The sequence below is a fragment of the Neopelma chrysocephalum genome, unplaced genomic scaffold (genome assembly GCF_003984885.1).
Source record: "Neopelma chrysocephalum unplaced genomic scaffold, ASM398488v2 Primary Assembly neopelma1_42, whole genome shotgun sequence".
In the NCBI taxonomy this organism is placed as follows: Eukaryota; Metazoa; Chordata; class Aves; order Passeriformes; family Pipridae; genus Neopelma; species Neopelma chrysocephalum.
The window spans coordinates 8,420,866-8,492,954 of record NW_020897700.1 but is presented as its reverse complement, the minus strand read 5'-3'; the positions used below and the strand labels follow the sequence as shown (position 1 = coordinate 8,492,954).

The 72,089-nt window shown below is 44.0% G+C and overlaps 1 protein-coding gene across 4 annotated transcripts; it reads right to left on the bottom strand.

The window, feature by feature from the left end:
- Nucleotides 1-28,943: 28,943 nt before the first annotated feature.
- IRF2 (interferon regulatory factor 2) lies at nucleotides 28,944-70,077 on the bottom strand. 4 transcript variants are annotated; one of them, XM_027676632.1, is made up of 10 exons: nucleotides 69,831-70,077; nucleotides 52,229-52,362; nucleotides 51,172-51,279; nucleotides 45,848-45,947; nucleotides 45,064-45,240; nucleotides 42,588-42,634; nucleotides 38,600-38,711; nucleotides 36,754-36,918; nucleotides 31,638-31,684; nucleotides 28,944-30,289 (listed from the first exon to the last, which is right to left on the bottom strand). In XM_027676632.1, exons 2-10 carry the CDS (start codon nucleotides 52,232-52,234, stop codon nucleotides 29,978-29,980), a joined length of 1,074 nt encoding a protein of 357 aa, XP_027532433.1. In that variant the 5' UTR covers nucleotides 52,235-52,362; nucleotides 69,831-70,077; the 3' UTR covers nucleotides 28,944-29,977. The 4 variants fall into 4 exon arrangements, with proteins under 4 accessions (XP_027532433.1, XP_027532434.1, XP_027532435.1 ...); XM_027676633.1 differs by having other exon boundaries at nucleotides 52,233-52,362; XM_027676634.1 differs by lacking the exon at nucleotides 52,229-52,362.
- Nucleotides 70,078-72,089: the final 2,012 nt, after the last annotated feature.

Sequence of the window (72,089 nt, the reverse complement as noted above, 5' to 3'; positions counted from 1 at the left end):
ATGTAGTGCAGGAGTTTTTACCTCATTGAGGAAACCTTGGGCAATGCATTTCTCTGCCAAAACCACCAAGTCAAAGCTGCTAGATAGCTAACCCAGATAGTCTTAAGTACCTGGATACTGCATTTTCTGCTTCATCCATGCTGTATGGTCGTTTCCCTGTATGGTAGGGGACTGTGGTGAAGGATTTTACTGCTGTTCTAGAAAGAGAGGTCAACGTGCAATGATGTGGGTGGGGATGGAAACTTGACAAGCTAAGTAGGTTGATCAAGATTAGTTGGTTTATTTAGTATAGAAAAACCCCTATAATCAGACAAATAAAATAGGTGTTACTAATCCTGCTGTGCTGTGACACTAACATGTTCCTCAGGACTTGAACTCAACACATCTATTCATAAGCCAGTGGCTCCTCCAAGAAAATAATAGGGTATTCTGCATGTCCACAGCTGCCTTGCTTAGCAGTTCCTGCCAGTTTATGACCTTGCTTGAGCAGAAGCCTTAAAAGATGAAAGTAGGAGCTTAAAATCTGACAATCTCACACAATCTTACATTTTACAGCTAGCCAAATGTAGACCTATTTAAGCAAAGTATTTAGATTTCAGATTTTCCCATTAACTGAGGGGTAATTTGAGAGACTGAACTATCTGGCAAATCAGTGCTCATGTGCCTACTTTCCAAAAATAAAATAATATTCTATGTTTGATCTTTCTGCTAGACTTCTACATGGAGCACAAAAGAGACTTGAAATGTTAGCTTAAACTTAGTAAACATCCAAAGTAAACTATTCAGGGCTAGCATGAAATGTAATTTTAAAACCCCAAAATACTTGGCATTTGGCATTGTTTATAGCCTGGAGGTTATACAGAGTTCGGCTTTAACTTCTGACATCAGTGCTTAAGAACTGCGGGAGTTGGGCTTGCATCATGACCTAACAAAGAAAAAGGCCTTTATTCTGACAGTAGTTATTTAAGCTAACCTGAGAATATTTATAATTAGGTGCCAGAAGCTGGCCTCTGACAAGCTGCCTGCAGCAAGCATGCCCTGTGTTGCAGAATTTCCAAGTTGCTGCCTACTGTTGCCCTTGCTTTTTTTTTCATGTGCCACTGCACATTGTTCATCTTGGCTGTCATATTTTTTATCTCATCAGTCCTGGATTTTCGTTACTGTATCTTATTCATCAGTAAGGCTATGCTGGATATTGAAATCCTCACCTGGAGGACACAGAATAAAGTCTCAACTTTGCCCATCGTTCAGAAATGATGACTGTCTGGTTCCCATCTCACTGACTACTGAGTCACCTCTGGAGAATTTGCTCCCACAGATAAGAGACAGCTGTTTTACAACCCAACCCCTGCTTTGGGTAGAGAAATATTCACATGATATCTGTTTACCAGCTTTGGGTGTTTCTCCATCAGCAAGCTACAACTTCTCAAGCAAAGCCATACCTGCATGAGATTTTCTTATAAAGTCCCATCCCTATCTAAACACTGTTGGTGATGTCCTTCCCTATAGGAGGGCAGGGTCACATCAGCATCAGCATTACTTTCTCTCACTAGCTGCATGCTCATTTTGGGAAATCCAAACACTGCTTATGGCTGGAGCTGGTCTCAGTGAAGGCAGGAGTCTTTTATCTGAGGACAGGAAGTAGGACAGGCCTCAGCCTTAAGGGACCTGATCTGATTTTTCCATCTGGGTATTTCACAAGTCTCTCTCTGAGACAAACCACCTCGATTTCTGTCCTCTTTATCTCTTACTGCAACCCAAAGCAGACTTCAGCAGGACTTCAGTGGCTTTAGCCTCCTCTCAATTCCCTATGCCACGTCTGCATCCTATTTCTGAATTACCTTGACTTTGTGGCTTTAGATTACTGCTCTTCTACACAGTACTGAGATTTATAATCACATCTTCCAGTTCCAGTAATGGAGACAGCCTGCCATTTGATATCCTGCTCCTCTCTGTTCAAGCAGCTTATTGTACACTTGAGTGAAATCATACCTTTCTTTTCCCTGAAATATGCCCCAATGTGGAGGCTCCTCTTTAGTGCTACGTAAAAATGTTCTTCTCTTTGTAGAGACATCTGAAGTCAATATGTTTTCAACCAACCTCACCTTTCCTAGAAAGCTACACTTTGTGCTAAAAGGAGAAGCTGGAAACCTTGAGAGCCCACACTCTCCTTTTCCCCTTGTTCTGTGAATGGCTCTGGGCTCATGGGGCCATCTCCTGTGGAGAGACCTCGCTGCCTCCACCTGAGAGGATCCTGCTTGTGCTGCTGTTTGCACATCTTCTGGTGGCACAGCTTTTCCTCTAGCCCAGATCAGCCCATCTGGATGTCGGCAAACAAGCAAAGGGGGAGCACGTGTAAAGCCTGTCTGTACTTGTATGCTGATGCCCCTTTAGCCTCAGTGGCCATTGCACTGTACTGCTCCTGAGTGTTCCCTTTAACCAGAATGATTTCTGAGAAGTTAAGAGTGTAAGTAGTTTTCTGGTTTTCTTTGAAAGTTTTGTCACAAGTAGTCATGGGTCCCCAACACTTTTTTTGAGTGCAAATCTATTGGAAAAAATGGCTTCTTGTTTGTCACAGGTCAGGGCTGACCAGGACTGGAGTACTGGGCTCTGGACTACATCCTGTTTGACATGTCCCTGGCTGCCTCCCATGAAGAGGAGTGGAAAGCTCTACATTAGTAGACGATAGGCAGCTGATGGCCCTGAAGTGGAAAGCGTGGGCTGTTCCTCCAGCCCAGTCCCTGGGGCAGCCTGACACCAACAAAACTCTCCACTCAATCTGTTTTAATAGCACATGGCTCGTATTTTCTATGTTTCCCCTCCTGACATTATGCTGATGTGCTAATCCACTGCGTGGCAGCAAAAAACCTGAGATTTCCTGCAGTGCTGTCAGCTGCTGTAACTGGACACCCTGTAATAACCTCGAGGGCCAATGGCCTACTGCCTCCAGTTCCCAGCAAGGACCTATTTTCGTTGGCATGGCCAACACATGCAAAACCTTCTTTGGATGGTTTTTTGAAAGAGAAAATAGGTGGAAAAGTACTCATCTCTTTCAAGGAAGTTAGGAAATGATGGAGAACAACCTTATACCATGTGAGCACTGAGTGTAGTTGTCCAGCTTCCAGCACAGAGCTGTAAATCATCTCCTGAATGGCTGTCACAAGCACACCAGATCACCACAAAGAAGCTATTTTTCTTTTATTATGACTGCTCGTTCAGGATACAACACCGCTCCTAGTGCATTTAGCAGATGCAAGAAACATTTGAAAATGGATATCTCTTTTTCTTTTTTTTTTTTTTCCTTTCCAAGAAATAAGGTTAAGAGTTTGTTTGCTCTGCTTGTTTGGAGTTTGGCTTATTTTGTTATACTTCACCACAGCTGCAGTTTCCTCCCCATGTTGGAAATGGTTGCACCCTCTCAGAAGCAACAGAGTCTTTGGGCAAACAAATATTTCCAGTACTGCAGGCAGGGATTTACAAGGTGCTTTAAGCGGGAATCTCAAACTGCATCAAAATGTTACTGCCTGCACCCCGGCTGGACTGGAGAAGTATCAAGGTCCCCATGCCTGGGGGTGAGGGCCAAATCTAGGAGATGATCTTCTGCCTGTGCCCACACACTCCCCATGCTCCGTGCACAGCACTGGAATTATTCACTCCCTTCCCTGGACAAAGGAGTTGCCGTGGCCAACACCAGCTTGGTTCTCCATGATGTGGTTTCTCCTCATCTGACATGCCAGCAGCTCACACTGCCCCTTGCCAGTCACTGTGCCATTCCCCAGGCGGTTCCTTGTGCCCAGCATCTCCAGCATCCTTCATGACTCTGCCTTCATGGCAGGTTGGGAAGGTGATTTCCAATATCTGTTCTCTTCCTGGAATTAGTATTGCACAGGGGTCAGGCACATCCCTTGGGAGTGCTGTGGGGTTGGGTATCACTCCCTGCTCAGTCAGCCCTTGCCCACAATAGCATTGCTGCCATGGTGGAATATGCCACAGGAGTAACCTACCAGTGGCAGATTAAACCAATACTTTCTAAAGATTAATTACAAGCATTTTATTTTAAATTGTATGACATGAGCATCTGTCAGGAAGATACTAGGTGAATAGTAATTAAAGATATATTGCATGAGGCATTAAATGTTTTCCTAGTGGTGACACTTTGGGCACATCTGAAGCAAAAGATGAGAAACTGAAAGACAGAGGCTGCTCATACCCCAGTGTAGACCGTTTCCTTAGAAAACTCTCTGTAGGTGGGTCCCTCCCACAACAGCACTGCTGCCATCAGCCAAAAGGCAAGACTCGGAAGTGCCCTGGAAGCAAGTCAGCATCTCCAAGCAGCCAAAACGCTGAATGACTTCATTCATGGGATACCAATCAGAGGATCTTGGAAAAGTTCTTCTGATGAAGAGGGGCATCAGTTACTGAACGAAGTTTCATTCTGGATAGCCATTATGCAGAAACTCGTGATTACACATCCAAAACTGTTGTGTTTTATGTGGCCCTTGTGCAGCTGCTAGTACCCCTTTCCTCAAAACAAAAGCATTATATGGTTTTACAAAATACAAAACCACTAATGTTTTACAGCAATCACTTTAAAAGCATACATTGTAACAGAGAACTGGGTTTTGTCTTCTCCTTTTGAGCCAACGCATCAGATTTTATAGTTGAGGTGTGCTCTCAGAACAACCTCTTCTGCTGTGGTTTGCCTTGACAGAGGCAGTGTTTGCCCAAGTGGACACCTTCAGCAGCAGCAGCTGCATTAGGAATAAGGCTTTTGGAGGAAGACTAATTCTTCAAGTGCTATGATGGCCTTGGTATAATGGAAGAGGGTTATGAAACCCCAACCCCTTGCTATTAACCTTGATGTATGTTGTTTGTGCTATGTCAGACCATTTTGTCCCTAGAGGATCAACCATCATAGGAACGTACCCCTTGGCACTGGGGCTGAGCCAGGAGGAGGTCTGTCACTAATGGATGCTTTCAGTAGCTGCAGGGGTTGGTGATGGGTTTGTTACTCTCCAGAGGTTTGTTTGCAGTGACTGTCTCTACATGCCAAGATCAACTCTTTGCTATTTTGGGTTTATGTTGGGGAGGGAGATTGCATGTGGTGTGATGGCAGCAACGTGGTCATGAAATAAAAGAGAGGGTCTGTATTGTGCATAAACTGTAGCCATAATTGCATATATGTATATATTTGAACACTGTATGAAGTAAAATATACTATAACTAAAACAATATGAAGGAATACTTTATCCTTAAATGATTCAAAGTTTAATATAAAGTATCTCCATGTACTTTCTGGAATTCAAGTGTGTGTACAGAACAAATAGTTTCTTGTTGGACAAGATGCCCTGCACCATCTGAACGTAAGTATGAATTCCCTGGTTGTCTGAAAAAAATATCTGATGGGAAATCTGAAAAGAAAGACCACATATTTAAAGGTTAAACAGCAACAGGAAACTTGCTGAGGAAACTTCAACGGCAGGATGTCTGCTTTGTCAGGATGGTAAGATCTGTTCCCTGACTCCATCTGGCCCTTTTAGCTAAGCCAGCTCCTGCATAAACACCACAGACTTTGACCAACAGCACCTAAGGAGCCCTCTTGCACAAGGGTCCTTCTCAGTTTTTTGGGGAAAGTGCAGCACAAACACATTTTCCTCTTCCTTCACATATTCATAAGCCTGAAATCTGTTTCTGCAGCTTTGGATAAAATGTCTGTTACAACTTTTTTTCTGCCTATGCCATAGGATAGACCTAAGTTGAAAACAGAAAAACACAGATAAAAGATGACACAGGTGACAATTGTTCAGCCAGTGAACAACCAGAAGACCCCAGACCTCAAAATAACCATTGGAACAGGTACATAGACTGTTAGACTGTAAGGGTATAAAAGCCCAGGGATTCCTTTGTTTGGGGTCCCTCCCTGAAGCCATCCAGGTTGAGCTGCACCACTCAATTATTTAATTTTTTTTCCTGAAATCAGATGCCTGACACTTTGCTGCAGGAAGGGAAGAGAAACTTCTTTAAGATTATTTAATTGTATTTTTGAGAGTTCTATTATTATTTTCCTTGCTAGTTAACAGAACAAAGATACTTGGGGACTTTTGGATCAGATCTCTCTAACCAAATTAGAAGAACTAAGCCAAAGAAATGTCCTCTTCCTTCTTCCTTTCACGTCACCGTTGACACGTTGGGAGAAATGAGTCAGCTGGTTTCTCCCGTCCATGTCGACACTAGATGTCAGCCCAAACACGCGAGTGTGTCTGCTCTGCTTCATGCTTTATGCAGACCCACGGAGGAGCTGCCTGACTGAGGCTTGGGCTACGCTGGCAATCTTCACCCCTGCAGGGAGGGGAGTTGTTGCATTGCAATGGCAAGAGGGAAAAGGAAAGGGGGGTTCTCGCATCTTTGCATAAAGTCTCTTTTATAATAAACATGTATTTATACAAGCCAAAAGGAGACATTTTATGGGATGAAAACTCTCACCCAAAGTTCCTACCCTCCTCCCAGATGTGCTGGAAGGGGATTAACACCTCATGTAGACTGTTAGCAGCAGCTTCCCTGCTCCCCACAGGCACTTTTCAGGCAGGTAGAGGACCCTGCAAGGGAAGACTGACAGCTGCAGGGTTTTATTGCTATTAAAAGAGAAAGCTGCTATGACTGCAACCTTGAAGAAGCTATGAGCTGTGGGCTCTCCTGAGCTCAGACACTGGGGCAGAGCAGGTGCTTTCAGTTTTACAGTAAAGTGAAACCAGTGGCAGGGAAACAGGACTCAGGAGAGTACTTTTTGCAAGAACTTTAAAGCTCCATTAGTATTTTTCTCCTTTCAGCATTGTTGTCCCAGAGCGTTTAGTTCACAGACACCAGTTACCAATGCTAGTGTAGACTGAAAACTCTGAAAGAACAGAAATTGCCCAGTGAAAAAATAGCATTTCCTCTTATTCCCACTCTTGCTGGGGACAGAGGCAATTTCCCTTTCCCTTGTTTAGAAAACAGCCCTCCTTCCCCATTTCCACCTTATTCTCCCAAACTCCCACTGCAGCAGGCCAGTCTGGCAAGGGGTCCAGGCTGCGGAGGTAAGATGCCTTGTGGAATCCAGGGATCAAAGGTTGGCAGTGAACACTTACACCTACATCTGTGTTCCTGTAGAAATCACCCAGGCAAAACCCAGACAAGTTGCAGCTCTGCAGGGTGCAGTGTATTTCCAGCACCCTTGCCTGGGACACCCTTGGCCTGGCAAGGGCTCACCATGGCAGGGGTGCGGTTCCTGCATCTGAACTGGCTGGCACAGAAAGGGCCCAGGCATTCCTGCATTCAGGCCTCCTGCTTCCTCAGTGAATTTGCCCCTTACAGAGACAAACCTAAAGAGACCTTCAAGCTATGGCACTTTTAAAAGCACCTCTGTCTATCAGTGAAGGGATTTTCAGCATAGTAAATGCAAAGAATTCTGGGTCAAAAGAACAAGTATTTAAGCTGCTCCAGCCTGGTATCCTGCAATAGGTAGCCTGTTCTGTTGGCTTAGCTGCTCAGTGATATGTGTTTCATTTTCTGAACCACTTCCTTAAAGAACAACTAGATTGTGGTGGATACAATTTGGTTTTGATTACCATGGGGAGAAAGAGAACAGCAGCACAAACAACCACAAGCACTGCTCCAAGTGATGACTCTTCAGCTGCTGGGACTTGGGTCAGCCATGACAAGGCTGGATTTCAGGGGACCAGTGTGGAAAAGTGCATGTGATGCCAGGCAGGAGGGGTACTTGGATTTCAATGGCTTGACATCATGCCTTTCCCTGGCTTGATTTTTTTATTTTTAATTTCCTTTATGAAACTCTACTCCTGGCCTGGATCCTGGCAATGCTTCATTACACAACAACAGTTGCCATGGCCACTTAAAGAGGAGGCAGGAAACAGCACTGCTGCAGAGCTGGCAGGAGCTGCTGTGGCTTCCTGGCCACACGGATTCATGGTGCGTGGGTAGGTGGGAGCATGGGTGCATAAAGTGCATGAGGGTTGGAGCGCACAGGTGCATGGGTGAATGGGCAGGCATCCCACCGGTGTTTATGCCAGCACCTCTCAACTCAAAGGCATAAACATCCCACAAACAGCCACCAGCCATGAGCAGGCTATACATCACAGAGAAATTCTGATATGAATGGCCTGAAATATTTTTCGTGGGCTCAGTATAGATATCTGCAACTTTATGCCTGCTTGGGAAATGGAGATGAGTGTTAGAAAGGGAGGGGGTGGAGCTGCAAGGATGCTCCACAGGCTGCCAGCTCTCTGTGCATGTGGAAATCATGAAGGAGATAAAGTAAAAGCCAGCACCCATCAGTTCAAGGAGAGGAGTTCTCTGAAGAGGCAGTCAATCTGTCCTGCTGGTCCTCTCTCCTGCTGTGCACAGGGCTTATGAAGGAGTCAAAAAGACCAGCTGAAGTTCCTGGGGCTCAGCTGATCTGTTGACTCACTGCAAGTATTACAACTGAAGAGGCAAGCAATGTCCAGCAGCTGCCAGCCAGGCAGCTCTAAGGAGCAATTAAGTCATGTACAGTACATGCTGGAGCTGGCTGTACTGAAAAGAGGGGTTCTGTGTGGGGCATCTACCTGATCAAGGTGTTTGCTCTCACCCCCATGCAGATTTACGAAGAATCCCTACAGAGAAGCTGCTGCTGGGGGTTACTCATTGCCACAAGAAGGTCTTGCTGGGGTAGCGGTGGAAATTGCCCCCTATTGTTTCCTTTTTGTCCCTGCATTACTAGAGATATTGGGGCAGGATCAAGGGCAGCAGACCTGCATTGGCCAGCGAAGCTCACCCGAGTTTGGTGTGCGCTTCTAGCCTGGGAGAAGTGAGGGTTTAAATCCACCGTGCAGTGGGCTGCCAGTGGAGGGGAGGCTGCACTGCCTGTCTTGCTACTGTCCCCACTGTAGCTGAGGTGCAAGAAAAGGGACTGGTAGCTTAAATCAGTGCAGTGAGACCAGCTAGTATTGATTTTCCAGAGCTCTGGGTTACTTACGGTACATTCATTTTGTTTATATTCTATAAAACTAAATAGTTCCCCTCTCAGTGGCTTTATAATCTCTAAAGAGCTCTAGCACATTTCTTATCCCGTTTTACATTTGCTTGCTTGTTTCTCAAGCCAGTTCTTCCGGTGTCTCTTAAATCATGTCTACTGTTGTTTGAAACTCTCCCAGTTTCTTGTCATCTGTTCAGTGCCAAAGTGAACGAAATATTCATGGTTCATAGCCATATCCACTATGACACAGAAACAGAAGCCTTGTGCAATTGAAGTTTTGGGTCTCCCCAGTCAAATAACATCAAAATTAATGCACTGATCTTTTGCTTCTAGTGACTGCATCTTTCTTCTTATCCTTTTAACTTACGAAAAGTACACAGGATTTCCATGGGTTAGCTCTCCTCCCCTTCCCTCCTGCCCCTCCCCTCTCCTGTCCTCTTCTTTTCCCAGAATCCAGGGCTTGCACTTGTTTTGAGTTAAGAACCCACTAAGGCAAAACTTTAGACCTCAGCTCATTGCCTGTTATGCCATTTCTGATCTCTGCAGCATGATCACTTACTTGGATAGTGGTATTGTGTTTTGCAATCTCTTAATTGTAACACTTCTTCATGTGGACTTCAGTCTCTGACCTCTGTGGTTTGAAAAATCCATGTGGATTTTTCAGTCGTTCTGGAGTCAGCTGGGGTCCTGGTTTGTTACATGCGATTTTTATTTTGTTCTCAGAGTCCCAAGAGAAGCTGGGCCCCTTACAAAATCCTGAGCAAACCACTCTATTGATGGGTCTTCATTCACATATTGCCCTTCCCAGATGTTGTTATTAACATAATGTTCACACAAATCAACATAGCTGTTTCTACTATTCACCATTAATTCCTGGAAATTGGGGAAATCACGTGTTTTCCTTTGATCCAAGGGAGACAATTCTCCCTGAGCTTTCTGCCTGTCACATCTCCCCTTGCGTGGTGAGGGACTTTCTTCAGAGCAACACAGTCTGTTGTCAGGCTCCTGATCCCCGAAGTACCTTTCCTGGGAGGAACCTTCAGACGTCACTGCTCTTATTTCAGTCATCTAGGTCATCTTCTCAGCTGTAGATGAAGCTCCTCAACCACACCAACTTTCACAATGCAGTGTCAGCTTTCATCACACCTTGTGGCAGGGAGAGGCTGACCCATCAGAGACAGCAGCTTGGAACAGTCCCTTCAACACAAACTGAGCAGAAGCTCCAGATTTTGCTTCTCTAGTAGTCTTGGGTTTCATAGTTGTTGCAGGACCAGGCAGAATTCTCTGTAAATGATATTTATTGTTTGCTGCATCTAATTTATGTAACAGCAAATGAAAGCCCACATGGTGGTTATACCTTCCCTCAGAGGGTAATGTCAGTTCTTAAGCCTTTCCCTCCCTTAGCCAAGACTTTCCCTCTCTGCTGCTTGATATGTGACATTTTTCTCTGAGGTAGGTGACTTTACAGCTCTGTTGGCTGACCTTGGTGAAAATCTCTTCCCAGAAAATTTTGATTATGATTCACTGGCATTATCCAGAGCAGACATTCTCCTTTTCAAGCAGCTCACACAACGCTGTCAGCAGTGTGTCTGAACACCAAAAATTGCCAAGTGATGACAAGTCCAAGAAGGGCTGGTGTTGGCAGGGCAATGTTTTTTCTTGTCATGTTGGGGTTACAAATATTTAAGTGTATCTGTCCTGGGTGCACAGCTGTAGATCTTCTCAGGAAGCACCTTTTCTCCCCAGTAAGATCATATTAGAAAGAAGTATTGATCAGAGTAACAGTGAAAAGGTTAAAGCTGTATTGCAGAGTGGGGTGTTGGAAGAAGCCTTAGGTGAACATCTGCATTTGTATTCAGGTCCTGCAGTCTTCTGCTCTTGTTTTCTCTTGTCTTCAGCTCTCCATGTGGAAGTGAGGTTGACAAGGTTCAGTGCAAACATTAGATGCTTTGTTCCACATACAGCTTCACATGTAGGTGGGGAAGGGGCCAGGGCTGAACTTGTTCTCTTCTAGTCTCTATAAACAACCTGAACATCTTGCAGCTGTCAGGGCACAGACTGTAACATCTCATAAACCATCTTCAAACCTTTCTGTTATATGGAAACTACACAGAACAGGTGGTGCCTGTGAGTTTTTCTTATTAAACCGTCTGATTCAAGTCAACATCTGATGCAAACTCCAGTTTTTCCAAACTGTATACTGTTTTTGGTGTATGCTAGGGGTCATGGGGTAGTCTCACACTCATAGGGTGAAAACAAGTACTCAACAATAAGCTTCCTGTAGGACATGCATTGCAAGAATGATCCTAACAGTCTTAGCCTACCAGGTAACAGTAAGAAGTCCTTGAGCTATGGGACAGTTACTTTCTGCAAAAGCTGAGCAGCACACCCTGAAAACTTAGAAATGGTAAGAATGTTTTGGTGGAGGGGGGGAAGGAAATGCCCCCACCTCAGGGCGGCCATACCTGATTCTTCCTTTACACCTCATCTGAGGACTGCTGGAGGAGGGTTGTTGCTGCTGTGGCTTTCTCTGCTCATCAGTACACGACTCATTTGCGTATCCTCTGGTCCAGACCGTGGCACATCTGCTTTGTATCCAAATCCACTTTGCTAAAGAGCTTGCACTAGTGCAGGTCCCTGTGTTTCTTCTCCCCTGTACCCATTTGTAAGATTTCAATTTCAATTCCAGAATACAGGTGAAAGAAACCCACAGCAGCACCTTCACTGGCACCCTTCAAAATGTCTGCAGAAACTAGTTAGAAACAATTGCTCAGTTCATGTTCTGCTGGGCAAAGCTCTTGCCTGCATGTCCATTGCAGCCAGGCTCAGACACATATGGCAGGGGGATGGGGAGCTTGGGCTGGAACCAAGAAGCCTATTTTTAAACTGTCTCTGCTGCATAACACAATATGAGATCAAATTGCATGGTGGTTGCTTACTGACTGCTTACAGTGAAGCCCCAGGAGCCCAGATGGGTGGGATCAGGGTGTCCTGCCACCCCCACATCCACCCACTGCTTCCCCAGGGTGGTAGGGAAAGCTCCATTGCCTTCGAGCTTTCACAGTGCAGTGCTAACAGTCAGACTTTCAGGACCTGCCCAGGAGCAGGTTTTTCACTTTCTAAGGCATGCAGTGACTTTTCAGCAAGGTTTTCTGCATGGCTTGTACTTTCTAAGAAATGAGCTGAAGCAAAGCCCGACAGCCAAGCAGTGATGCTGCTTACCTGCCCTGGGGACAGCAGGCACTGTGTATATGCCTGGAAAAAATCCCTGCAGATCAGACAGAGGTGTAAAAACCCCATCAAACCACTTGAGAGAGGGAGTGAGAGGTTTTATACATGAGCAACTCCTTTAAACTTCAGCTGAATTGAAAGGCAGGTGGGGGGGGGTTTATTGCTACTAGAAGGATTTTTCAGTCTGACCTAAAAATAACATAAAACTCTAACCTCAAAGTAGTTTATTTCCAGGCTTGGGTTTAAAGAAATCCCTATGTGAGGGGGAGAGGTTATTCTTTAGTCAGGAGGCAGAACTGAAGCTGGGGGGGATGACTGGTGGTTCTGGCTCCTTAGGTATGAATTAGATGGGATTACTGTTAGTAACTACAGACAAGAGCAAATATTTGGGTGAGAGAGCCATTTAGGTCAAAGAACCTGTTGGATGTCATCTAACCAACCACAAGCTGGGTCTGGACTTCAGAAAATAAGAGATTTAGGGTCCATCTTCCCATGAATGCCAGAGGGATATGACTGCTTTTTAAAATGAAGAGATGATATAATCACTTTATAAATTTATAAAAAGTCAACATGGCAGTATGCTTGGAAATCTAAGGGAAGGGGTCAGGCAGGGTCTTATTGAGTCTAACAATGTGTGTGGATACCACTAGAAAGACACAGAAGGAAGTGGACATACTTCTAATATTAATGGCATTTTTTGCAGAGAAAAGCCAGGTTATGGAGAAATGTCAGTGTGAGGCTACGAAGTTTGAGCAAGGAAAGGGAGATATGGCCGGCCATGGAGCAGCCAGTGGCAGCCCTTGTCTCCTCCCTGGCCTTTGCCTAGGGAGCAGAGGTTGGGAATGAAAGGTCTAACTTGGTGCCCTTGTTGGTTTCTGTAGTGTTTCCTTCTTCCAGCAGCCATCCTTCTTCCAAGGTGACTTCAGATACCTGAGACAAAAGAGCCTTCAAGGCCTGATGCTGTGAGGTGAAGAGCTCTAACAGCACACAGAGCTGTATTTTGGCTGGCAAGGTTTCCTGAGCAGTCTAGCAATGGTGGCTAAACCAGTGTCTTTCATCTGTGTTGCATCAGTATCTTCCCATTCTATTTGTTTATGTTTAGGATGTGCTTGTTTGTTGATTTTTTTTGGGGGGTGGGGTGTTGGGGGGGTGTTGTTTGTTTGTTGTAGTTTCTCTTTAAGTAGATGGGGTGGAAGAAGGTAGGACTGCACGGGAAAGGAAGCTGGTTCTCACCTGAAAGAGATGAAAGAAAAATTGCAAGGTATTCTTGTCCAGCCTCAGCCTGTCCCTTCTATAACTGGATGAAGCATTCTGTTTTATTTTCTGCCATGTGCTTTGCTGTGCCAAAGCACTGTGGTGACACTTTCTGAGACACGGCTCTCTGTGGCTCTCTAATCAATCTTACCCCCACTCAGAAAGCCATGCTCTGCAAAGGGTGTCAGCCTCTACCCTCTGCAAACTGGAGCATGGCTCTGAGTTTGAGAAATCACAAATTAGTACCATGGGAAGAAAAAATCTGTGATGGAGGCTGGAGTGCCACAGTATAACCTTGTTGTTGTTTTTGGGGTTTTACTTAATGTTTCTTGTAAAACCTGCTGCCAAAGGTACTCATCCATAATGTCAGCTTCCCAAGTTAGATTCCCCCTTCTGCGTGATGTTTCCCCACCACTGCCACTTTTGTTACAGAAAGGGTTTGGCAGCTCATCACCAGGTGCTCTGTGCTTGGAGGCCCGGACCCTTAAGCCATCCTCCAGGCACCTCTGCACAGTTCCTCTCTGAGGTGGCTGTGGGACTGCAGTGTACAGTGGCAACCCTATACTGATATTATCGGCCACACAATGCAAGATTGTATTGCAAGTGGACCATGGGTCCCACTGGATAGAAACATCCAGATATGAGCAAGTGCATTTACAGTTATGGTCCTGGAAATAATATAATCTTCAATAAGATCAATTCGTCCTTCTAATGATGAAATTTCCAGAGTTGTATTATGTGGAAAATACTGTATTTTCCCCTTCCCTATGTACTACATACTCAGTATAATGCAAATATAGCTAATGAGTTTATTTAGTATGGATGTATTCCAATCCTTACTTCATGACACAGGGGGCTACTCAGAACTTTTAGAACAGGTCATACAGGAACCTTTTACATTATATGATAAAATACAATGTCTGGTAAGGAATTAAATTTATAACCATCTCCAGGAAAGAACAGGGTGTGATATCCTCATCTGAACCAGCTGCCTCTGACTCCCGAGGTTCTCCCTCAGTGACACCAGTGCCACCAGTACCAGCCCACTTGCCATAGTGGTGCATGTTCTGATAAGCCCCTATGCTACCAAGCATACAAGCATGTATTTAAGGCTCAACACTCGAGAATTTCCATTAGACTGAGGACATGCGGAAGTGATTTGGTGGACTGGAACAAAGTTTGGTGGGAGGGATATGAAATGCTTTAGTTTAATAGATACACTTTTTTAATAGAGAGCTTGGCAATTACATAGTACGGCTTGATACCTCTTGTGGTAGTGAGTAGATAATTTTAAATCTTTGCTCTATTTTTCAGTTTCTTTTTTAACATTGGGTCACATAAATGAAGGGAACATTTAAGTGATTTTAGTTCCTGAATAAAGATGTTGTAGCTGACATTGCTTATTATAGAACTAATAATAAATTAGGGGATTTGGATGGACATACTCTGGTCTCTATGCCAACTAAGGTGGAAGAGCTCCAGGATAATATCTAGACCTAATGAAAATAAGTCAGCACCATTTTCCACTTACACTTTCATTTAAAGAGGGGGGAAACTGTGTAAGAACAAGACCCCAGGGCCATCACCTCAACACAGAGCAGATGAAGCAGGGGGTATCCCATGGGGTGCTGCCCCAAAACCATGGGGCTAGACTACCACCAGGCTCGCAGAGGCACCATCATCTCTGCCATGCTTGTCTGCCTATGTCTCCCTGTGTTCATGTGTTTACATTTCCATTTAAATCTACATACAAGTCTGATTTTTCTAGAGTTTTAGCATGCTTGGTTTTGATAGATAATTGCTACTGTCCTGTAATATGTTTTACTTGGAGTTTATTAATCTGCTCCCAGCTATAATTCCATCTTAGCCTAGTTTTGTCTAAGGAATTTGAAATGTTCTCTTATTCCCAGAGCAACGGATGCAAATATCATCCTGAGGATGGGAAGCTTATCAAATGCCCAGTACAGTACTTTTCACTAATATTTCAAGAAGCACTTCATCCTGAGTCTCTTTGAGAGGAGACACTGCTTTCTGACCTCTGCATCACACTGAAGTTTTGCCTTATGGAAGCTTTGGAAGAGCATGCCATAGTTTTCATTTATTTTCCTAAAGAAACTGTTACTCAGTGCATCTTTTTATGGATTAGTCATAGACACTACAGAACAATGCTTGCAGTTATCCCATTTTTTCCCCTTTTGCAATCTGCAAACAGGGTTTCCTCTTTTGAACAAAATTGGTTTTGACCATATCTGAAAGATGCAGTAATGAAACTAGAGGAATTCTCAGGGCCCTTTTCCCACTGGAGCAGAGTTGGTGAGTGCCTGATGATACCTGTGAGGCCAGAGGACCTGCTAATATGTTCTCTTTCTAGAGCTTAATAAGGATTTCAGGCTAGATTTGCACTACACTTGATGTCGAAGTGGTGCAAGTTCCCACTGAGACTTAAGCAGTTTTGTTTGGCTACATTTCACTCCAGAGATAGTCTGAGATTTCTCAGCACATTGGAAGGCACCAGGGGAATGTTTCATACAATGCCAGCTGGTAATTAATTAGGGGCTGGATTAGTGACTGAAATAAGGAGTTAAAACTATTGCACTGAACCCACCCATATCTCCATAGACCGTAGCATGGGAACTGCTCAATGTGAGGTTAGGAAGTTCAACACTCTTTGCTAAAAGCAGTCCTTTTTATTTAAATTTCACTTCTTCTCTCAGTTTTGGGATGATAAGATTCCAAGAAGTTCCCGTTTCTTTTCTCTTCTCCCTTCCATTCAGTGCGGACTGTGCAAAGGGCTGCTGGAGGGAAGGGAGGGCAAGCACACTGTCCCTGTCCCATGCCATGCCCTTGTGGCCCCTGTGTTGAGCAATTCCAGACACGGGGTGTCAAGAGGGACCTGACCCCTGCTCCTTGACCCTGTGCTGGCCTTGCCCCCAAGGTCACTTGTCAGCAGACAACCTGTGAATTGGTTGGTTTCTGGAGTTATCCTTCTCACTGCCAATCCACAAGACTACACAGAGCATCTATCTGGGCACAGGCACCATAGCCATGTGCAGGAAAGCCACTCTGGGTCAGCACACAGGAAAGTGAGGGTGGACAGTGGGAACTCTCAACATATTTGTAAGTAATTCCTGCATAATGAAACAGCATTTCATTCACAACTACCACAAAATGGTCAAAGTATTGGTGAAGCAATGAGATAAAATAAATGTCTGGTTAAAACTGATTACCTGTGTTTGTTTCTTTGAAAACACTGAATTAGAAAAGAAAAATTGGATTCAGCTTGGTTTGTGGAGAAGCAGCTGGCATGGCAGTTAGTAAATCCTGCTCAAAAGCTTCTCAGCCCAGTGGCCACTTTCACTCAAGAAGGAAAGAAAGGGTAGAAGAAGTCTGCAGGCAAAGAGAAGGATAGAGAAACAGGTGGTATTACCTTTCTCTCCTCCGCCTTCCCATCCCTGTCAAGTCTAGACTTTGTGGCTAAAGCTTGCAAGACTCCAAAAGGTACAGGGCCCCTGACTGACAGTGACACTTATTTTCATCTCTTTTTTGTCACCTTAGAAACTTCTCTTTTATTTCTGCTTTTTATCAGGTAGAAAACATAAAGACAGCCTGCTGCCCTTCGCACTGTGGGGACAGCCTGTGTCGTGTGTGCAGGCACATGTATGCACAGGCGTGAACGTGTGTGCCCCCCAGGCTGCCACGGGAAGGTGATGCCAACTGCAGCCCACCACCCTGCAGGACTTGGGAGGGATGAATGTCCAGCACACACAGCTAAGCTGAGAGCGGGGCTTTCCGAGCTAGGCAAAATGGGGCTCAGTTGTGGCCATGCATCCTGCAGTCCCCCTGCACTGCAAAAACAAATCTTTTCTAAGCACCTGTTTCCTCTTTAAAAGAAAATAATATTCCTCAGTGAAAACCAGACAACAGTCTGAAGGAAGAGCTTTTGAAAAACCCTAAAAAATAGGTTTCTTCATTGCACACAATGGGCTTTTTTCTTTGCACAGTTGGAAGTACAGATGTGTAAGACATTTGCATGCACTGTCTCTTCGGGGGGGTGCAGTACCCCTGCAGTCAGGCAGGTAGCACGATGGCAGGGAGCCCCAGAGTGTTTCCAGTAGCAGCAGTGATGGGTTATGCTCTCACTCATGCTCAGTTGCTCGAGCTTGAAAGGACCACTAAGGTCAGCAGGTCTCCTGGCGTTGGCAGTGCTTTCTCCAACCCACCTTTCATGCAAACCCCCACTCACTTAGCACAGCACTGATTAGCTAGCTGCTATTTTTGGTCTCTCAGTATGGTTATGCTGCTGAAGTCCATGCTGTGGGTGCCTTAAACACTGGTCAGCCCTGGTTCAGGCTGGTGCCCCAGGAAGTCGCCACTGCTGCTCCCACAGCAGTGCAGGGCCCTGCACACCCACCCCACTGCTGCTCACCTGGGAGCACCCGCAGATGAACCACAGCCCTTGGGCAGCTGCTTTGTCTCCATTTGGTGCCCCAGTGACCTGGTAAACTCAGTTTTTGTAGGTCTCAGCTGGGCTCCTGCAGAGATGGGACCAGCTATGTGTGCCCGGGGAGTGTCACTGAAGACTCTCACTTCCTAATGCGTTTTTCCTGGTAACAGAGATTTAAACCACGTGCACGCATGGTTCTGGGAAATGTGAGCACACGGGGCATGTCTTCACTTTCCTAGCCTGCATATCTGAAAAAATCAGAATGGTTATGGTTAAATTATCAGGCAATTGCTCTGAAGCAGTTGAAGAGCAGTACTTTTTTACACAACATGTAGATAGATGAAGAAACTAATTGTCAGGGAATGTTGGAGTGCCCATTTGTGCAAGGTGTGTCCATCGGGATTATTAAATAATCATTCAGATATAACCTCCAGCTCATAAACTCTCCAAAATGCTGATTAGCAGATGCTGGGAGGATTTACCAAGGGCAAATTCACTCTGAACTTGCCCTGGCTCCAATAATCTTGTCCAAAATACTTGTCCAAAATCTTAGAGACAGGATACTGGTCCATTCAGGCCAGTGATCTGACGCACATCCCTGTCCTGCTGTTTAGAAAACTACCTTATGTCTGTAATAATTATTCAGCTGGAAACAGCCCAAACCCAAAGAACAATGCCATGGCACTGAGCACATATTTACTCAGTCAGGGAAAGCTATGACAAAAAGAGTTTTACTCCAAGCAGAGCAGAAATACCTAACAGACTTACTCAAAAGGAGAGTGAGAGTGTAGTTCTGGTGGAAAATACGCTTGGACTTGCCCAAAATTGCTGCCCAGTTGTGACAATAATGGAGTTGAGCTCAATCCTCTTGGAGAGTGCTTCCCATCTGACAGTAACTGCACCCATATTTCCAGGAGACGCTTGGTTTAGCAGGATTTTAAATAGAAATGGGGACAGAGAGGAATAATATTTGATTTTTTAAAAGTTTATAAAGTATTTATACCATTTTATTTGAAAGTGTGAAGGTGAGCAGCTTTGGAACAAGATGGACAGGCTCTGCCATGGATCCTGGAAAGCAGAGATGATAGACAGTGTGGGGTTCCTGGTGGAGCATGAGTTTCCAGGGCAGGACTGCAGCAAAAGCAGCTACTAGCATTTTTTGAATGTGTAACAAGGTGTGCAGATCATCAGTTAAAGGACATTACTGACTGAACAAAGGACTCTGAACTTTGTGAAAGGTGCTGCTGCTACAGTAAGGGGCACGTAAAAGATCTTCAAACCAAGATGAGGGCCAGGGACACTCCTAAGAGTAAGATCTTCACCAGCTTGATCTATGCCAAAAATCCAGAAGACTTGGCCTCAACCAAAGCATATAAATTTTGTCATGCAGATAAAATTCTGGGCATAAATTTGGCACAATATTTTACCCAGAAGCATGATTTACCCTTCCAAGAAAGAGGGTCCCCACTCTTTTTGAATTGAGACACAGCACCCAGAAGGGTGACCCAGGCTTTGGCCAAACACAGCTGGTTTGCTGCAAGGAGAGGTGTCTGGGCAAAATGCAACTTGTGAGTTACAGCAGTTCCCACCAGCCTGAGCCCTCTGGACATCAGGGTATGGCCATTGAGGCTCTGCGCTCCTGATGCAGAGTTACTCCAGGCAGCAGCACCTGAGCTGGTGTGGGTATATCCTGGAGGTTATCATTGCTAACTGGTTCTGTTCTAATGAGGAGCTTGGGGGGTTGCTTAGCACAGGCTAAGGGATTATACCATGAGAACTGTTGTAGCTCTAAGGGACAAACCATGTTCTTTTCTCAAGGTCAACCAAAGCCATTGGAAAAAGCAGCAGAGATGCTGGGTAGAATGTCTGTCCCCGGACCCCATGACTGCACTTCTCTAGAAACCCTCAAGCACACTTTCCTCCGTCCTTGGTCTCCAGCAGAGTTCAGATCCGTTTCTGGGCTTTGGAGCCCAATCCTGTACCTGATGGCCTTTGTTCCTTCCACTGGGGACAACTGGCTTGGGGCAGGCAGTTTGCTTTTCCTCATGCTGCTCTTTAAAACTGAAGCCTATCTTTGTAACAACTTCTTTCAAGTCAGCACATCAAGAAACATCCAAAGGATGACCAAAATAACCCAGGCAGCTGCACCTCTACTGAGGCCAGGCTTTCCTTTGTAAGGCAGTCAAGTGCCCTGGCATTGCATGTCATTTAGCACAGAAAAAAAAAGCCTCCTGTTTAGAGGGTGCCAGCCACTACTGCTGATGGACAACATGCATCTGGCCCTGGGTACCAGCTCCCAGTGTGGCACTGGGGATATTTGTGCTTTTGCCAAGGGAAGGGAAGTCAGTGCACATCCTGTTGGCCTCACCTGAAGTGACCCAGCTGGGATGTTGTTTCAGCTTGGCTGGACTGTGGTGTTTCTGTGCACAGAGAGTGAGAGGGGTAATAATCCTAATGAAGCAGTCATGGGTACCACTGTCCTGCACCTGAATGCTCTCCATCCCCTGGAGCAGCAAGAGGCTGCTAACACAAGATGGTGTTTGGTTAATTAAAGCAGCTAAATAAAAGTCTCATCATCCTGACTCGCTGGGATGGATGTTCCTTTAGCTAATTCCCTTTTTTTCCCTTCATCAAGGCTAAGTTACCTCAAATTAGCATTTGCTGCAGACAGTCAGAGTGGATCAGTGGGGCTGGATAACTTGTTCCTGCAGTTAAGCCTGCAGTGAACTTGATTTAGTATCATCTGTCTGCTTTTAAAGACCTTATTCAGATGGAAACTGAAGAGATCTAAGTAAAACTATTTAGAGCCCAGTTAACCAGATTTCCATGAATAAATGTGGACTTGCTGTAAAGGTAATTCCAGAATATAGATAGATAGATAGATATGGATATATCATTCTGCTCTGGTTTTGCTTCTCCTCCATCCCGTATTGAACCTGACAATGTAAAACCATAAAAAGAATGGGCTCTGGTGAGAATAACTTCAGCAGAGGTGGCCACTCTGCTGTGCGAAGGAAGCCTTGCTGTTACAGTGTCATGAACTCCCCAGCTCACATTTACCAGTTGCTGTGCCAGCGGGGAGCACCACACTGACACTCTCCAGCTGTGACACGAGCTGGCTGGGATGTTTGGGTGCATCCCAGTCCCCAGAGGAGGATGTGCTCAGCCTGGAATTGGGCATGTGGGTGTCCAGGCAGATCCCCCAGGAGAGCTGAGAGGCTGGGCATAGCAGAGTGGGTCATTGATCTCTAGGTAACTGATCCTACACTGATATCTTGGGATTTTTTTTCTGGAAGTTTGCACTGATATTTTATTCATAGAATCATTTACTCCTCGATCATCAAGTCCAACCATTAACCTAACCCTGCCAAGTCTACCACTAAACCATATCCCTAAGTGCCACATCTACATACAACTAATTTTAGAAGAGCCTAGAGGGGAAGCCGTGTGAGGAATTGCTGAGGTCACTTAGTCTGTTCAGCCTGGAGAAAAAGAGGCTGAGGGGAGACCTCATCATGGTCTACAACTTCCTCGTGAAGGAAAGCAAAGGGGCAGGCCCTGCTCTCTTCTATTGGTGACCAGTGGCAGGACCTAAGGGAACAGCATGAAGCTGAGTCAGGGAGGCTTAGGTTAGACATTAGGAAAAGCTTCTTCACGCAGAGGGTGGTTGGGCACTGGGACAGGCTCCTCAGAGAAGTGGTCACAGCACCAAACTTGAGAGAGTTCAAGAAGCATTTGGACAATGCTCTCAGCCACATGGTGTGATTCCTGGAGCTGTCCTGTGCAGGGCCAGGAGTTGGATGATCCTTTTGGATCCCTTCTAACTCAGGATATTCTATGATTCTATATAATTAATTTTATATAATTAATTTTAGATTCATTTTAGAAGAGCCCCTTTGAAATGCTCATGAAGAGGTCTTCTATCAGCTTTGCTCATGCTCATCATTTACATTTTCCCCATAAATTTTCCTCTACCAGCTAAATATAAAATGCTCATAAAGTCTCTCTGTAGTACCACAAAACTTGGGTGTCCAAACAGCAGCCACCGGAGTAGCAATATTCTCCTAAAATGCACTGTAAGGCCTTCCAGCAAAATACCTCGTTTTCCCCAGTAAAGTATGGCAAATGCAAAAGGAATCTGCAAAAAGTGCAAATACAAGGATGAGTCACACTACATGTGCTGGGACAGTGGAAACCTTCAGAGAAGCAGCTTTTAGGGAAAGGCACCCTCAACAGCAGGTGCCTGCAGGACCCTCTGCCCTCATGCTGGTGGTGATGTGGCTGTGCAGAGTGGGGTACCACACCACAGAACCCCATGGGTAGGTGCAGCACCCACCAAGGCACACGGGCAGTGCAGGTGGGTGGGTGGGTGCGTGCAAACCCTGCCTCAAATGGTGCTTCACACATCGTGTCAGGAGGAGCAAGGCAGTGTTTTGGGGAAGGGGAAAGCCCCACACTGCTGACTCAGGGCTGCTTCATTCTCTGTTTTATGTAATTCATGTGAATTGGTTTATCCTGTTCCATTGCATGGCTGTCTGCTGGAGGCAAAAAGGCTTAGGTAGCACAATGGGCAGTGCTGGTCCAAACCCAAAATATAGCCTCCTTCTACTATGAAGAAAATCAACTCTACCCCAGCCAAAACCAGCACATTCTCCACTCCTTATTCCACACTATTTGTGTCACGCATAGGTCACGCTATCCAATACATCCTCATTAACCACAATGCCCCTTCCCAATACACATATATCATTCCCTTAGTCTATGGACCACCCCTGCAAAATGTCCATAAAATGGCCATAAAATGTCCACGAAATATCCATCAAGTTCATTTAGTTCGAGACTTTGGCCCCAACACACCGCCCAAAGGTGGTACAGCATCAAAGTGTTCCCTAAAGATGCCCAGAGCACTGATGGAGGCTACTTATGAGAAGGTGAAAGCACCAAGCCATACAACTGGAGAAAATTGGAAGGTGAGGTGCTGGGGGTTGGCAGGGCCCTACAAACTGGTGGGGGAGAGGGCAGAAAGGCATCCAGGGAAGGTATAAAGGAGGACCAGACTGAAAGGGGTATGAAGCAGGCTCCAGCTGCAGGAGTCACACAGTGCACATGTGAAGTGGTTAAAACCTGGCCAAAGAAACCAAAGCTGTGGGGGAAGACAAATGGAAAGCAAGAAGGCAGAAGGAGCTGGGGCTGAGCTGCAGCAGCCCTGCAGATGTCCAGGTGGCCAAACAAGCATACAAATGCCATGACCACCTGGAAATTCAGCACAGCCTGCCCAGGCACTGAGACTGACTCCACCACCACAGGCACTAAAAGAGCTTTTAACAGCCATCAGCTCTTGGGGGCTTGCACCAGAAACAAACCTGCACCCCTATTTATGTGTCTGTATTTTCTTTCCCTTAATGTTACAGTGACTTCTGTGACATTATATTTTTTTCTAAATTCTTAAAAAAAACCAAAACATAACAAAAACAAACAAACAAACAAAAAATCCCCAAAACCTGAGAGTAAAAATACTACCAAAACTGAAACTTGACAATATTGACTGTAAGGGATAACATCTTTAATGGGCACATAGCACTTGCACGGCTTCCTGCTGCTCCCCCATGTTTCTGGGCAGAAATTGTGAGGGGTTAATAATGCAGCATCCTGGCATATTCCCATCCTGCTGCCTGGGTTTGGACACTTAAAAGTTTACCTTCTCCTAAGAAACAGTCTGGAAAAACATATGCAAAGGCAGAAAGCTTAAAGGGCAGGATGAGGTGTATGAATCAGCTGAGAAACTGCACATCAAATGAGCGGAGGGAATGAAGGCAGTATTACAGCAAGCACTGTGTTCTCCTGAGAAGAGCTGCAGCATGGGGGTCTGAAAGAGGTGGTCCTTACAACATTAAAATAAAAACAGCAACTCTGATTCCTCTCCGCTGTCTCTACACCAACATTAGCCTGTATAAAACAAGGATCCATTTCCAGTGACATTTCACCTCCTGACACCAGTCCAAAATTAGCTCTGACACAAATTCACCAAGGAGGCTGGGCAGTGCTTGGAGTCACAGCAGCGGGAAGCTTGGTAGCACACTCCTTAGCTGCTGCTGAATTATTTAGTCCACGGGCATGAAACTGAGAGCAGAACTAGCCCAAAGGAGCTATCTATCATCAGCTACTCATCCAAAAGTAACACACTGAACTTGCACAGGGCTTCTTATGCCTTTGCTGATTTATTTAAAGCCACCACACACAGAGAAAAGCTCATTTGAGGAGCTGTAACATCCTGTAGCTGGATTTTGTGCATCCCAAGCATTACTGCAACTGCCTTTGCTTCCTCAGAAAGCCTGGGGTCCTGGGCAAAGCACCGTCTGTGGTCCCCATGGTTTCCTTCCTCCCTACTACTATTTTCATTATTGTTGACAGAAACATCATGCACCTGCTGTTGTTACTGCAGAGGTGGAAACCCCCCTCCAAGCACTTTCTGAAAAGGTCATTGGGCTATTTCTTCTGCTGTTGCATCAGCAGGGAGACAGTGCAGCCTCTCCTGCCTGAGAAACACTCGCAAGCATGCCGGCAATCTGCACCACCGGCTGCTTCTAATAAATCCAATCAGCAAAAGTAATTAACAGACATTGCAAAAGTAGCTCATGTAAGGCAGCAGGGATGAAACTAAACTGGCCTGCCACCTGCACTATCAGCTGGGATGATGCCATAAGGGGCACAGGGGTAGGGAGTGTTTTCCCCAGGTAGCTAAGGATGGGAGACAGGGGTCCTGGCCCCTGGCCCTTGTCCACACTTTTCCAAGGCCACTATTGCACAGCTCCATGCCGTGGACACCTCCTGGTTCCCCTGCCAGGTGTCTGACCCACACTAGTGACAGGGAGGGAGAGGCTGGAGCAAAGGGAATGTGGTGGTGCCTGTTCTACCAGTTTGGGGGAAGCCCCAGCTGTAAGCAGCATGGGAGAGAAACAAAAGAGAAAGAGACACGTCTTGGGTGAGAGGGGAAGGATGTAAAGGCCCAACTGGTTTCTGCTGGCCCAGGCAGAAACCCTGCAGCAAACCTGGTGACTCCACAGAGCCCAAGGAGAGCCAAAACATAGACTAGCACAGACAGTTTTCACACTAACTACAGACACATCTTTCTCCCATTTAATCCAGTGCAGAGTGAACGTATTTTGCAGTCCTGTGGCAAAGAAACATGCAGGTTACATACAACTACTGCCTCCCAGGAACTTGCAATAAAGGTGCAAGTGCAGCAAGATGTAAACCACGCTTCACCACCTGCCTGGATGCTAATGCATCAGGCAAGGGAGGGAGCAAAGCAGCCAGGTGGTTACATGCAAACAGGAATCAAGGCCATCACTAATGCTGGGGAAAAAAAACCCAAGGGCCTGGTCCTGGGGAATTTTGAGCTGACTCAACTAGTGTCATTTTGAATGGGATTTGAATATCTTTGTGTGTGAGGATATTGCCAGGCTCCAGGAGGATGTCAGGAGTGGCAGATGCAGACACCAGCAGGAACCTGGGTTGTAACATTATGTGACTCATAAACACACCTGGATAAATTTATGCTTGGAAACATTACCTAATTTTTTCATGTTTCCCTCATGAGGTGAAAGCTCTCACTACAGCCTTGCTAAGGAAGAAGCTGTTAACCCTTCACTAGAAAGTCCATAAGGAGACTAGGTGGTGAGAGAGAGGGAGGCTGTGCGAGTGTCCTAACCAACAGGGGAGCTTCAGCAATATCCCCCATCCCAGAAAACACCTCTGAACACAGCCCAGATCCCAAGCAAATCTGTCTTCTCCAGTTCTACTACTCCAGTGATGACTTTTCTCCTATCTGAGCCCATTGAACAGCCCTTTCGAGAGGATCAGATACCAGAGACCTTGATATCACAGCTCCTTTTTAGCTGAGCTCCCCAAAGGGGACTGCTTGAGCTCCAGAGCGTGGGCAGCGCCTTGGACACCCACCATGTGGGTGCTGCACAGGGAGAGCATGAACCTTATGTCCCTTCCAGCCTCCTATCAGGGAGATTCCTGCAGGTTTATCTGTGGACCACATCACAGATTTGCACAAGATTAACTTGGTATTGCTTGTAGTGCTAATAGACAGGCACCTGGTTTCAGAACCAAATTTGCAGTTACGCTATTAAAGGCTGAATGTTTCCTTATGACTTTGCACCATTTTGCAAGCACAGGTAAGAAATGCAACTGAACACTGCATTTCAGAATAAATGTCTGATATCGCAGCCCGAAGAAATCCCCCATTGCATTACATCACCCCATGGTTGGCCAACTGCATTTGGTCTGAGCAAGTTGCAGAGGCATCACTGCCTTTGCAAGGTGAATACTCTCTTTGATGGACCAGTGTTATGGATACATACTGTAACTCCCATGCTTGGATACCTCTTGGAAGAGCTTCAAACACATAAGCCCTAGGAAGAGGGGAATTTACTGAGCATGCACAGCATTCCCAGAGGTATGTGTGCGTGTGTCTCCTACTGCACAGCCACCAGAGCAGGGTGGGGGTTGGTAGTTTTGTAGCTCAGTGACCGTCCTGGAAGGATCAAAGGAAGAGTGAGCCAAGATGCCTGGCCATCTGCATGTCAGTGTCGACTCCTGCATGGAATGACCAGAGGTGAAATGTGGCCACTTGCTTCAGCTACATAAAGGTTAACTCATGAGTTAAGCTGGAGGTGCCTGCCTTTCCCTGCTGAGTACTCCAAAGTTTCAGATGGATGATGCTAAGAGTAGCAAATTCTTCTCCTGGCAAGGGGCAGCTTACTTTGCAGACAAGCATTTATATGCCTAGAAACACTCAGGCAGCCCTTGGGCAACCATTTTCTCACCCTAGTGACCAGCTGCGCTTGCTGAAGACAAGTCAGGCAGGACACACAAAAAAGGCAGCTCAGTCCCAACACTCCTCTTCAGCAGCCCTGTTGGGGGTCAGGCTCCTGAGTGAGCCTTTGGAACTGAAAAAGTATAAATGTTTCACCATAAAAGGCAAATGTGTTCCCTCTCTTACTTGGACATACAGGACTGAGGTCAGGGAGCACTTGTGCAACGTCAGACAATAAGAGGGGCTTTGCAGGATGGCACAAGGCCTCTGTGATGCTTCCTCAGTGCCATGGTGAGGGGCAGAAAGCTCAAACCCAACAGACAAAAGCCCTCTGCCTCTTGCAGTATGTAATGCATGAGACACAGTTGCTTGCCTGAAGGCCTCCAAAGACATGCCCACATTTAACATCTCAAATCTGAACGGTGAGGAGAGAAAAGGCCATCATGGAGGTAAAAAGCAGCCCTGCTTTCAGAAAAGCAGAAGCCTGGAGTCAGCTCTGTTTACTTCAGAAGATGTTTTATAGTCCCCACACAATCCTACCTCTGGGCTTTCCCTCAGCCTAAACCCCTGATGTTAAACCCAGGCTGTGCCAGAGGCAAGAGCCTCTCTCTGTCTACAGACTAAATAATCCTCAAAGGATGAGATGAGCGCCAGCACTTCGTTTACATTGCATGATGCTTTCCAGCTCCACATGACTAAGCTTTCTCTTTCCTTCAGCCTCGATCCTTGCCCTAGGCTCAGCCTCAGCCACAGCACTGCAGTCCTTCTTTTCCAAAAACAAGCCTTCCCAAGAGCCCTCCACTGGGTTTGGCAGTCCCCTCCCAGCCCCAGCACAAATGCAGCTTTGGGCTTTCTCTCCTACCTAACCCAACTCTTCCTTCCCCACAACAAAAATTGTCAGATGACAACTCTTCTCGCCCTGGGTCTCCCCGGACAGCCCTTTTCCAGCCACTCTCCACATGCAGCTCTTAGCTGCAGGGCAGGGAATTTGCCATGAAAAGAAAGGCTGGAAGAAAGGGATTCATGAAGCCTAGAGAAGAATTTCCTTGGAAATATTCAAGACTTGGTATGACAGGGCCCTGGACAACTTACTCTAAGATCATGCTTTCGACAGAAGGGGACCCTTCCAGTCCCAGCTTGTCTGTGATCCTATGAGGTCCCTCTCTAACAAGAGCCCACCATCTTAAAAGGGTCTAGGTGATGCTACAGAGCAACTTCCAAACTTTAGCTGGAAAAACTTCCAAAAACCAAAGAAGACAATATTAAGAAAATATATAAATAATCCCAAGTGAGTTTCAAAACCAAGAAACAAAAACCTGCCATGAGCTTCCTAACCCTGCTGGAAAAGGATTAAGGATGCCAGAGACTCACTGTAACCCCTCCAAACACACATGTAGCACCTCCTTGAGGCAGACCAAACCTTATGGCCTCTGGACCCAGAGAGACACTGGAAAGGTAAATACACAACCAAATGAAAGGGACAGAGACTACGAAGTTTACATACCAGGATTTTAACCATTATGATTTTTCAGCCCCACTCCAAACACTATTTGGGCATTTCTCTTCCTCCCAACTCTAACAAAAGCTTGCCTTCCCAGGCCACTGGGCAGTGGGTTGGCAAGACAAAATTGCAAGTTTCATATGGACTTGTGATGAAATTTGGAATTGCAGCATCAGGTGAAGAACACAGCAAAACCTACTGTTTACTTTCCTTTTGCAACAGTCAGCTAACACATCTCCCTGTGATACAGCCATTTTTCTGCATCTCACTGCTCACCAGCCCAATATGCACCACCCTCAGCTCACCTCTCTGCTGGGCTGGCATAAGAATGGTAATCACAGCTGAAGGGCACTCTGTGTCCACGTATTTTACATACCTGAATCAACCTGTGTCACTTCCAACAGCTTAAAAAACTGCAAGAAGGTGAGTGTTCTCAACTTTTGCCTGAGCCAGTGACAGCTTAAAGTGCATAGCACTTCACAAAGTCTATGGCACAGCCTGTCCACCACCATCATGCAACCCCACAAGCCACTGTGCACCCTTAGTTAGGTACTCTACAACTTCCCAGGTATCAGAACTTGCCATCAAGTAGTAATGTTGAAAGCCTTGGGCAATGCTTATTTGACTTCTGATTCATTCCATTTTGGAAAGATTAAAAATGAGAGACAAACTAAGATTATTAAAAATTTAACTATATACCATATTTATTATCAATCCACAGGATAATCTGATTGCTACATGAGCTCATAAAAGCTATTTCACCTTTACAAAATTAAAAAAAAATGTGCCACAAGAATGTAATAACTGCTGATAACCAAGGACTGAATCTTAAAATTATAAATTTGCTGTAGAAAAGATTAAAAAAAATTATATTCACTTTAGAATTTTACTTTGAATAAAATATTCCCCTGTATAAAAAATAAAAAAGCTTGCTCTGGTTAGAATTAGAGTATTTTTCTTCTTTTTTTTAAATCTGGGAATTTGCATAATATCTCTGTAATAGGTTTCTTTTTCTTTTTCCTATTGTACCACACGGCATTCAAGCATAGCAGATTAGAAACAAACATGAGAAAAGCATTCTCAGAACATATGAAATCCACATGGAAAGTTTTAACTTCCTTTCCTCTATTCTTTAAAGACACTTTAGCAAGAATAGCCTGGAAAAGAATACAGGTGGGGAGGGACCTTCAATGTGCCATTAAGTAGAGCAAGGTAATAAAAGGCCTTTTGTAAGTGCTTTCTTAATAAGGTGCAGAAGCAGACTGCAACGTTGCTAGTACTGCACTATGTACAATATTCACAATAGATTTTTCTTTATTTAAAAATATTCCAGCTAGTTCACATTTTCTCTTCCATTCTGAGGCTTTCAGTTCCATCACAGCCTTGACAGCAAGAAGCGCAGCAGCACCACTTCCCTTGTGGTTGGTTGGTCCTCTTATGAAACACTGGAACCTGTGAGTGGGCCAAAGTTCTTGGGTTGTTTTTCTATGTAGCAACCTTGGAAATCTGTCTGGGTTCAGGTGTACATACTGATGGCTGGAGTCCTGAGTTAAAAACACTCCGGCACTGGAGTCGGACACAGCAATGTTTTATATTGCCAAGGCTTTACCTTAGGTTTGTCTTGTGTGCGTCAAGGGATGAACCTCTCTTAGAGAAACGTAAAATACAAAACCAAACAAAACAAAGCTAAAAAACCACACTGTCAAAGGCTTAGCAGCTCTTGACTCTCGACTGGGCAATATCTGACGTTTTCTTGATGACACTGGCCCGTGTTTCACGGTCTGGCTGGCTGCTGCTTGTGGAGGCTGTGGACACTACTTGTGGCAGAGGGATGTCTGGGAAAGGGGGCCAAGAGCTGTTGTAAGGCAGTGGGCAGCTTTCCTCTTTGACGGTGACTTGGAGGTCAGGCTTGTTGGCTACAAAAGTTGCCATGCTGGGAAGCATATGAGAAGTGTTCCTCATTCCTAGATTGCTGAGATACTGTTTGCCTTCAATGTTTTTCTTCTGCCAATGAAGTCGTCCCTAGGAAAGAACACGACTTTGTGAAGTACTCCAGGTAACAAGATGAAGACAGAAACATTCACAAATTGCACAGGAATTACCCCATCTCTAAGAGCCTGAGCCTGTAGCCACTGGATTAGAATGTTTCTGCACTCAGCCACTTCTCCCTTTCTGAAGTCATGTCCTTAAACCTTGTTGATTTTCCAGCATTCGAGGCTCTACCCGTTCTTCTGAATGCAAAATAAAGGCCTTATTCCCAGTGTGCCAGAGACAAAAATGGACACGGACAACCAAACATTCAGAACTCCAAAGGGAAGTGTCTCCTCTGTTACCAGAGAGAGCATCCTCCTGCCAAGAGGACAAACAACACTACCCAAACTATCAATACAGGCGAGGCTGCTGGGAAAATCACCATCACTTGATGGTGCATCCCTCATCACAGGGAAAAGGTTCGTCAGGGAAAGATAAGCATCCAGTCCTTTTCCCACCACAGACAGAACATGCAATGGCAGGTTTAGGGAGCCACTACTGGCAGTCTACATATGGGTTCCACCCCAACCAAGGCACAAAAGACAAAACCTAGTGGGTTAGCCGTGTCGTTACACAGCTGTGCAACCTGTGGTTCTCCACCAAGGAGGATTCAGAGAGCTTTTGGAGGGGCACAGCAGGAGACAGATTTGCAAAAGGCCTTCTGCAAGAATGCAGCTGGAGCACAAGGTATCTAAGGGCACCCAGTGAGCTTCCCTTGGCCTCCAAGTACTCATAGAGATCATCAGGTCTGGTCACTTGACAACAGCCCCAAAATAAGGGGTAAGTGGTGGTTTTGTATATGTGCAGCTCAGGAAACGCTCATGGGGTGGTTATTTTCCCCATGGATTCCTTTCACCCAGTAATACCCAGCTGACTGCTCGGGAAAGCTTTCTGCCATGCATACCTCAAACATTCAAGTTGCATTTCTATCACATGTGTAAGCACTTCCTCCAATTGTATGAGTTCAGGTGCCATTTAAGGAGAACAAAGTGAGCATGCTTTCAACCAAGATAAAATACTCACTACCCAGCAACGTCAATGCATCATATTAACAAACTAGCCAGAACTGTTTATGGCTCTGCAGAACACGTTATTATGCAAATTAATCTCCTTGTAGTTTGGACAGATGAGGAGGAATGAACTTGTAGTGAATTTAATTCTGTGACAATCATCCAAATGTCTGTCTCCCTTAAACCTTCCTGGTTGCTTTTCTCCCCCAAATATTGTTAAAATGAATACTCCACTGGTAGACAGTTGCAAACGGAGAAAGGGAAGAATACTCAATGACGCTGATCTTGAGACCTTACTCCAGAGTGCTAAAGATGCAGAAATAGCTTACCTCTGCATTTTCTTCGTCGCTTGGAACGCTGTCAGTTGTTTCACTTTCTGTCAAACAAAACAGAAACAGAAACAAAAACAAAACTCATGCTATTCCATCTGCAGTAACAAATTCCAGCTCAAGAGGCCTGATCTACTTCCAGCTAGTGGCACCAAACAGAGTCAATCCAAACAATCAAAAAACAACAGAGAAGCGTGAAGCCTCTGCTGCAGCAATAGCAACCCAAGGGCTAGCTGCACTGAACAACTGGGGGTTATCATAGTTAACATGACTATATCCTGTAAAAGACAGCAAGAGAAAGGGAAGAAGCAGATTTGCACTTTTCACGCAGAGCCTCCAGCAAGCAGGAGATGCCCCCTCTCCCTTGAGCTCTCTTGGCAGCTCCAGAGAAGGACATGAGCAAAGTTCTGTCCAAATCCTTATTTTTACGTCCCTGCAAAATCAGTAACAACTCCACCCCAGAGGAGATAAGTGTGTTTTTGTTTCATCAACTGTTATCTCAGCCTGTCATCTCAAAGGCTCGTTGTGACTTCTGGGGCTTGATTACTGTTGGCATACTCTGGTATACTTGGTATAGTTTTGCTTTTGCCACTAGTGCCCAGCCTCCCCCAGCCTATTTCTCAACCCTTCACCCACCACTTGAGCAAGTAACAATATTACAGTCTCCAACCCCATCACATCCCCACACTGCACATGGCCTCCCTCACCCTTATCACTTCAACCAGAGCACAAATACAGGGGAACAGCTCCAGTGGGACAGCCATCCGCCTGCAGCTGCATCCTTCCCTTGCAGAAGAGCCTGAAATACAGGAATTTTTACTATATTTTCAAGCCTACATGTGTCTGAATACAGGTGTCCTACTGTTCGAAGGTCAGGCTCCTGGTCCATGGGCTGGCTGAGACTGCCATGCCTCACATACATCTTAGACAGGGCACAAACCCCTCTTTTCAGCACTGATCTGCAGCGATGGCTGCCGCCTTCAGCACAGCCGCCTGCTGCCCAGACCCTCACCCAAAAAAGCAGAGGCTGGATTGCAGGTGCCCTTCAGCTCACAGGGTTTTGAACCACTGTGTCCTGTTTCCTGGGAGGATAACTCTAGGCATCTATCAGGCTACCAATGGCATTTGGAAGAGGTCTTTCCCCAACCCCTCCAGCAGGGCTCATCCACAAGGAACACAGAAATCACACGACTGAAGGAATGATGTGATTGAGTTACCATAGCAGGCAAGGGAGCTCTCAAGCCCCAGCTTCCATCCTCAGCTCTCTGTTATGCATTTTAGCCCATGCAGACTGCTTTGCACAGCCCCTGTGATCCTGCCTTCCCAGGGAGCATCCTCATGCTCTGCACTGGACATAACATGAGTGCCAAGAGTGCACAGATCATGCCTTGTGGATTGTGCCCCTGCACATCTTCGGAGAGACTGGCACTACCTTGCCCTTCTCTCAAGGCTTGGCTAAGCATTAGGTTTAGGCGAAGGGATGTAAACCACCAAGCTGAATCACTCTTTCAGATCCCAGGATCTAAACTGCACTTAAAGTCCTTCTGAAGCAAGAAAGCAGGCAGCCCAGGTACTCCAGATTCCTACTTCTGAAGCCAGCACCTCTCCTATGCCAGAGTCTCCACTACAGTGTGCAGTAAGCAGGGGAACAGTTCAAACTAACTGTAATGCCCTGTGAAGTCAATGTTCTGCAGAGCTTCTAATTCACCAGCCCAGGCAGAGAAAGATGTGCTAACATGATTAAGCTGGGTAATTAAGCCCTAGTGGGGAAAGGAGAGGCAAAAATTAATCTGTGCAAAGGTGAAATGGCCCTGAAGATAGAATCAATAGGAGGAATCCACACAGAGACAAGAAACAGATATTCCCTGACATGAAAAAACATGTCACAACAAAAACAGAGTGAAGCAGCTGAAAAGGAATCCATCCTTGGTGTTTATACATAACAAAATGCTGAGCAAGAGATAGCACTATAGTTACCAAAGCCAGGGAAGCTGGCCATTCAGGCATGGAAAGTTAGAGGGTTATTTCAATCAAGAATGTTATCTGAATCAGTGTCAAACACAACAGGAGTTTGACAACAGCCTCAGTACTAAAAAACAATGGATTTCATAGACATTGGTGTAAATACGAGAAGACTCAAATGGGCCGCTCACATCATTTGCCTGAGAAACCTCAGAAAGCAACCAGAGGTGTTTTCGAAATAAAACAGATTTATGCAGGAGAGCTGATACCTCAGGCTACTTTTTTTGGTCGTTGTTTCAAAAGAGCTAATCTAATTGTTCCTGCACAGCTGTTATGGTCATACTCTTTCCTGCCATTCCTGTGGTTCTCCTGTACAGGTCTGTGTGGAGCAAGATAAAGACAAAAATAGTCACAAGAGTGTCCTAGAAGTTTCAGGGTTCTAATCCACAGACCCCTGTCCTCACAGGCAAATGCATGCTTTAAAAAAAAGCAGTTCATAGAACGATCTGGGCTGGTAGGGACCTCAGGAGGTCTATAGCCCAACCTCTTGCTCAAAGCAAGGCCAGCTATAGGACTAGATCAGATTGCTTGGGGCCTTATCTGTTTGGGTCTTGAAAACCTCTGAGGATGGAGGCAGCACAATCTTCCTGAGTATCCTGCTCCACTCCTGACTATCCTTGGGGCGAAAAAGGTAACAATTTTTCTTATCTCCAGCTGGACCGAGTTTTCCCGTTTCAGTCTGTGCCTGCTGTTTCTTATCCTCCCACTATACATTGCTGTGAAGAGCTGGGTTCCACCTTGCTGGTAACATCCCTGCAGGTAAGGGCAGCTGCTATGAGGTCCTGAAAACCATCTCTTCTCCAGGCTGAACAAGCCCCAGTCCCTCAATATCTCCTCACAGACTGAGTGCTCCAGCCCTTAATCACCCTGATTAGCCCTCCTCTGCACTTGCTCCTGTTTGTTTGTAACTTCCCTGGAGTGAGGAGCTCAAGACTGGACGCAGCACTCCAGAATTAGTGTAACTAGTGCTTAGTAGAGGAGGCTAATCACTTCCCTAGATCTACTGGCCATGCTCCTGAAAACTGATGGCCTTCTCTGCAGCTGAGGTGCTCTGCTGTCTCACACTCAGCTCATTGCCTTCCCCCCCTTTCTGCAGAGCTGCTTCCCATTCCACCAGCCCCAGCCTCTATCGCTATGAAGTGCTCTTCCCATGCACAGGACTGAATTTGATAAGGTTTTGCTGAATTTCATAACATTTTTGCTGACCCATTCCTGAAATCTCTCCAGGACTCTCTCGATGATGCCTCTACCCTCAAGCATATCAACTGGTGTCCCCTATTTGGTGTCATCTGTAAAGTTCCAGTGTGTACTCTAAGATATCTTCTGCTCATTGATATATTAAATGAGACTTCTCTCAGGACAGACCCTTGCAGTACTCCACTTCTTACTGGCCTCTAGTTAGAGTAACCAGGATTGAGAGCTGCCTTGAGATGCATTCAAAAGCATGACAGTGGCATGAAATTCTCTGTTATCTCAGTTTTGGGCTTAGCAGGTCCTGGTATAAGTTAGGACAGCTGAAGGGCACCAAGATACTAAGACAATGTAAGCAGAAGTACTTCAGTTATCCTTCATTTTCCTCATGCAGGCTGGCTGCAATGACTTTAGGGTAACTAGGTCATGATTTGCCCATGTCAGGGTGGTCACCAGACCACCCCTCTCTATCGTTCCAGTCCAAGAAGCCACCATGACTTCTAGACCAAGAGAGTGACTTCTGTTTGCATTCCAAGAACTTAGATCCTGTAGCTGAGGTTAAAAAAAAGCATTATTGTCATGTTCATATATATGGAAAAGTTTTCCATGAAACATTTGGAAAGAAGAGAAATGTTTCAAAAGCCCTTGTCTCCCTGCTGCTAATAAATTAAAGCACCCTCATAATCCCCTGCCTTAGGCTTTACAAAGACCTTCTAAATTATTTGGTCATTGCAGACTAAACACATTGAGAAGCATAATCGTTTATCAACATGCGAGACTAATATTGGAGACTTTTCAAAAGAACATCATACTATTCACTGGGACCCAAAGATAAAAATTACTAAATATATGCTTTATAAAACTATGTCTGGAAGTAATTTCAGCCTAATGAGACAAAGACAAAACCATGTGTAAAATAATAAAATGCATGGAGAATAATTAATACTTAAATTTGCTTTAAAAGATGACATTTGTGTTTCTACCCAGTATCCTGAGGCTCACAAGTTAGCACCATGTTAAAAAAGAAAGGACAGTTAGATCTTAAACTTTTCCTACTTTCAAATATGGCTTTGTCCTGCTTCCTACATAAATAAGGCTTATATGATTGTGGGGACTCTATACAGCACGTCCATATATGCATTTGTGTCCGTTCTCCCCTAATAACTTCTGAACATGCTGTCAGACTTAGATAAGGGATAAACGAGTGCCAAAGACTCTTAACTTCCTACCGGTTATATGAAAATAAGGGGCCAGATGAAAAGAGAAACCATTAGGACCCTGATTGGGGGTGGGGGCAAGCTTGTTATCTCACCCCTTTTTGAGGTATCAGAGAATCCAGATGAGAGGCAGACGTTGGAAACCAGACGTCCACAGCTCTGCTGCTTGCAAGATCACTTGTTATCAGTGAACATGGCTGTTCCAGTCTGCAGCAAGACTGAACCACTCCCCCGGGGCCCTCATATATACCATTAATGCAGTGCCCTTAGCACTCTGCACACTGTGCTAGACACAGAGTAAACACACAGCATAGAAGACCTGTAATCTTTAGTAAGTCAGGGGGCAAGGGGAACTTGCTATATTTACAGCACATCATTTGTACCACTGAAAATCCCACTCTAATAAAAGCTGAAGAGACCTCTCTGCATTATATCTAAAAAGATTCTTTTTCCATTAGTCACAGGCTAAAATCTGCAGCTTACATTTCCAGTCTCAGATCTGCCAAGCTGTTTCCCAAGGTAAAATGAGGAGAGGACTGTGAGCTTTTGAGTTTCATTAACAATTCAGAAGGAACATGAATAGGCATCTCTAGATCTTTGTCAGCTACCCTGGAAGAGCCCCCTTTCCCCCAGTGTCTTCCAAACATTTCCAAAAGAGCAGTGTAAAGAAATGCCAGGATGCTTACCTGCATAGGATGAGACAGGGGAGATCTGTAGAGGGTACAGCTGGCTCATGCTGAGAGGCTGTTCATCACTTTCTGTTGTCACCTCTACTACCTGACAAACATCAGGAGGGTTGGCAACTATCACCTGCTCCTCACTGCTGCCATCAAGGTGTGGTTGTCCTACAACTTGGGGTTAGAAATAAAAAAATATTACTCATAACAACTCGACAACTGCTGAATCTCTAAGAGCCTGTCCTTGGATCCTGCTAAGTATCTGAGTGAGTCTTCAATACTCTCAGCAGCTTCTTCCATACCCACCACGTGCTTTCAGTGAGAGTTCAAAAGGAAACCTGTGATCCTCACCCAGCAAGCTGCCAACATCCCATGGCCTCTGAATGCTCTCGTGTAAATTATGCAACGTAAGACCAGAACTGGCATGCAAAAAACTGCCCACGGGGTCATGCAAAACACTGTGGGACTCTGATATATACATGACATGAATCTGTGAAAAACTTCTCCTCCAATTAGATACTTATTCTCATTGACCTTTGCAACACCATTGACAGTATGTAGAAAACCACAGTTGTACCTGTAGTCTGTAATCCGGACAGGTCTGTGACAGACGGCTACAGTCTGCTCAGTTATTAACAGAGGGGTTTCCTATTCCCCCAGGCATATGATATTTAATACCAAAAGAGCACATGAGATTTAATATCAAAGAAACATTATTTATTTCTACACAGTGAAGCAACCATGGATGCACCCAAGTGTCCTGAAATGCTTTGCAGACATTGGTTGTTCTACACAACAACCTTTTGAAAAAGGGGAATAAACCAAGGTACCAAGAAGTTACTGAGCAAAGCAAAAGTATGGTGAAAGTCAGAATCTCACTTTTCTGGAGCTGCTTGAGAGAATTTCCTCTGTCTTGTACAACTCTGATCCCAGCAGTATGAACACATGACAAATGTGTTCATTTGAATCCATCACAGAACTGAAAGCCACTAGTTAGATTGGAAGAATGCACAGGGATGGAGCCATCTCAGGGATGGCTAACCTGAATCCACAATTGTCTAAGAGAAAGGGAAAGACTATAGATATTCTTTCACTGAACATAAAGCTTCAAAAGGAACATAAGGCCAAATTCTGTACAAACACAATGCTGTATTGCTCAAACAGTACATTTTTTTCTAGACCCATGAGGGGAAAAACACGTAGGTAGTGAAATAAAATAGATCTTGAAATTCTTCTGTTAAGTAACAGTATACTAATTTTGAAAAAGGCAAAAGATAGCATCTATTTCTGCATGAACTGAGATAAATAAACATGAATGCACATGTCTATACACACAATCCGTTCCTGAATTCTATCTTTAGACATAGGTTTTCGAAAAAGAAAAGTGGCAGGCATTTTTCCCAGGGAAAAGCTGTGTATTTTGCTTTGTGAAATGCCAGGTAAGCACTGGAAAATCTCCCAAATTTAAATCTGTATTTTAAGAGACAATGCCAGCATAAAGAAAATTACATACATCCTGGATAGACTTGTTTTTTTAAAGTCGAATCACTATAATTACTACAATTTTGTTCCAGATATTTTATTTCACCTTTCCTGGTTCTGAAACAACCAGCTTTTTATTGAGTGTAATGAAGGGGGGGAGGGGGCGAAAGCACACACACATAGAGTTAATTTTTATCTGGGAGAAACCAATATTGTGCAACACCCTCAGGGTACGAGCAGGTCATCTGCACTGTATCTTTTTCCACAATACCTGACAAATTCTTACCCACCTCAAGATGAGTTTGGCAAAGTCAAAAAGGTTTTTGAAGTCACTGGTGTGCTTAGTGTGTAAGAAAAGCATAGGAGTACTTACCTACAACATTCACGGTACTGTCAACTTCATTTTTTATACTGGAGGACAGGAAATAGTCAGAAGTGACATCATTTAGCCCATTAATCCCAAAAGATGATTCAACTGGCTCTTGCTAGAATGGAAGCAGTACAGTTGGGTCAGAATTGCTTCATTTTAGGAGCCTGGAGACAGTTCAACTCTTTGTTCTGAGACAGTAATAAATCCCATCACTTCTGCCTACCATACAACCCCTGCTCTCTGCAGAATGCTGTCTTAGAACGAATATTTTGGTTCTCTGAGAAGACAGAGTCTACTTCATTTCCAAATCTTGTGCTTTGAAATGAAAGCTTTTTTTAATTTTCAGATTAAGAGTGAGTCTTCTGAGAGCAAGGAATTAGTATGCTATTTACTACAAGAGATTACCATTTGAAACAAACAAGGAAGAAACATCACTTTAAAATGGTACTCCACTTAATCTTCACCCTCATTCCCTTCCAAACATGCTCTATCTCTTTCTGCTGTCTGAAAGGAAGCCTTAGCTTCTGTACAGCAATTACTAAATTCTAGGCTTAGTTTTTCTCTACAGCAAGCCTGAAAGCAAACCAAAGTGTTTACACTAAATACAGCCTTTTAGATCACATCATAAACATTACCACAGGGCAACAGCATTGGGAAAATGTCACCTGTCCTACACAGACCGAGGTTTTCTGTAAGTGGGAATCTAAAAAACTCCCTTCAGAGTAGACACCAAAAAAATTAATTCCATAAACTTAGGATTTCTTTAAAAAGCTATAAACACATTTAAAGGATTATCTACAGGTCCAACTTCCTGTCTGGTATTGGCTCCCTTACATGGTTATTGGTTACAAAGTCTAAAGTCCTGTGTGTTCTTACTCTGGGCTGGCCCTGCAAGGATAGTTCTATCCCGCTACTGAGCCAGAAACACCAGCAGAGAGGTGCAGAGCTGTCCATGGATCTGCTGCCATGCTGTGCTCATTTTCACTGCTCTAAAGCATTTCATCAAACACAGGGCAAAGATGAGCCTCAAGACTTGAGGTGCGAGCCCTTCACAGTACTAACTGTATGAACTGTTATCTCTAGGACAAGAAACTGGGGACACTGTGACAGGTCTTTCCTGGATGTCACATGCTGTGATTGTGATCCACTCAAAAGGAGTACCTTCCCAGCCATTAAGCAAGGTAAACATGCACCCTGTCCCAAGGTCCTTCCGCACATCAGAAGGGTGCAAAGTGTTAATGGCAAATAGGTCTTTGATGAGCTGCACCAGCTGTGTTGACCCCCAGGTCAAAGACCTGGAGAGCTGGAAAATATAAAATTAGCAGCTATTGATTCATTGAGAATCATTGACTGCAGAGACATGTTAGGGCTGCACATTGTCACCCTGAGGAGTATCTGTTGTTGTGCAACACAGCAAACACAGCAGCCCCTGTGGAAACGCTGCACACACAGCACCTTGCTCAACTTTACTGAGGCTTGGTTACAGAGAAGTTTATTTAGTAGCCCCTTTCAAGCTTCAGAAACAAATATGCATCTTGGAACTCAGGTGATGGTGCCAGATCCACAAAGAGGCTTGGATACTGGTGCAGTTGGTGTTAAATCACCTAAATTTCCAGTATCTTGATGTCTAGCCTAAGCTAAATGCATGGGGAAAAGTGTTGCTAAGATTTAAAAAATGTCTCTCAATGTGAAGCTGCATGGTCAAAAGGATACATCTAGGATAAAGTAAAAATTAAATCCAATTCAGTCCTTTATTTCAAAGGAAAGAGACTATTTTTACCTGGGCTGCTCTGACACTTCGTTGATGAGAATTCATTTTGTAATGAATTTAATGAATTATAGTGCCTCTGTTTGCCCAAAATTCCAGTGGTAGGAGACCTATTTGAGAGGTGGGAGATCTGCTCACAGCCCCCCTTTCCAAATGTGGAGCAGGGAATTGGTAAGGTCCAGGACTCTTCACATCCACGGGGACATGCAGTGAGTGCCCTGAGCACCCTGCTCAAGCTCAGTAAGGTCTGGGAGGGTGTCTTCACTCCCACCATGGGGACTGCTGGGGGTGCCCAAAGGGTCCGGCAGTGGCAACAACGGGAAGCTCACTGCGAGGCTCTTGCTCTGCTGAAGTCCCTTCGCAGATCTGTGCTCACATCCTCAGCTTCTCCCTCTGCTGCTATTACCCCACTGCAGTTACCAGGCAAATTGTGGAGCAGCCTCCCACTCAGCTCCACTAAAGAGATTTTTCAGGGTAACTGTAAAGCGTTCAAAAAAAAACATGCAACTTGGATCTCAGGAAGTCACATCATGAAGTAAAGCAATTATAAGCAGCTATCAGTGCTCAGAAACGTGCATTTGCTTTATTTCATCCACCACAATTCTCCACTATTACAGCCTTCAACATTCAATAGCCTAAGAGTGGCTGAGCATGGAAGGAGCATCTCTTTTGAAATCCAGGCACACCTGGAGACAAGTTGGTGCACACATTTGTCAGAGCAAGGGTGAACAGACAAGAACACTACTCAGCCTCAGCTCAAAGCTTAGAAGAACTAAGAGGCCACACCACAGTTGGTGGCTGGTGAGCTGTACGCTCATAGTAGGTATCACTGGCAGGTGTACACGATGAGCTCAGCTCACTGCTCCTGTGTCACCTGCCCTAGTGCTTCTGTGAGGCTCAGAGCAACGAAGCAGGAGGAAAGTGCTCCCAAAAGCTGCGAGCATCACCCCGCTGGCACCTACTCCTAAACCTAACACTTCATGTACTAATCTGCCTGGTATCACTGGAACTCCCTCAGCAATGACTGTGAGACTGATCTTACTGGAGAGGATGAGATTGTTCGAGTGCTTCAACAGCTTTTCACATATTTAATATTTTGTCTAAAAGAAAGATTCCAAAGTAGGTGAATAGCAAAGTGCTGCTGCCAGCTTTGGAAGGGATCACACACTGCTCTGCCCTGACCAAAGGAGTTTACTGGCTCCCTCTGAACACCAGCTACCATCAAAGTCACTTTATAACAAGCACATGTGGCTGCATGATCCAGACAGGATGGTGAAAAAGTGGTTCCTTTAAAACAATTTAAAAGTCATAGCATTCTGACATGTAACTCCATGTCACAACTGCTGGGGCAGCATCTGCCTTCCAAACCCAATTTCAGTGGAGGAGTTTTTCCCAGTTTTCTGGACTCCCTTGGCCCAGAGCATCTCCTGGCCAGTGGCTGCAGAGCCTGAACCCATGGGTGTTCAGCCCTTCACAAGCGGGCAGCAGGGGACCAAGCTGCCCTTCCACTGCGGACACAGCTGCTACATACAATCCAAGGACACCAATTTTACTGAAGGCTGAAAGTCTGCAACCTCTGAGATTTGCCTTTTTTTGAAAAATTGAAGGTGGACTAAATCCTGCTGGTGTGTAATACTGACCACCTTGCAGAGGCCCTTGGCAGAGGTGCGAAAGCTGGGAAGCACCATTGCTTCGCAGGGAAAGCGACATCAGTCTGGGCCCACGCTCTGAACAAGCAAATTTTCAGGCAGCAACTGAAGAGCTTTACAACTGAGGTCTTCTAACTGACAAAACATGATCACAGGGTGCACTTCACAGAACTTCTCCCCCTTGCTGAAATGAAAATTAATTTCAAATGCCTTACACACAGAAATTAATTGCTCCAAAAGGTAGATCTATTGTTCAGAAGCATTCCTTCCATAATTACTGTATTTCTCCTTACACAGAAAAGCAAATGGCATATGTATTACTGAGACTTCCACTTTTCCAGCCTCCAGGCATTGTACCAGAGGGGTTGTGTCCACTGATGATGTAAGTTACAGCTCTAACAGCCTTCACATTTTAAAAAAAAAAACAACCCCAACATCCCGGGTAACTGTAGCTACTTAACCAAACCACAAGCATTTGCAAATACCCACCACAATGTACTGTTGGGTATATTCAAAAATATGTGCAACAGACTGTTTTCACAAGTTCTCACACTATTAAACAGACACTTCTTACCTTAATTTGTTTGAATTTGTCATCCTTCTCGGACTTCGTTTTTTTTCCTGCAAAGGAAAAAACAGAACAGAAGGAAGATTTCATAAAGTTCCGTGTGCCATGAGTTATCCTTCACACTTTCTATATTTACCAACAAATAGTCTAAAAATATGCCTCAAAATGGCAGGACATCCTGGTAAAGGGAGAACACATTTTGCTTAATTTTACCCCTCCTTTAAGGTCTGGGCAGCCAAAAATTCGTCTTAAACACTCTGGCTTTATGTTTCTTTTTTAAAAGGCTACAAAAGAGAACCACTATAGGACCCAGGAAAGCAACTGCAGTTAAAAAATCAAAGTGAAAACTTTGGAATAGTGACAAATTAAGCAACAAGGCCTGTTAAAAAAATAAAGAAGGAAGGGGAAGAAAAATACTCTTAATGGGAAAAAAAAATCAAAATTTATGTCTCATCGCATTTCTGACACTTTCACTGTAGCTACAGGAAAAGGGAGGTTGTTAACCCATTTAATGTGAAAAGAGATCACAATAAACTTCAACCAAAATTTTTGTAAATCGTTGCAACCTGGTGGGGAAATACATATTACAATTCATACAAAAGTGGTTTATGCAATCATACTGGACTTGAGAATCCAGAAAACCATACGGCATGTGACCCTTACAAAATGTCATGTGCCTTGGCAGACCCCAGTGTTGCTGCCCTGCTCTGACCTCATGAGACCCCAATGTGGAAGCTCAGACTTGCTGGTGCATGCTCAGCTCTACCCCATGTTGGCACAGACATGTCCCAGGAATTTCTCCCATCTCTACTACAACATATCACTGAAAATTAGAATAAATTTAGCCACATGCCATGAAGAAATGGTATGTGAAAAAATATATGGGGCCCAAGATATGTCAGTTTTATAGTTAACTGGACTTTCTGCAGAATCTTCTCCTGCTACAGCACCCATTTCCAGAATCTCAGCTTTCAAGAGCTTTTGTAGTTCTTACATGAATCTACCACAAAGAGACAGGTTATGGTCCAGGGGAATATGCCTAAACATACAAAATATTCTACTGACATGAGACTGTAAACAGTTTCAAAGCAATTGTTCTACCTTTTACAGATTGATCTCCCTTTCACAGTACAATTCTGCCCCAAAAATTCCATGGTTCATCATTTCCAGTCACACTGACCTTAAACTGCAGCTGTGCCTTTCACTTCTCAATCTAAGAAAACGGCAAACTGAGCTACAGCTAAACTGAATTGGATTTCATAGGAACACTCTGCATTTGGTTTGCAGGTTATCTTTGCATCTGAAATCCTAGACAACAGAGAATACCAGAGGACTAAGGAAGCCATTGTTCTACTCCATATACCAGTAAAGAAGCCATAAGAAAGCCAATGAGCCAAAAATAAATCAATGTTTCTACTTTGAAAGAAACCAAATACTCATGAGATTGGCCTGATGGTTAGGTCCTCTCCTGGCAGGCAGGAGACTTAATCCCTATATTTGGGAATTCAAACAGTTTCCCATTTCACTATTATGATGACCTGGGGGCTGGTTTTTCGTGGTCTTTGTAACTAACAATGCTGTTTCATGGTTTAACGTTCTGAGCAGAGTGTATTGCTTCCACCCAGCTCAAGACAGAGGCCAGTTTAATTCTGCTCTTGCTTGAAAAAAGATACCACAATGTCTGCCACCGTGTTCTGAATGAGTCCTATTGAGTTAAATGCGTTGATTTCTAATATTCTCCAGTCATATTCCTTGACTGAAGGAGACCTGGGACTAGAATCTGAACATAACTCCATCGGCTTTAGCAAACATCAACAGCTTGGAGCTATCACATCTCATTAATCCTCTCTTCAAGCAGCTTCTTCTCTTAACTGGATGCAGCCCATTTTTTATACAGCTGTTCCTAAGTTCTTGGGAACATCTGGATAAAAACATCCAGCTTCATAGAATAAGTAGAACTGGCACATTTTGTAGGCTCCAAAATAGTAGTAATTGTTAAAGTAATTTCTCTATGCTAGGTTTCCTGCAGCAGAGTGTCAGGTATCCATTTTCAGGAGGGAAAAAATTAATTAAATAACTGAGTGGTGCAGCAATAGGAACAGTTCAACCTGGGTACCTCTGGGAAGGCACCCTAAACAAAGGAATCCCTGGACTTGTATACCCTTACAGTCTATGTACCCATTTCAATAGTTATTTTTGGGTCTGGGGTCTTCCCATTGCTCACTGGCTCCTGTAGAGTCTCTGTGTGCCCGACTCCCCCCCCGCAGCCAGCCCCAACCCCCAGCCAGCTGGCCACTGGTCCTGCTGTCCCTTGTTAGGTGAAGGGTTGGTGCCCATTCCAAGCTCCTTGCCTGGGGCTCCAGTCCTTTCCCAGGCAGCCAGGCTTGCACTGGTAGCTTGCATACTGAGCTATCTGCAGTAGGTGTATTTCTCAACACAGTGTTCCCAAGAGCATTTCATGTTGACAAGCTCTCCAATCTACCTTTTTTGGAAGGTCTTTCAGATAATGGCAGCATCCGGTACACCCTGAAGGCATTGTTTCCTTTCTTTATACTTTTGTCCTTCACTTCTTCTATGTCAGGCAGGGAGTTCATAGCACAACGGAAGTTTGCCTTCCATGTCTTTGGATCAGGTTTATCTACTCCTGATTGGTATTTTCCTAAGCAAGAAAAGAAAGTTAGGAACACATGACATGCGATTGAAAACCTAAAGCAAATTAATAACAGCATAGGTTGCCTTCAAGGTATTAGTCTTTGGTTCCCATGAGAAGCATTCAAACAATAGCTGAGGTTGTAGGAGAGTGCTGTGATCTCATTTCCATGCACATTTCTAGAACACATGATGAACAGCTTGTGCTCAAGAAAGACCCAGGGTGCTGCAGATCAGATGTGACTCCACAACAACATGGAAAAGCTTGCACAGCATTTACCTTTATTATGTCTGGCTCAAATCCACAGAAAGGCATAAAAAGCCTAAGGGCCTGTGTCTACAAAGTGCTGACTGTGCTCTACTCCTGACAGTTTTGAACCCATGTTGTTAACATTTAAATCAATTAAGTTTTAGTGTTCATCAATGCAAATGAGTTACGGCACTTCAATAAAGCTGGACAGTATTGTAGGCCTTGAAAAAAGCACTTAGCCTCCCACAAATCTGGAAACTTAAGTTCACTCTCTGCGTCAGAAAAGCAAAGACAAGGAAGAAGGAAAATGTAACTTTAAAAGGGAAACCAATGTGAAAATCTGTCCTGCAGAAAATGAGTTTGATACCTGTGTGAATTGCCCAGTTTCTAAATAAGGGAGCATCTTTTTCAACATCCCACCCATGTCTTGCTGCATGCATCCAGGGAATCTGAAAAATCTTCTTCTCCTGGAAGGGAAAACAAACAGGAAATGCCAACACTGACAAACTTGAGGGATCTTCTGATGACTTTAAGTCACTCGTTTATAAGCACGGTTTCAGCATCTGCAAGTGTTTTGCTCCCTTCTAACACAGTGTCACTCTCACTGAAGTCAACAGGAAAATATCCACTGGCGTCACCAAAGGCAGAATACAGCTCAAGTGTATGAAATAGTCAGAAGCCACTTCATGGAAGATGAGCCTGGCAGCTTTCCAAGCTGACACATGGAAAAAACATGCAGTACTACACATTTCTAAACATTCAAACAAAGGCCAGTTTGGCAGCACAGACACTTTTATGATTAGAAAAATTACATCTGAAACTTAACAACTATAAGAACAGAGCAAATTCAAGGGATTTAGAATTCAGCCAGTAAATACTAGCACAGTGAAGAGATCTTATAAATTTATATGCCAAGCAAACAGACATATGAATATATCAACTGTAGACATCTCTCTAGTGGGGATAAAAACCACCAGACACTCAGGTGAAGAGGTAGCATTGAAGATACTTGAACATATTTTAGTTCAGAAACTTCAGGCCAAAGAGAAGTGCATTTAAAGCAATCCAAAGGAATGCTTTTTCTAAATTAACACATATGTAGCTAAGTCAGGGCATGCCTTACATGGTGGCAGTATAAACTGATTCCCAAAGGGATCATAGAAGACAGTAGACCGGTGACTATTAAAGATGATAGTTTTGGGATGCAGCTCCAGCTCTGGGAGCCTAAAGTCTTTCAGAGCTTGAACAGCATGGATTCCTACACTCCTTCCACAAGCACTTAGCACACAGGATACTGGGCCAAATGGATGCTGGGTCAGATGTGCTTTTATGTCATACAACATGGTAATGAATTCTTTCGTACTGACCTACAGGGTTGCTTTAGAATTCTTCACACTCTTTTCTGCAAAGCCATACAAAATGAGTTTGTTACACAGCACTTGTTTTTTCTCCCCTGTTGGGAGGAATACATCTTATCTGGCTCCATATGCAGACATCTCGTGCTATAAACTGCTTCTGCAGGTTTAGATCCAATTTTCAGTCTGGGAAGAGAAAAGTACTTCCAGGGTAAAATGCTCCCTCCTCCTGAGGTGGCCACCTGAGATAGGTCAACTGAATTGCACCCTAAAAGAGCCTATTTCTCTACACTGACTACAAATAACTCCAGACAGGCAGCACTCCTTTAAATGACTGCATTGTAGATGTCTGTGGTTGTGTGAGATGAATCTTTTGTCCTTTCCCCTTCCCCCAACAACCACTTTTCTTCCTTGTCTGTCTCGTTAATATTTCACCAATGTCAAGGTTAGGTTTATTTCCCTTCCTTCCCATGTGATCTTTTCTTTTTTTTGAGCCTGCATTTTGTCCTCCAACTCTTGTCTTTTATCCATTCTCTCATGTACATTCGCTTGTTTGGAATTGCATTCTTCCCTTCTCGCATGGCTTCATCTTTAATTTGGGGGAAGCACTAATTTAACACGTTCCTCATTCCCCTCAAATCCTCACACCCTCATTCTTCCTCTTAATCTAGTCCTATCACTTCTCTCATTTTGCCTCCTTACTCTTACCCCTATATATAATTAAATAATCCTACAGAGATGCTCATCTCTTTCCCTGAGCAGAAACAGTCTAAAGGAAGCCTCAACCCCACTATTTTGTGGTCCAGAGCACTACTGCATTCAGCAGAGCTAGAATAAGCTTTCCTGCCTTTACCCTCCCACAGACTATAATAAGCATGGAGAAAAAAATCTTCCATAGAATTCCAAAATACTTCCATAGAAAACAACTTCTATCAACAAGAACTTTGAGAATTGAACAGATTAAGAAGTCTCATGCTTGAGAGGTTTGAACAATGCTACACAATGCTATGGAGGTTATATCATGGATTTAATATTCCATATGATAATCCAAAACATAGCAGACCGAACAAGACTCCAGACGCAGCATCCTGTCATCATCAACTGCACTCCCTGCTTCAAAGGAAGGTGCTAGGACACTCAACAGCAGTTTAAGTGGTCATTACAGTGCTTCTGTTCATTATAGAAAGTTCTTCCCAATCCCAGAGGTCTTTAAGCACAGGTATTATAGCAAATTAAATACAAATAACAAAATAGAATCCACATGTATTATAATTTTATAATACATATATATAAATACAGAAACTACAGATTTTCTCATCCCCTATCAAGTATCTAACCTTCTCTGAAATCCCACAAGGGTGCTGGGTGCATCAGTATCATGTGGTTGTGTGTTTGGCTCTAGTTTACCTGGATGCTTTCTATTTAAATACTAATTATTTATTTCACACATTATCAAACATTACCTATATTCTTTTTCAGTCGATGACCTTAACAGGGAAGGGCTCATCACTGCTTTCTCTTAGACTTCAAAAGCATGTGCTGACTGGTACAGCACTGGACATTTGTGTAGGAGTCTCACTTTTCTGTTAAAAAATTAGCCTCACCTAAAGTCAAAAACACAACCCACAAAACTTTTGCCGCATAACGGGAATTACTACCAAGCTCCAGTGGGGCCATCAAAAGGGAAAAGTTGTGACATTCTTGGAAATAGGCATGAAGGAGAAATAGCATTGCAAACTGCTCCAAGCAGGCGAATGAGCATGAGACCACATATTAGCTACAAGTCATAGGACAAATCTTAAATAGCGGCATCCTTCTTGAGGATAGTACTCCAAGCATCCATCAAAGCAGCAGATTGCCTCTTGACTTCTGTTACATCTACTCGGAATGTTTCCACTCTAATTTCCTTTTCCAGATCCATGAGGGACACTGACCTCTTATTATCCCCCTTCTCACACCACCTCTGCCCTCTACTGAACCATGGCATTTCCTTCACACCTCCCAGTTTTGTCTCTCTGGGAAGGTAAAGAAATTCCCATTCAGCAGGATAACATTTTCACCAGGATGGCACACAAGTATTTATTTTTTAAGCCCTATATAAAAGGGGTTTGTTCTGGAGGTATAATGTCATCAACAAACAGCAGGGGAAGGAATTAGGTAAGTCAGCTGTACCTGATTTGTCCTTTTTAACTGAGAGAGGTTTAATTCTTTTTTCAGTCAGAAAAAATTCCCCAAGAGCCAATGACAAACCCAGAACGGTAGTAATTCCTTTCATATTTAAATTTTATTTCCTTAAAAGCTACGCACACACAAGTTTCATTCTCTTGATAATCTGATCCGCTTTCTTTTCTAAATTCTTAACTGTCCTTTGCCAAACTCTAATTAAAATATACAAATTGCAAAATCCTAGAGCCTCCAAAGTCGATTCTGCAGGTACAGAACAGGCTGCGATACTCATGACATTGTATCGATTCCATGCATGCCTTTGTTTATGGTCAGGATTTAAAGTAAAAATAGATATATTTTTGGTTTAATGATCCATTGTTGGAATGAATGTTTAAACATTTTTAAACAGAAATGCTTAGAAGGGCAGTTAGGCTGTTGAACACAACAAAGGCAATCCAGACTGATGCCAAATCTGAGGGTAGAAGCGGAGAATCAGAGTTTAATAATCCTCAAGGCAGGCCACTTATCCTGGTATCCTTTTTCTGACAGGAGCCAGGGCTTTCTTTAAAAATAAAAGAATTCAAAATAATTTATTTGTGAAAAAAGCCTCGGTCAATACAGAATATGCTAAGGACAAAATCTTCTCCCGACTCTTGCATGCAAACAGTTCATGCCAGAAGCACAAGGCAGAAACTGCTGTAACGACAAAATCAGAGGGCTGCAAACACTAAACAATATGACATGCCTTGCAAACTGCCTTTATGGACTGGTATTCAGAATTTGGAAGAATTAAGCCCTTAGCACAGTGGCAGCATTTTTACAATGCAAAGGAAGCAAGTACAATTCCTCAGATATACCAAAAAAGGTTACATGAACATAACCTATAGATGACAACACTGTATTTAAGAGTAATATGCTCAAATCTGAAATACTGTGCCCTACTGAGAAATTATTTCAGGACTGGGAAGGAATGCCCGGCAAAGGACAGCAGATATGGACTGTCAGCAGGAAACCTGACATGGAAGTAGAGATATTCAAGGAGAGGAACCTCAACATGGGACTCAAATTACAAAGACAACAGTAAAAACTGGTCTCCTCGTCTTCAGCTGTGATCCCATTTTGCAAGAACAAGGACCTACTCAAATTCACAGGGCAGCTAACTAGGGAATGGATAAAGCAATATTTATTTACTCAGCCACAGCATGTGAGAGTCACTGATGCAGGAAGTTCCTGAGAAACAATATTCATAGCTGAAATTTAAAGGGCTCCTGATAATTTAAAGTCGGGAACATTTTTAGCTTTGAAAGCTGAAATAAAAAGTGGTAATTTCAATTGCCATTCTTCAGCTTTAAAAATGAGCACCACAACTACTACTGCTATAAGGAGGACACCAGACTATCTGGGTTAGTGTCTTAACCAGAGTGGCAGTTCCTATGTTTCTGCACCCAATTTTGTGCATTTCCACCCATTCTGATAATAAAGTAGCTTCTGTAGCCAAAACAGATTCATGCTTTTCAGTGTGGTGAATTAGTCTCCTACATACTACAGAATGCATGCAACATTTCCAGGGTTTATTACTATTTAAAGTCTCAAATACACTCCTTGGTTTTACTGAACCAATTAAAATAAATTCAAATTGGGCACTGACATTTTGTAGCTCATACTTGTGCTCTTGAAGTGTCTAGAGCACTTAGTAAGAGTTACGGTCTAGGACAGTAAAAATTACTCCATTTTCTGCCAGGTTAAGAAGTATCAAAGAAGTGACACAAGTCTGAAACGGGAGATCATTGCTTCAACCAAGAGTCTAACTCAGAATATAGTCTTCCACCTCAGGAGAGCATTGTGTTCACATCCTTCTGATGCTACTTGGTGAACAATGTGTTCCCAGCTTAAAAAAAAACAAAACACCTATCAGAGTCTCCAGAAACACTCACTCCAACAACAAAGCGATGGAAAATGCTTTCAAAGGAGCCACAAATCCACCAGACCAAAGCAAGATGCCTCAGATCTGGCAGGCGAGGCTGGAGGAACAGGTTCAGCAGGAAGCATTCAGCTTTGCCCTTCCTCCCCACGTCACCCCTTTGAAAACCAGGAATGAGTTGATTTACCTATTCAGACCTTAGCCACTGCTATAAGTTCCTCTTCAGTGCATGCATGCACCCCCCATTACCTTATTTAGCCATTTCAGCCCCGGTATTCTGTTAGAGTTGATTTGCTCTTCCAGCCAGGGCCGCATCCGCATTCTTTCGACAGGCATCGTCACCCACCTGGGAAGGAGCTGCAGGAAAAAAGGGACACGATTACTTGTTTTCCAGGCAGAACTCCCAGGCAGTTCCCCCACCTCTGCATACAGACATATTAAAGCTTTGCAGGCATTGAACAATTGTAAATATAATTGTGATTTTAGATCTGTGTGCAAGCGTCCCCTAAGAGTAACTGAGATAATAAAGTCTTCCTTATGGCAGAAAACACTCTTCTGGTGCACCTTGATTAGGAAAACCTTCACCTGAAGAAGACACATGATATTGGCAAAAGCTTGTCTGCTGACACAGGCAGGATACCAGAGGTCACAAAGAAAAACAATTACGCCCCTGGGGATACCTCTTTTTGGCACATGTACCTTCATTTGCACAAGACGGTTTTTTTGCAAAGAAAAAATATGTAAAGAAGAAAATCCATATGCTGGAGGCATCACTGTACTGGCTAAAATGATGCATCTACTAAGAAATGTGCTTTCAAATGTCTGTTTCTGTCCCATAAACTTGACTAAAATTATGAAAAATACATTTTACAACACAGCAATTTATCAGACCATTTGGTTGTGGCTGAGTAGTTTGGCCCCCTCCTTTCAGCTTTCTTGGATCAATCCAGTCACTAATTTTTTTAGCTGTTATTTTACATTTCAGTGCTGTTCAGCTATGATATGAATGCTTCACAGCCCCCTCAGCTGCACCACACCACCATACATTATTCAGTTAAGACTCCAGCTGACTTCATTTTCTCATTCTCTCTCTCTCTCATGTGACCTTGATGCCAGTTCCCTGTTTAGGGCTGTAAATTATTGACATAAGAGTCCAAAGTCTTGACCCTGAGGCAGAAAATTTTAAAAACATTAACCTATCTCAGGCACCACTCTGAAAGCACCAAGTGGCACTAGATGCACATTAAAGCACCACATCAAATGCCTGCTAAGCAGCCTGCAATCCATCATTTCCACATTCAAGTACTTGCATTTAGGCTGCTGCTTCTCCTTGCCCCCTCTGCACCGGGCTCAGCTCCTTCCTCTCTCCACTGTTCTTCACATCTGTGTTCTCTGCATCATTCTTAACTTCTCTGCTCCACTATTCTTGTCACCTTTGATCTTAAAAATAAAAAAGAGAAAAAAATTGAAAGCACACAGCAATGGCACAAATGTAAATGGGTTTGTTCTCACTTCCTATGGGAGTACAGGCATCAGACAAACTAACAATTAGGCAGTATCAAGCCCACACCCAGCACAAGAGGAAGAAAAACGTTCAAAGTTTCCTCTCATTGCTCTGAGGACATGTATTTCCTGAAACTAATAAGGAATTAAAACCTGAGTGCAACAATAAGGCTCTTTGATATGTTCAGAGAATTTACCAGCAGCCATGCTCACACTAATCTCTTAGCAAACATATTGGCATTTTGTTTACTACTGTGTGCAGTGGTCACTTGCACTTCAGCTGCAGCCTGTTGCAGTTAACTATGAATTTCTAAAATAGCTCAGAAAATGGTTGCAACTGCTCAGCTCCCTTTCAGGTGCACATCAGACACACAAAAACAGCAAACCCCAGAACCCAACAGTGGCCGAGCCCTTGTGCAAATCCCCTCTCTGTGCCAGAGGGAAGCTGTTTTCTGGGTGACAGTGACGCGGGTACAGCTTTCTCAGCCCCCAGGTCAGCGGCAAACAGCCTGCCGTGCCGCTGCAGCCCCCTCCCCTTGGCACCAGCAATCCTCATCCAGGTTGCAGAATGTGTATAGGAGATTTGTACCACCTTCCCCTACTACGGTTTGAGTCAAAGCTGAAAAATGCAAATGGAAATGTACTAAAAACATGAGTAAATTTTTATTTGTCTGACAACGAAGAAACAAGTACTGCAACAGATGCATTTCTTTGTAAGGTATCTTTAAGTATGCATGCACTTTGAGACAATTCCTGGAAACACTGTGCATCAGATTCAACACTCAATATATGAGTGTTCCCATTTAGCAGTCAGACTTATTTTCTGGGTAATGAGCCCTTAAGACAAATTTCAAGCCCATCTAAATAAACAAATTAGACAGAAGGCAGAAAAGTCATCTTGAAAGCAGCAGCAATGAATCCCACTTGGGACAGGCAAACATGCGAGAAACAAAAGCTGCCTTTGTGCAAAAGCAATACATTTCAGGAAATGAGAAAGCTGCCAACAAGCGCTACTACAAGGAAGCTGGTTTTGCCCAAAACGGCACAGCTGAGCCAGTCTGTCTCTTCCCTCCCACGTCCCTGGGGGCTTCCCCAGCTGCTCCCCTGCAGATGTTGTGGTGTGGTGGTCATCTCCTTTTCAGCACCCTAGGACTCCTCTGGGACTAGTACTTGTAACTGTCAGCACACACCTTCACATCCATCACCCGCACCAAGGCAAATTAATCCAAGGTAATCAGAAGAGAAGTTTGGCTTATGAAAAGGGAGGAGTGGCTCCCAAGACCTATTTATCTGAAAGTAAATTCAAACCCAGCTAAAAATGACCCCAGAATGATGTTCAGGCGGGGGGAACAGTGGGCATCTTCTGGGGCTATGTCTTTCACAGAGGGGCAAGCACATTATGCTTCTGCTCATCAAAACACCCCTCCTAGTGCTCCTCTAAGAGCCCATGATGCCGAAAATAAAGCTGGATGTCTTCAGAAGACACCCCCAGATCTGTCTGCCTCAGGACAGTACTGACCACAACAGTGCTAAAATTTTGTGGGTTTTTTTGCAGTTGCATATCAACGACATCCTTTTGATGAAAACATCAAGTCAACTCTACCAAGTAATTGCCTGAGGGAAATGAAGGTGCCATATCTCCTCTCCAGAGCTGACAAATGCTTGATTTGTGTTCAGAAAGAAACATCAACTTCTGCAGTGCCTTAGCCTTAAAAGTAGCTTCTACCTTACAATAAGCAGGGTTAGTAGGTGCACTTGAAAATCTTATTCCAATGGCTCCAGGTGGGAGAACCTGAAGTCCATCCCTCAGTGAGTACAGAAGTACATTAAGAATCATTCAAGTTTGAAAAGACCTTTGAAATTCTCCAAAACAGGCAGCAAAGGCATGTAAAGTTTCATTACCTAACACCAAGCCAGCTTCACCATCCACCAGAATATATTAATTATAAAAGAAATCTACAAAGCCAGACACTAAGGTAAGCCGTACAAAACAGCAGGCATGCCAAGTTCCTTGCTACAGCCTCTCTCCAGTGTTTACCCAGCTGAAAGAAAAAAGCAGAAACAGTCCACCCTTTTAAGGAGAACGAAACATCAACATTTACAATTTGGAGCAGGCTGTAAAACCACAAGCACCTATGCACCTATCTCCCATTCCTGGTCAACCTGCACTTCCCCTGCACATTCACACCCAGAAGAAGCTACATGCAACTGTATTTTTTGTACCAGAGGGCAAGTTGACTTCTAACAGTATTTTCAGAGCTGCCAAGGCATCCAGTTCCCACTAGCTTCACCGTGATGTCCTGAGCTGTGGGTACCCATCCACTGGCCTAAGCAAACCTCTTCAGAAACCTGGTAATCTTTGTCTGCCTGAACCTTCACACGCAGGTTAACTGGGAGAAAAATGGCTTAATGCCTGCCATGGGTCACTTGACACCATCTTTCTCCACACCTTAGAGAGACCATGGATGGGGGTGGCCAGGGAGAGGAGCTGAGTCAGGTGGGACTGCAGAGGGAAGGAACAGCACCAACTCACAAGTGGCAAAGAAGCACCTGGCACTCCATCACTCCATCACCCTTCAGTCCCACCCCAATTTTGCTGCACACTAATGCTACTCTTTGCATATGCAGCTTTCTGAACAAGACCAGGAACCTAGCAGGCTTACAAGCAACACCTCTTTCTGTAGGGTCTTTTTCATCTGTTTGAGCCTGGACCGTGGCTTTCATCCTGCTCAAAGACACGCGTGACAGTAGAACAAACAGAAGAAGAAACTCCAGTGTAGGAGTGGGAAGGAGCAGCTGGGGTGGTCAGGGAAGAACCCCTTAATCCAAAACCACTAATAAAGCTCCTGTGCTTTTAGACCATAGCTTCAAACCCGGATAGTACTGAACCCCAGCATCTCTTTGGGGAAAACACAGGAAAATGCTTAATACTTCCAGAGTATTAAGGCAGGAGTCAAACTTTCTGGCATTATGTTGAAAATAATTCCTGTTCATTTTTTCTTCTGGTTTATCACTGTCCCATTGTGGAGGAAGGGAAGAATAATTGTCAAGAAACACATTCAGCTGCTTATGGGACCTAAGAAACTATTTTTCTGCCCTATCTGAAAAGAGGAGCTCATTGAGACATTGGAAGTCAGGCTACCTGCTGGGAAATCATTTTATGAACACTTGCCATTCTTAAGACAGCCAGTCTTCAAGAACCACTATTTTTAACTATGACTCTTAAAAATGTATTAAGACTCGTAGCTCCATGAATTTCCCTTTTCTTGCTCCATTTTTATCACCTGCCTCATTTTTAGAGGGGGCCACAGTCGGGGGCATTTGCCTTTTCGGTGGTGGGAGCTTAAATGCATCGATGGACATTCAGACATCAATAAAATTACTCCTAAACAAGTGCCAAGCATGCAAGATACCAACTCCCAACACATGTCTGGAGGGGCAAGCCACTGGGACATTCCCATGTGACAAGCATGGCCCATGGATGTACTGATGCCACAGTTTATGGAGGGATTATTTTGACCTTTTTCAAAGCTTTATTTACTGCACTGTTCGTGCTAGTCCTGTGATCAGTTCAGCCTATTTTTTCCAACTAGAAACTGCAAAAATATGGTGGAGGCTACCCCACCATAGCTACAACAAGCTATAAACTGTCCTAACCCTGCAGGTGTGACATGGAGCAAGAGTGCTGCGGAGGGCAGAAGGCATAGGATCTACTAGAGCTGGTGCCTGTGTAGCCCAGTTAGGAATATGGAGCCTGGGAAGAGGCCAGTGAATTACACTGCTACTGCATGCTGCACTTGAAAATGAGCTTTCTACCAGGAGATCACATCAGCAGCCTGGGGTGAAGCATGCAAGCTGGTTTCTTAAGATAGACACAGCTGAAAGAAGAGTCCTAATGATGTAAGGATGGGAAACACATTTTTTGGAGTAGTTTCACAAAGGGCATTTAGTAGGTAGCTGTCACCACAGAATTCTTAAAGGCACAGTAAACCATGCTGAAATTCAACTATAAACACATTCTTTTCAAGATGTATTTTTGTAAGATTTTTTTTATGCAAGACTCTTCAGAAGGAAACTCACAGCACTCATTTATATTTAAAGATATAGCAGAAAAATATTAATTATTTTCAAGAGCTACTCATCTTTAAAGAGACAGTAGAAAATATGTAAGTGATGGCTGCGATCTGTATATACATACAAGTATTTTCACTCCATAATGTTTAATAAAGAGCTTGTAGTCCTCCCTATTCACTGCTAAAACATTCTAGCAATTCTGACTTGTTTTTTCGCTGATGGAGATAACAATCCTGCCATACAGAAAGTGTAACCTTTGAGAATGAAGAGCTCTTCAATAAAATTGCAGTAGCTGTAGACAGAAAGTGAAAGCAACGGCATGGCAGGCATTACATCTGAGCAGTACAAGATGTTCTCTTCCCTTCAGTTTCATTCTGATAACATTTGGATAAATGAAAAAGCACAAAGGTTATCCCAAAACCACAAGCTACTCTATGCCTGTGGATATTTATTAAAAAATATATTTCTATGGAACCAAACAAAAAAAAGGTCTTTGAAAAGCAATTCTTCTTTCTACATCAAAAAATACCCAGTTAAAAGATTTGTCAGTATATGGAAATTTTATTAATGGTTCTGAGAAGGTAAGGTGGGATGAGAATCTTGGAGGTGCATTTGTGAAGTACATCACAGCCTTTCCCCAAAGCTGTGAAAAACCATCTGTTCCCTAGAGGACACGTGCAGAACATTGCATAGTATCTATTTCTCTTTTTTCAACAAATACAGAACTCGCAATATTTTTTTTTTTTAAGTTATCTTGTATTTGTGCTTTGCTGATAATCTTTTAAACTATTCCCTTTGTTTGCTAACACTGCTGCAGTTCAGAAAAGCATCAATCATCCTGTGTGACCAAAGAGATATGCTGAAATGAGACCATACGCTAATTTTAGGATTCAGAGAACTGGGTTCTGTATTTGCGCCTGTGCCAAGACTGTTCCAGGATACAAGGAAACATGATCTTTTTTTAAAGAACAGTACTTGGAGCAAAATTCTGCCCTTTGCTCACAGACCGGACTCTGCCTTCATATAGGATTTTGCATATAGGGCCACTTTTCTCAGCTATTCTATTGTGAATACCCCTTTCAAAGGTTTAACCATATGTACTCTGAGCAAAGCCCTGCTTGGAAGCCAAACTCATCAGAGGGATAGAGCCTTCTCCCACATAAGAAAACTTGCTAGCCTCACCTGCTCGGAAATACTTCAGAAATGTGAGATTGATACTGAAACAAGGACAACAGAAGCCCACTTTACTCAGCGGCTTCAACTTCAGACACCTGAAATCCCCCTGCCTGCAGCCTGCAGGGAGACAAGACCTCTGCCTGGTCCATTTTCCATCTGCCAGGAGGCAGAGGAGAATCTTACCACTGATGCTGCAGAAGCAGAGTTAACACGTCTTCTTTCTGATAATCCCAAATCATGCAAATATCCGTATCTTTTTTTGGAACCAACAGCAAAATACATAATTAAAGAGTGGTTATGAGGAAAAGTGGGCATTGTTGTTCTTAGAGGGGCAAAGGTTACAGGTTCAAAATAAAATCCTGAAGTTCCTGGTTTAGAAAACAGATACAAAGCAGGAAAACACATAAAAACCTGTGAGAAACTTTCTGGATTGATGGACAGTTAGAATGCAAAACCTATCCTCTCTGGTCTTTTAATTGCATATAATGTTGCCTCTTCTATTCTCTACTATTGTTCTGTCAGTGATGCCCTGTTGAACAGGCAGGGATGGGGGAAACATCACTGGCAGATTTGCTTCTTACGAAGCACCTCTTGCCTTGTGTTCCCTTAAAGTACACGCCATGGCCGACTGCTCCACAGAACTAGCTCCTGTGTTGGCTGTAACGCTTGATCCACACTGCAGCAATGGCAGTATTTTTCCTGCCCTTTCCTAACAATTTGGTGGCAGCAGAAAAGACATCGTGATCACGCTATATCCTTCATATCCATCACCAAGAAAAATAATTCACTGCAGCCAGGAAAGGGGGTATCTTATTTGCCCAGGTGCCTGCAGGAAAGAGGAAACTCCATCAAGACAGGCCAGAAAGCAAAGAATTGGAGAGCAGGCAGGGTGGGAGGGCACAGGTCCTGGGCAGACTAATAATGCACGGCCCGGCCATTAGGAAGAACCTGTACAGGCAACCAATGAGCAGTACTTCACCTGCTCCCCTAGATTCCCGAATCAAACATGGCAGGGCTGCAACAGGACCATGGTTGTCAAGAGGAAAACTCTGTGGGGTGGTGAAAAACCTGGGAGACCAGGCTGCTGCATCGCAGATTCAACAGCTACCCAACTTTCCAAGGCCCTGCAAAGCAGGTTGTGCCCACCTTTGTGCAAGGCAGATGGAGGGGGAGGGAAGCATTCATTATGCCTTCCTCTCATGCTGCTCTACCCAAACACAAAGGTAGAAGGAAGAAAAGCCCTTGCATCCTCAAGGGACAGAGGGCAAAAAACAACAATCTGACTTGCCCTGAAGAAAAAACCAAACAAAATCCCAAACAAAACAAAGGCAGAAAATACCTCAAACGTGTATTGAAATCAGCATTACAGACTACATGATAAACATGCCCAGGAAAACATACAGTGGGAACTCATACTGTATATAGAGTGTGTTTCATCAGCTCTATAACATTTCTGTTCCACCCAAAGGGTGTTAACATGCCCTGGCTGGGATTCAGACATTACACATCAAAACATACTCTTTCTTTTGGTTTCCTGGCAAAGCTTATTCTCCCTCAGCAGCAAAGACATGAGTTGTTATTTTGCAGTGATCTCAGGCATCATTAAAGGTAGCCCTTGGATTTGCAGACTAGAAGTGCACTGAAGAAAATCCATCTTATTTTAATACAATAGACCCAGAAGGCTGGGTTTTTGCTTCTGGACTAAACCATAACGAAACAACGCTTCAGCCTCTCAGTGCTGACAATGAAATTTCCCTTGCACTGGCTCGTATGTTGAACACTATCATAACACTTGAACAACACAATGCCTGTGGCTGAGCCCATTCACTTCTCTGACATGGCAGCAACTTACCTCAGCTGGGAACTTGGCCCAGGGCCTCTAACAGATTGCTAAAGATCATCTCTGCAGTATCCTTGCCATGATGATCATCTGCACACATTTCAGTGTCTGCAAGTCTGGTGACAATGCAAAGTGATTGCTTTAGTTTAAGCTTTGAAAGAATATTTTGTTTTCTGGGGGTCTCTTTCATTTGTTTCCCAGGTGTTCCAGGGAATGAATATGGGAGATGCCAAATTCTGGTGGCATTAGGATGTCAACAGGTCTGTGCAAGTGATAACAGCACGTGCCTACAGAAGACTCTTCCCCTGCCACCTCCTTCAGGATTCTCAAAAGCAGCCATAACTTGATTATAATAATCAGTCCAATACCTGATTTGTTTCCTTCTTAAACTTTGTGTTACATCTAATGTCTGACCATGATTTGTCCCCAGTATCTGGGATATCTAACTATTTTTCTCTCAAAAGCTGCCTAGAAGACGGGTGGTGACTTTTCAGAAGCAGAGCTGTACATCACTCAGACAAGTTTGGGAAGGGCTTTTTTACAACAAGAAATCTGCTGGCATGGTTTTCAGGGAGTAATTAATTCCTTGCACTGGGGAGCAGTTATCTCCCAAATAATCAATTTTATTCCCGAATTAAGAGTTCACACATGAATCCACTCCTGAATACCCACACATATTAGCACTGCTGCTTAGCTGTGTCAGTCGGAATCATGGAAGCCAAACCCTGTGTGTTCTTTAAAGCCGCCAGGAAAACTCAGCATTTGACACCTGATTCATAAAGAATTTTCCAGCCTGGTGAAAACGACAAGGCTATTAAGGTTCAAACAATTATCAAGGATTGCTTCACTGATGCAACTCAACAGCATTGTTCTGTTGGGCCACTGCACTCTTATGAGATCTGTGACTAGGTTTACAGGAGACATCCCTAAAACTTTTAACAAGTACATTTCCTATACAGGTCCCTCTGAAAGCAGTGGAAAATCATGCATGCAAGTACCTGCAAGACTGGGCAGTCTTCATCTCTGTGTCCTGCCTAGCATTCCTCTGCCTAAGTACAGGGTGAATGCTTTATAGGGTAAGCACGTTATAGGGTGCTATATATTAGAAAAACAGCCACTGTAAACCAAAAGGGCTTAATCTCAGTGTTCCCACACTAATAGCTTGTGAGGCTCAGGCAAGATAGCCAAAAGACAATAACATTTTTGAGGCACGCAGAGAGGCAGAAAAAATTATTCCAGATAGCAAACACTGAGAGAAAAGTGTTCAAGGAAGAGTTTTCACATTCACCAGCCATGACCTGCACCTGATGTAATCCACCTTGCTCTGATTGGGCTTGTTTCTCACAGCTACCTTTGTTTGTATAACATACTGTTCTGCAACTCACAGCAAAAACTATTTGCACACTACGCTAAAGTGCGATTTAATATTTGCTTAAAGCTTTCATTTTATTGTCTGGGCAAGGGCAGTTTCTACCACCGAAGTTAATAGCTAACCCACACCTACACCTTTGCTACCCAAACTTCTAATCGCGAGCACAGCACCCAGATCCGAGAGCAAAAGACATAAACTACCTCTGCCTAACTTCACAGAGAGCAGAAAACCCAGCCCTTTCATGAAAGCAATTTCTCCTTTACTTCCAAGAGAAGGTATTAAAGAAAAGTATACACTATCTTGGATTTGTAAAAAACACTCTCTCGATTACTTAGACAGTTTCTTTACAGACAGATCAGAGCAGGCACAGACTTGGGGGCTGGGATTCTCTGAATCATCCACACGGCAAGCTGGAAACATGTCTGTCACATGAATGTATTTATGGTTACAAAAATAGCACCATGAAAGAAGCAGATGTGTTGAGCACAAAAAATAAATTGAATTAGTTATTACAGAGATACTGCTTGACACTGGAGAATTTAAGAGAGAAATGTCTTCCTCTTGTACGCACATTTGAAAGGCTTGCACTTAAAGAGTGGTAAGTATTAAGTGCTTGTACTTGTGCTTGTTGAAATGGTATGATCTAATTCTCCTTTTTCTAAAAATGCTGCTCTTTCTTCTGCCACAGGACATACAGGATAAGAATAGGTAATAGGATTGGTTACAAAGTGTGGTTTTAATTTAAAGTTTTTGTGTAGACCACAGACCAACATCAATTAGACAGCCTCCATTTGTGATCTGCAGCAGCTATTTCTATCTTGGAAGTTTCCTAAAATACTACTGAGCTAGAGTGAGACAACTCAGCTCATCTTCATTTCTCATCTAAGCTGGATAAATATTATTAAATTAAACAAGGCTAGTCTTCTTCGGCTTCCCTCATCAATCTCAAATCTCCAGAATGCTTTTGGCATCCAAAGCATTTAGTTTTTATATGGTTGAACGCAATGTGTTCAAATGTGTGAGAATTAGACCTCTGGAATTTAACTCTGTTTTATTTCACCCCAGTATATCTTCAGCAGAGCAGTGATTGTCCAAGCTTCTCATCAACACACAAACTTTTTGTAGATATGGCCCAGGAACATGTCTCTACATATGAGAAGGACGTTCATTTGAGCTTACATGGCCACCCAGTGTTTGGCCATCTTTTGACTGATTAACCGGATAGTTCTCAAGGTTGAAAAGGACCTTCTAGCTGTCGACTGATCTGTGGAAACGGAGTGAAACCATTTGCAGTCATTTCATGTCATCAGCAAAGCTGATACCAGATAAGATCTTTTGGTTACTGTTGATCTGCCCCAGATCTAAGAGGATGACCCCAAAGGTGGGGTGCAAAAAAAAAAGAACACCACATATTTTATACCTGATCCTATAACAACTTGAACCTTGACATGAATAAAATTCAAGCGCACCTACCAGCTGAATGAATGACTCCCTTTCATCACACAGGATGTCATCACCTCCATAGTACTTTCTGTACGTGTTTGCCATAGTATTTCAAAATGGTACTTCCGTGACTGAAGAAGATGCCACTTTTCCCATACTGCAGGGCTGTTGACCAGACCTCTGGCTGCAAAAAGTGGTACCTGGAAAAACCAGGAGTGCAGCTCCTATTCCCTATTGTGTAGTTTGCTGCCATGCAGCATTCAAACTTACCAACAGATGAAATAAACAGTAAAACTGAACTAATTTTTCAAGATCAGCTCTCATGCTTCTTTGCTCTGTGTTTATTCTTTCATTTTTGCCAACTGGGAAATGAAAACCAATGGAGTCAGTTTCACTTTTGTTTATATTTGGTTTCAATTTTATCCTCAAGTTTTGCTTTCATCTTTTTCTTGTAACACTGTTGGGATTTCAGATGCTGCAGGCAAGCCTTCAGTAATTTAAAAACATTAGTCTCCTATCCTGTCTGTTTTCCTGTTGTAGAATTATTTTTATTTAGGTAAACTTTTTAATATGCTGTCACAATTTTGGAAAGTGTTTGGGGGTGGGAATATTTAGTTTTGATTTTACAAATTTATATGCCTAGTCCAATAAATTTAGTACTTCAGTATTTTCCACTTGATTCATATCTCAGTTGCATATCCATTTACATAATTCAACAAAAGACCTTAAAAGAGCAGTCAGTGCACCAAATACACAAAAGCCCACATCATGCACCAAATGTGTGTTATATATACATATCTCCATGAAATGCACATAAAGACCTAAATTTACTGCTACCTTAATTTATTAAACAACTAAGGCATTATGGGCTTGCCTGAAATGCTGTCAAGCTATGTTCAATATCAACAGGAATATTACAGTACAGGAGGAATATTACAGTACAGGCTTTGTCTTCCATGCACTCATCAGGCCTCCAAGTCACATATATCCCTCCATTCACGTCAAAAAGCAGAACTTAACCACACTTCAGACTTTTTAAAACCAAACGTGTAAGCAACTCTTCCTTCTTTTGTGCTGAATCAACGTTAAGTATCTAAGTCTCTAAAAAGTAAAATAATTTTACAGCAGAAGGGAAATGGTTAGACAACATCCACTGCCACGTGTAGTCCAAAACAAAGGATAAATTTAAATACTTTTGCTTTTGCCACACCTTAACTCCATTCCTAACACCAGAGATATGCTGGGAGCTACAAACCAAGCCTGCAAAGGTTAGCTGAAAAACTATCAAACCGCAACCTGCTCTACTCTTTAATAGCCAGGAATATGGAAATTATTACTTCCAAGCTTATCTTGAAAGCTAGCAACCTATACAGCAACAACTGAATGTTAAAATAACTTAAGAGTTAAAATTTAGTTCTATACCTGGGGTGAAAAAACATGCCACATGCAGACAGATTTGCTAGTGGATGCCTGTGTCCAAGCTGCAACAAGATAAAATGTTTGCCTTGTACTAAAGACTACTGTACATTTACTGCAATCTGCCCCCAAGCAAACAAAAGTGTCAGAAGATTTCCAATATACACAAAGCTGGGCTTGCAGTATATTACACATTAAGAAAGTAAATATTACTGTACTGGTTCCCGTTTCTTTCTTTTCTCCCTAGGTCATTTAAAAAAACAGTAATTTTTCATCAGCTTCCAAGAAATTGAAAACATATCTAGCACTAATTAGAAGAGCAAGTTTTAAAACCTTTTTACAGTTTATCAATAAAAAATGTGGGCTGCACAGTATATTATTTATGGTAGATACAAAACACTTTCATTTTATATTTTTATATATACGACAATATGTATGTCTGCATATATATATTTATATACATATAGGCCAACATTAAGCTCTAAACTGTTAACATGGTTTCCCTTCCACTAACTGCCAATTATTAATTTCAGTTTTTCTTAATGGCTATGGTAATCTATTTTAATCTTAACACAAGAGTTCAAACACAGTCAATACATGGAAGAACCTTCATACAATTCCAACAAACTTCTGGGGGAAAAAAACAAACAAACCAAACAACTCAAAGGGAAATTATTTAATTGCACAGAATGATTTTTTCCATAATATTAATCATATATAAGGAATATGCAACTTAATGAATCCTCTCATTCACTGTAGCCAGAATCTCTTCAGCTTGCTTATTTGTGTTTTGCTTTTGCACTTGAGATCTCAAAAGACAAACCAGAAAATCCTTTGCACTAATCAGTCTGTAGCAGTATAAACTACAATAAAACTTCTGTAAACACTGCCTTATGGTTTATGCCCTCAATATCACAAACATTACAGGCCTCTGAAGAACCGAGTTTCAAAAGAGTAATCTTTACAAACGAGTCACAGAGATAAGTAACACGTGATTAGTTTTATGTCTTTACCAACAAATGGACCATGACTTTCAGTACAAGATGCATAAAATACAAGTTGAGGTTCTAATATGCAAATATCAGAAGAGTTTTGCAGGGGTACCACTCCAATGCAATGTTAAATGTACACAGGATGTACTTAACCTTACTGTAACTGCTGTCAGGTTAACAAGTGCAGGGGTAACAAGCACAGATTAAACAGGATCACCATAGATGTTTTATTTTTTTTCCCTGGAAATTTCCTAAGATCTTATATCACAAGATTCACATAACAAATGGCAACAGGTGGTCCTCCTTCTCTGTATTATCTGCAAATGGACCACAGCTTATGCTTCTCAGTGGAAGTTTCTATTAGCAGTTTTCAGCAATAATTCTTGATCAGCACCTGCAGTAATTCTTTGTGGGCAATCAGTGCCCAAAATTTGATACTGAACTGTTCTGACTTCTAAGTTGCACAGCAAGTTTCTCTCCCACAGACTGCCTAATCACTCATGAACACAAGTAAACTCCTGACATACACATAGTGGCCATGAGCACCACAATTTATGTATTGTATAATCATCTGTTGTTTTGAAGCTACGTCCCAACATTTTATTTGGGTCTCATTTATCTTACCTACTCACTATCTTCACAACACTAAAGAATATCCCCATAACTTCTTCAGTCACTTCTTTTCCAAGCTACTTAGTCTTTCATAAAAGCACCTTCATAACGCTTGATCATCTTTGACACCCTTCTCTGCAGCTTAGCAACTATCACTGAATCCTGAATCAGGAGAGGGGAGCACCACGGACTTGTAATGGCACAATGGTGTTTTCTATTTCTATTTTTACTCCTTCCTAATAATTTTTAACATGCCCTCTCCTTTCTTAGCCACATCTTGGCACAGAGCTAATTTTTTCATTGGATTATTGAGTAAAAAATCAGTTCAGACTTCATCCTTGTGAACAGAAAGCTAAGATTGCATTCCTTTCCATGCGCGTTACACTTACATTGGCCTGTATTGAACTTTATTTGCAAACTTACATCTGGACTTGCAATATAAGATTCTTCTGCAGGCTTTGTTGTTCAGCCTTCAGGATTTTCATGCTCTGAATGAATTAATACAACCAGCAAACTTGTTAAATCACTACCACCTATCCCCTCTTCCAACCCTTATACAGCATAGACCCTGGGCAGACTTGGGAGGAGGGGTACACACTGGTAACCTCCTTTCACTGAGCAAAATAATCATGACTGTACACCTTGGAGCAAACTGATCCCATCCTGAAACTGGCCCTGCTTTAATAAGGACTGTATCAACCAGACAACAGCTCAGCAATTCCTTTAGAGAATGCTAGAAGAGTCATGATGCACAACTCCTTGGCAACAGAAGTCCAGCCTAGTTGCCTAGTCTTCATCAATGTATCACATTTATACCCATGTTCACTAATACCATTCACTAATCCCTGGCGAACAAAAAAGCAAACAAAAATGCCCATCCTTGAGTTGTCAGTCTCCCCAGAAACCCTGAAAAACTGACAGCTCATTTGTCACCTTCTATTCCTGAAGCACTAAGGCAGGCCTACACAACAAGTTACACACAACAGGCGATGTACTAGCAACTTCCTATTTTAAGTTTCTCCAAAACTCTTCAACAAGTATCACCTCCTGCCTTCTACTTCATCCTTCTCAATAGTTTATCTGATATCCTCTCTGTTACAGACACTTCCCTTCAGGAAAAATTCTCCAACATGCTCATTCCTTAAAAAAAAAAAGCCTCCTGCAAGGGAATCACCTTAAAACTCTTCCTCGCTGAAGCAAGGCTCAAAGAATTTGTTTCACTCTTCTGCTATGACTTTATCTTCCTTGGGCACTCCTTCTACACATAGATCACTTATCAGCAGGCTTCCTGGTTTTGATGCACTTCAAAGAGGATTTTCTAATTGTTTTCATGTCTTCAGCAGCTTGTTCCATGACTCTTTTTGGCCTACCTTACCATATTTAACACAGATTTTATGATCTTTTCCACCTTTCCCATCTGAAGACAAACCTTCAACATTTGAAAGACATCTTTTTACTTTTACTGAGCTCCTTTGCTCGTCAGCATGATCAGCTTTTTTGGTATTTCTGATCATAATGCCATGCAATTGCTCTGAGCCTTTACTATTAGGGTCTTCAAAGAATTACATGCCAACTGCAACTATTTTACACTTCTGGCTGCCTCTCACCATTTGATTAATTTCTTTCTTTGCTTTATGAAGATTTACTTTGGAAAATTAAACACTGTCACAACTCTTGGCTTTACTTCTCCTGAAGCAACACTGAGCTTAAGAACATTGCGATCACTGTCACTCCAGAGCTGGCTGGGATTTTGAATGTAAAATTCTGAACTTTATTCTTGCTGGACAGTACCTTTTCCAGAGCTGCTAGCCACAGACTATCTGCACAGGGTACACCTAGCAAGTACGCTTTTTTTGCACCTGAGCAAATTTCACGTTGGAACATGACATAATCTATGTGGGGGCAACTGAGACCTCCCATTAACAATTGTATTTCCTATTCTTGTAGCTTCTCTCTGTTCCCTTAATATATGACAGTTGTTGCCAAAATCTTGGTTGGGCAGACAGTCATACAGCCCTAATCTCTATCTTTTTACAGACCTAGATCACCAATTCATGAGATCCTATGTTATTTCTCCAAATGGTTATTTCCTCTTTAACAAAAATATCCCACTTCATGCATGTGCAAGTTATTCTATCCTCTTTATGTCTTTATGTCTGTCTCTACAATACCTGAACATTCATAATGTTCCTGATACTCCAAATGTTGTATCATGTATACATTTTAATACCATGGGAATGATGCTCCTCTTCAAAAGAGAATGTGTCATGGCAAACTTCACATTCTTCACCCATCAGCTTTTCCCTAATGTTTGTTTTTTAAACACATATTAATATACACAAAGTATATATAAGTAAGTGTTTTAATTTAAGGCATACATAGCCTGGCTGCAAATTTATTTACATAAAGCCCATTCTTCTAATGTAAAATCTTTCTGTTGCAAAAATATTTCCATTTCTTCTTGAATCTTAGCTCCCTTCTTTTTTTCCCATCATTTTCTCAACTCTGTGTTAAGATTCTGTCTCTAACTCCACTTGGTCCCATATACCAAAGGCCTTCGCGCAATGGAGAACGGGGCCTTTAACCCCCGCTCCTAACAGCCTGCATGTTATTTTTCGTACCTCTTGGCTACCCCTTTCCATGTAATGTGGCCTGTGATGAACAGCTTTTCTCTAGAGACTGACTGACATCTTCTGAAACCCGACCCTTCTGTAGTCAGCAAGTAACCAGGCGGCAGTGCAAAGGTACGTTCCAAATTTAATGGCTGATCGCCCCACATACGTCTGCCGACCCGCTGGGACCCTGAGCCTCAGAGAGATAACACAGGGCTCAGCAGACTCACACCTTGCCATGTCTGTAGCTTGCTGAAGAACTGCAGTATGGCACATGACCATGACAAAATGATACTGTGCCAAAGGAGTCCACACTCACATCTTTCACCACCCTTTACCAGCAAACAGAAACTCCAGCACACAAGGGGCAGGTGAAGTAATTCCCCGGTGGGATGTTACTGACAGGGGCCAGAGAAGAATACTGATGTCTCTGCAGAGGCTGGTGGCATGGAAAGACTGCGATTCAGACTGAAACCATCGGCCTCACAGATTCTGCTACTTTTATGTCATTGATTCTGTATTAAGGTGAATTTAAATGCTGCTGCTCCACTCAACTCTCTTTTTATGGTATTAACACAAGCATTCTGCAAAAGTTACTGTATGCAAACCCATTAAGACTTAAATAAAGTAACTATAAACATGCTGTATTTCATCTCCAGAAACTGAGGTTGTAGTTTACAACTACTCACACCTTCAAGAGACTGCTGTCTGCAAGGCTTTAGCACGGTAAGCTGGGTTATAAATTATAACCGTACACTAATTGGAAGGGAAGTTCTGCGTTCTGAAATTTTATTATCTGAGCTCTATGCCTAAATAGGTAAGACAGTCACCGACTTTGGTGCTTAGGTGCTCACGCTAATCAACCGGGAATTAAAGACCTAAGTATCTCTGGGAACCTGGGCCGCGGGATCCAACTCTTCGAGTACTTGCAACTTTGACCCGAGACACAGCAAAACGCTTGGAATTTGGCCTTCGGCGCTGCGCACAAACAAAACTCCGGTTCATAGATTCCCTCTGGGGGCAGACGTCCAGGCCTTGGCCATGCGCTGGCTGGCGCGGGGCAGGATGGCGCCCTGCAAACGCGCTGCTCGTGCCCGCAGCGGAGGCTGTTCCTGTGGGGAACAGAGCGGCCGCTCCACTTCCTCCTTCCGCCGCGGCCCGACCGCCCCCCGCCCTGCTCATCTCCTCCTGCCGCACTGCCGCCGCTATCCCCCCGCAGGCTGGGATCCCGGGATCCCCCGGCCCCGAGGGCCGCAACCCCTCGGGCCCAGGGCAACCCCCCCGCCCGTGGGGGGGCGGCCCCGCCCCGCCCCGCCGCTTGTGTAACGGGCCCTCCGCGGGGCGGGGCGGGGGGGCCGCGAGGCCGCGCCCCCTTCCCGCCCTTCCCCCGGCACTGGCGGGGGCAGCGCCCCCCCCCCTCAGCGCAACGACCCCCGTCCGCAGCCCCTCCGCCCGCCCGCGACCACCTCTCCTCGCCGGGGCCACCGGCCGCCTCCTGCCCTGCAACAAGTGCAAGGACCCCCGGCCCGGCCCGGCCGGCGCCGCGCCCCGGACCTTCCGATCCAACGCCCCCGCCTTTGTCTCCGCGCCCCAGCTCCCTCCCCACCCGGGATGCGGCGGGTACCCCCCGCCCGCTCCATCCCCGACGCGGCCGCGTCTCCCTTTCCCCCCCAGCCCCTTCCCAAACGCAGCGGCGGAATCAGGCTCGGCCCCGGTCGCTGCAGCCCGACCTTTTGTTTTTAAAACCGATGCGCATCTGCCCGGGAGCCCCCCTGCACACGGAAACGGCGGCAATGCGGAAAATAAAATAAAAATTAAACGAGGAAAAAAAAAAGAAATAGGAAAAATAGAAAACAATTCAAAATTACCTTGGCGGCCCGTTTTCGTGGCCCTTATATAATTCCTCAAGGTTACCGCCGTTGCCAGGGGACGCGAAATGGAAATGAAAACAGGCGCTGAATAATCGCGGGAGCAAAACTAAAAGTTCAGTGCCTCCGCCCGGGCGGAGAGAGGGCCAGATCGAAAGCAAAACAAGGAGAGGAAGCGGCGAGGCCGCCGGCGCTTGGAAATCCCCCCGCCTCTCCGCCGGGCCGGGCCGGCCGCGCAGGCGGCGGGGGCAGGGCTGCGGCGGCGGGCGCGGAAGCGCTGCGCCCGTCACGGCCGCGCCGGGCACGGCACGGCACAGAGCGGCACGGCACGGGCCGCCACGGCGCCCCGCCACCGCCCCCGGGCAGCCACGACCGGGGGGCACTGTTCCGAGGCGCACAAGCCCCTCACTCAAAGCAGGCTTTCCCGGAGACCGGGAAGGAATCCCTGCCGCGCAGCTCCACCAGCACCGGCTGAATCGCACCCTGCCTCTCTGCCCTCTCTGCTGCAGTGGGAGCCGTGGTCTCGGACTGGTACACACGCGTGCTGTCTTTGCCTTTGGTCAGTTCCACAACGAAGACAGTTTCAGATCAGGTCCTTTGAACCCAGCGAGTCTCGAGCGGCTGGGATACTTCAAGACAGAGCTCTTGGATTCCAACATATTTTGTAAACTGCTGTTGGTCGTGGAGTCTGTGTAGAGACCAAGAGTGTTCCACAGAATTTTGATAATCCCGATTCAAACTACAGTATATAAAATTGACTGAGGAGAGGTTACAATGTGCCATTCCTAGCCCTAGCCATAAATGATAAAGGAAAGGCCCCGAGCACCTGGGGACTGGAGGAGAAATGGAACGTAGTCATTACAAGAGGTCGTATATGGAGACACAGAGGAGTATGCGTGTTTCTCATATGCACACATGTCTATACATATGCTATATGCATGTACATACATATATTTGGGTAAGCCAGTGGTATTGCTACATGTGCAGCCACATGATGCATGGCCATCAGTGTTGGGAGGAATGCTGGGACGCAAGGGGTTTGCAGGGGGTGGCACAACCAGGTCGTTGAGGAGCTGTGTACTCTCCAGCTGGACAGCAAATGGAGTGGGAGGTGTTGAGTGGGTGCTGTGAGTTGTGAGGACCCTCTGTGGTGGCAGCCCTGGACATGCAGAGGACCACTGAGCTAATGACGAGGCAGGGAGTCCACCCTTGTGGGTGACCAGTCCTCCTGTTTTGAAAAGGCTCTCCTTGCACTGAGGAGAACAAAACCACAAAATAATTTAGGTTGAAACGGACCCATGCATGTCAGGAATCTACCACCCCCCAAAATCACTGGGACCTAGAAGGCAGCTGTGGTCCATGTGTGCACCAGGCAAGTAGAAAAGGGCAAGGAAGAGGTTTTGGAAGCAACATGTAACGTGCTAGGCCAGACAGTAAAATCAACCATCTCCTTCAAAACTTCTCTAGAAACATTCCCAGCAGTATGGAGAGGTCCACACTGATGTGGAGGGACACAGTTTCCCAGAGCAGCTGCGCAGGAGAAGCAAAGAAATGTCATATTCATATGGCAGATACTCCCAGATACTTCCAGAAGAGAAGAGACCAGAGGGACTGATTTCCATGAAGCCACAGTGGAATGAGAAAGAGGGACATGGGACACCTGGCTTCAAATTGACATGCTGACTGAAGAGATGTGCAGAGAAAGGAGATAATCAGCAGGACATGATAGTGACAGGACACAGTGTGTATAGGAGGGTCAGACTAGGCTGTGGCTATAGGGAAGGGTGCTATGTACTTCATGCCTATAAAAGGAGCAAAATCAGCAAACTCCAGCAACTAAAGACAAATTATTATAGACTTAAGGTCTAACTAGGAAAACAGTAGGGTGTTGATGCCCTCTGATCAGGATGGAGACAGTTACTATGCCAAGGTTAATTAGACAACAGTAAAGTGATTGAAAATGAGAAATTTCTAATCAACTTGTTGCCTCTCAGAAATAAGATCTTGCAGTCATAAAAATTCATGGAAGAATTGGTTCAGCACTTGAAAACTGTCACAAAGCCGGTGGGACATGCCAGGATGGAACACAAAGAACAGAATGGGAAGGACTGCAATATGCCTCCCAATGATGACTCTGGCCCACATGTAACAGAAACAGCAAAGATTCAGAGAAGAGCAACAAGCACAACAAAAAATATGGAGTGACCCTGATGTTAGAGTGAATCAAGGATTCATGTGACCAGGATTATTTAGGATGGA

Coding starts and splice junctions, on each gene's coding strand:
- IRF2 (XM_027676632.1), bottom strand. Junction 42,635..45,063: donor TGAAAGACCTTCCAAAAAAG/GTAGATTGGAGA, acceptor TTTCCTTTGCAG/GAAAAAAAACGAAGTCCGAG. Junction 38,712..42,587: donor ACAAATTCAAACAAATTAAG/GTAAGAAGTGTC, acceptor CTTCCATTCTAG/CAAGAGCCAGTTGAATCATC.